Source organism: Saccostrea echinata, unplaced genomic scaffold, assembly GCF_033153115.1.
Source record: "Saccostrea echinata isolate AGI-Se365-2 ecotype Australia unplaced genomic scaffold, CSIRO_AGI_Sech_v1 ptg000022l, whole genome shotgun sequence".
Lineage (NCBI taxonomy): Eukaryota > Metazoa > Mollusca > Bivalvia > Ostreida > Ostreidae > Saccostrea > Saccostrea echinata.
This window is the reverse complement of record NW_026889771.1, coordinates 15435856-15507944: the sequence shown is the minus strand read 5'-3', so window position 1 is coordinate 15507944 and position 72089 is coordinate 15435856. Positions and strand designations below refer to the sequence as shown.

General features: G+C 33.1%; 4 protein-coding genes across 5 annotated transcripts; 3 read left to right on the top strand and 1 right to left on the bottom strand.

Moving 5' to 3' along the window:
• Positions 1–23041: 23041 nt before the first annotated feature.
• On the bottom strand, positions 23042–54843 carry LOC133190531 (nardilysin-like). Its single transcript, XM_061326208.1, has 30 exons — positions 54620–54843; positions 53048–53252; positions 52732–52813; positions 51854–51954; positions 51260–51386; positions 48910–49005; positions 48685–48807; positions 48138–48195; positions 45138–45171; positions 44699–44738; positions 43743–43812; positions 43543–43620; positions 37668–37902; positions 36879–36983; positions 36635–36794; positions 36291–36341; positions 34751–34797; positions 33079–33154; positions 32610–32661; positions 30076–30159; positions 29787–29853; positions 29471–29598; positions 26213–26372; positions 25852–25923; positions 25452–25595; positions 25148–25284; positions 24778–24868; positions 24510–24626; positions 24226–24315; positions 23042–23293 (listed from the first exon to the last, which is right to left on the bottom strand). The coding sequence occupies exons 1-30, from the start codon at positions 54793–54795 to the stop codon at positions 23078–23080; spliced, it is 3222 nt and encodes a 1073-aa protein (XP_061182192.1). The 5' UTR covers positions 54796–54843; the 3' UTR covers positions 23042–23077.
• Positions 38400–40682, top strand: LOC133190532 (uncharacterized). Of its 2 annotated transcripts, none has more exons than XM_061326209.1 (2): positions 38400–38453; positions 38854–40682. In XM_061326209.1, the coding sequence occupies exon 2, from the start codon at positions 38854–38856 to the stop codon at positions 40582–40584; it is 1731 nt and encodes a 576-aa protein (XP_061182193.1). In that variant the 5' UTR covers positions 38400–38453; the 3' UTR covers positions 40585–40682. The 2 variants fall into 2 exon arrangements, with proteins under 2 accessions (XP_061182193.1, XP_061182194.1); XM_061326210.1 differs by having other exon boundaries at positions 38401–38434; positions 38854–40681.
• A 280-nt stretch (positions 54844–55123) lies between the features above and the next one.
• LOC133190961 (E3 SUMO-protein ligase ZNF451-like) lies at positions 55124–62892 on the top strand. The gene is made up of 7 exons (XM_061326640.1): positions 55124–55168; positions 55318–55404; positions 58140–58266; positions 59207–59646; positions 61955–62129; positions 62256–62464; positions 62670–62892. Exons 1-7 carry the CDS (start codon positions 55166–55168, stop codon positions 62814–62816), a joined length of 1188 nt encoding a protein of 395 aa, XP_061182624.1. The 5' UTR covers positions 55124–55165; the 3' UTR covers positions 62817–62892.
• Positions 62893–69802: 6910 nt separating this feature from the next.
• Positions 69803–71666, top strand: LOC133190529 (alpha-crystallin B chain-like). Its single transcript, XM_061326206.1, has 3 exons — positions 69803–70184; positions 70798–70977; positions 71386–71666. The coding sequence occupies exons 1-3, from the start codon at positions 69900–69902 to the stop codon at positions 71494–71496; spliced, it is 576 nt and encodes a 191-aa protein (XP_061182190.1). The 5' UTR covers positions 69803–69899; the 3' UTR covers positions 71497–71666.
• Positions 71667–72089: the final 423 nt, after the last annotated feature.

Sequence of the window (72089 nt, the reverse complement as noted above, 5' to 3'; positions counted from 1 at the left end):
CAGCGCCGGTGATCTTGATTGACATGTCAACACACGTGCACTTCGTGTGATACTTTTTAAGCAGAAAAATATACAGAATGTGACCATGACTGACTATGAAATCAGAAAACATTTAATAAAGAATGGGTGTGACTGATATAGAACTAATTTTTGGTCTATGTAAATAGATAGGAGGATCGGGATTAAGAGGGAATCTCTCTCCCCCCTCTCTCTCTCTCTCAGACGTAAATTGAACATTTCATGACAAATCCACAGGCACTTGGGGTATGGACCCCCCCCCCTTTTCCATTTTTTTTCCTTTTAAATCTGGGGTTGAGTCACCTTTTTCCAATTTTTGTATTCTAATATTCACTATATGTTATCAATAATGTAACTCTTTTGTCTCTATAAGCTGTTTTTAAATATATCATTTTCGACTGATACATAAAAAGAGAGTTATGTATCAGTCGAAAACGATATATTCAAAAACAGCTTATAGAGACAAAAGAGTTACATTATTGATAACATACAGTGAATATTAGAATACAAAAATAGGAAAATGGTGACTCGACCCCAGATTTAAAAAGAAAAAAAAATGGAAAAGGGGGGGAGGGGGTCCATACCCCAAGTGCTCTCTTTTTATGTATCAGTCGAAAATGATATATTTAAAAACAGCTTATAGAGACAAAAGAGTAACATTATTGATAACATACAGTGAATATTAGAATACAAAAATAGGAAAAAGGTGACTCGACCCCAGATTTAAAAAGAAAAAAGAATGGAAAAGGGGGGGGGGTCCATACCCCAAGTGCCTGTGGACAAATCTACCATTATAGAATATGAAATTCTGTATACATGTAAATGGTAATTATATTCACATGTTCCAGATTTAAATCTAAAACGAATATATAATTCAAATGCCTAGCTGCACGAACGTCTCCAAATATTAATCAAGACGGGGGGGGGGGGGGGGGGGAGCTTCAAAGGAATTAGATAGTTGCATTATAAATTTATGAATTATAAGGAAAAGTACGGACGTCAGTTGCATGTACATAATTATATATCATTACATAAAATTGTGTTCATTCAGGTACATGTATATACTTATCCCACATATCAACAGGACCTGTGCAATTTTTTTATCATGTTTTTTTTTCTCAAAAGAAACCTACAGAGTAGCATTATTTCACACAGAATCGCATTTTCACAATTTTTTTTTTATCTCTGGAGTATTTGACAAGAATCCAAGAATCGCCTTTTCACATCTTTTATAACTCCTTGGGTATATAGAATATAGATCATGTGACATAAATAATTTAACTTTTTATCAAAAATATATGTAATAACCAAATCTAATCTACATGTATATACTGATTTTCTTTCTTTTAAGTGACAAATATCAATTTATTTCCAAAGGCTTTAATACAGTCTGTATTACAAATTTCTATCGCTCAGTTCCTTTTTAAGTGTACGTAATATTTTTTAATATCGAAAATAAAACTCGGAAATCGGAATAATTTCGCATTCAAATCATAGAGAATAATAAATCGTCTGCATTATAGAAGGCTTAGTAACTATCTTATTCCGAACTTACTATACGAGATAGATAAATTGCATGCCTGTCCATCACTATAAATGTATATTCAGTGCTTATAATATATTTACTTGAATTACATACCTAGCAGATATAGTAATTTTTTTTTTTACATATATTCATGTGTAAATCAATTAACTGTCAATTCAGACTTACACTACACTGGCAACTTCAAACTTTACATGCACTGGAAGCGGTAACTAACGTACTCTTAAATTTTGAAGAGTGAATATAGAACGTCTAAATATTTTGATATGGAGAGTGTATATGTCTCTGACGTCATCGATACTATTTCCGCCTTTATCTCGAAAGTTCTATTCTCACTTACAAGTCAGAGTTATCTTTCTTTGCCCATTGTCTACACACTAGGTAAATAGGGAAAATGACGGTACCGAAAATCTGCAAAATGTGGAATCTGATTTCAAAACAAATTATATATTTAGTATCTGTAGAATAACCTCTGTTATACATAATAATATCTTGAAAAAATATTAAAAAACAAAAAAGTTGAAAATTGACCAAACACAAGTTCACTTCCGGTTCGGACAGGAAGTACCGGAAACACACGAAAATAACTTCGAAACAAAGAGAATGTCATGATCTAATACCCCTGTTAATTTCACATCTTTACCTCAAACCGTTTCCGAGAAAAATTCCGGACAAAAGTCCATTTAAAAATTGGAAACTCGGCCGTAACTTCGGACCGGAAGTGAATTTTTCAAAAAACGGAATTTTATATAAACTTCATATATCAGCCTACTATTATGTGAAAAATTGTGAAAATCTATCCAACCATCTCTGAGTAATCGCGCTCACAAAATTTGGGAGGAATAATAATAATAATAATAATAATAAAAAGAAACAATACAATCACTATAAGTCTTCCGTTGTGAACGGAAGACTTAATAAAAAGAAACAATACAATCACTATAAGTCTTCCGTTGTGAACGGAAGACTTAATAATAATAATAACTAGACTCTTGTTGCCATGGCAACAAAAAAGTCTTCCGTTCTTCTAAATCTGTAAGAATTTGCTTTTTTTCTGTGTAAAAAACATACATGTCATATTTACTGTGAAAGAAAAAAAATAACTGGAAAAAGTCCTTTCAGTACTTAAGGTACTTTGATTTTCATTATCAATCTTGTATATTACATTTGGCACCTATAAGAGATAAACGTATATCATTAGCAATTTTTAAAAAAATTGTTTGCAATCATTTCTAAGACAAACAAACAGACGAACGAACACCGTACTATCATAAACTTCATTTTGTGTATATTTTGGCATAATTGTGAAGGTGTTATAAAAAAATATAATGAATTAAGTTAGTATCATACTAAACGTAAAGTCACTGAGTTTTGTAAAGTTATAATATCAAGATTTGACAGCATACTTCTAAGACAGATTATTCAATTACAGTAATTCTTCAGCAATCGATTGATTGATTGATTGATTATACGTATGTTGTTTAACGTCCCTCTCGAGAATTTTTCACTTACATGGAGACGCCACCACTCGCCGGTGGAGACTGCAAATTTTTGTCCTATACTTTGGCACTTATCGCAATTGAGCAGTGGGGAATCTTTTTTATGCCAGCACCTTCTGCGACACGGGACCTCGATTTAAAGGATCCAAAGGATCTCCACGTCCCACAATCGAAGTTCATAATACCGAGATATTTTATTTTTTATTTTATTTTTTCACAAGATTGTTGCATCAGATTTACTTCAAGATCATACTTCAAGATCATTTCGAACTCAGGCTACTTAATTGCAGTGAATACAGCGTCAAGTGATTTTGATTGACAGGTCAACACACGTGCACTTCGTGTGATACTTTTTAAGCTGAAAAATATACAGGATGTGACCATGACTGACTATGAAATCAGAAAACATTTAATAAAGAATGGGTGTGACTGATATAGAACTAATTTTTGGTCTATGTAAATAGATAGGATTAAGAGGGAATCTCTCTCTCCCCCCCCCCCCCCTCTCTCAGACGTAAATTGAACATTTCATAATGACAAATCTACCATTATAGAATATGAAATTCTGTATACATGTAAATGGTAATTATATTCACATGTTCCAGATTTAAATCTAAAACGAATATATAATTCAAATGCCTAGCTGCACGAACATCTCCAAATATTAATCAAGATGGGGGGGGGGGGGAGGAGGCTTCAAAGGAATTAGATAGTTTTATGTTTTATGAATTATAAGGAAAAGTACGGACGTCAGTTGCATGTACATAATTATATATCACTGCATAAAATTGTGTTCATTCAGGTATACTTATCCCACATATCAAGAGACCTGTGCAATTTTTTTATCATGGTTTTTTTTTTCAAAAGAAACATATAGCGTACCATTATTTCACACAGGATCGCGTTTTCACATATTTTTTTTTAAACTCTTTGAGTATTTCACAAGAATTCAAGAATCGTCTTTTTTAATTCCTTGGGTATATAGAGTATAGATCATGTGTCATTAATAATTTAACCTTTTTATCAAATATACATGTAATAACCATATCTAATCTATAGATTGATTTTCTTTCTTTTAAGTGGCAGATATCAATTTATTTATAAAGGCTTTAAAACAGTACTGTATTACAATTTTCTATCGCTCAATTCCTTTTTTGAGTGTATGTAATATTTTTTAATATCGAAAATAAAACTCGGAAATCGGGATAATTTCGCATTCAAATCATAGAGAATAATAAATCGTCTACATTATAGAAGGCTTATAACTATCGTATTCTGAACTTACTATACGAGATAGATAAAATTGCATGCCTGTCCATCACTATAAATGTATATTCAGTGCTTATAATATAGTTACTTGAATTAGGTACCTAGCATATATATTAATTTTTCTTTTTAGATATATTCATGTGTAAATCAATTAACTGTCAATACAAACTTACACTACACTGGCAACTTTAAACTATACATGCTTTGGAAGCGGTAACCAACGTACTCTTACATTTAGAAGAGTGCATATGGAACGTCTAAATATTTTTGATATGGAGAGTGTATATGTCTCTGACGTCATCGATACTATTTCCGCCTTTATCTCGAAAGTTCTATTCTCACTTACAAGTCAGAGTTATCTTTCTTTGCCCATTGTATACACACTAAGTAAATGGGGAAAATGACGGTACCTAAAATCTAGAAAATGCGCAATCCAATTTTAAAACAAATTATATATTTAGTATTTGTAGAATAACCTCTGTTATACATAATAATATCTTGAAAAAATATTAAAAAACAAAAAAGTTGAAAATTGACCAAACACAAGTTCACTTCCGGTTCGGACAGGAAGTACCGGAAACACACGAAAACAGCTTCGAAACAAAGAGAGTGTCATGATCTAATACTCCTGTGAATTTCACATCTTTACCTCAAACCGTTTCCGAGAAAAATTCCGGACAAAAGTCCATTTAAAAATTCGAAATTCGGCCGTAACTTCGGACCGGAAGTGAATTTTTCAAAAAACGGAATTTTATATAAACTTCATATATCAGCCTACTATCATGTGAAAAATTGTGAAAATCTATCCAACCATCTCTGAGTAATCGCGCTCACAAAATTTGGGAGGAATAATAATAATAACTAGACTCTTGTTGCAATGGCAACAAAAAAGTCTTCCGTTCTTCTAAATCTGTAAATTTGCTTTTTTTCTGTGTAAAAAACATACATATCATATTAACTGTGAAAGAAAAAAATAACTGGAAAAAAGTCCTTTCAGTACTTAAGGTACTTTGATTTTCATTATCAATCTTGTATAATACATTTGGCACCTATAAGAGATAAACGTATATCATTAGCAATTTAAAAAAAATTGTTTGCAATCATTTCTAAGACAAACAAACAGACGAACGAACACCGTACTATCATAAACTTCACTGTGTGTATGTTTTGGCATAATTGTGTTGGTGTTATAAAAAAATATAATGAATTAAGTTAGTATCACATTAAACGTAAAGTCACTGAGTTTTGTAAAGTTATAATATCAAGATTTGACAGCATACCTATAATACAGATTATTCATGATCTATTACAGTAATTCTTCAGCAATCGATTGATTGATTATACGTATGTTGTTTAACGTCCCTCTCCAGAATTTTTCACTCACATGGAGACGCCACCACTCGCCGGTGGAGACTGCAAATTTTTGTCCTATGCTTTGGCACTTATCGCAATTGAGCAGTGGGGAATCTTTTTTATGCCAGCACCTTCTGCGACAAGGGACCTTGATTTATACGATCTCATCCAAAGGACCGGTCTCCACGTCCCACAATCGAAGTTCATAATACCGAGATATTTTATTTTTTATTTTATTCTATTTTTTCACAAGTTTGTTGCATCAGATTTACTTAAAGATCATACTTCAAGATCATTTCGAACTCAGGCTACTTAATTGCAGTGCATACAGCGTCAAGGATTTTGATTGACAGGTCAACACACCTGCACTTCGTGTGATACTTTTTAAGCTGAAAAATATACAGGATGTGACCATGACTGACTATGAGATCAGAAAACATTTAATAAAGAATGGGTGTGACCGATATAGAACTAATTTTTGGTCTATGTAAATGGATAGGAGGATCGGGATTAAGAGGGAATCTCTCTCTCCCCCCCTCTCTCTCTCTCTCTCGGACGTAAATTGAACATTACATAATTATAGAATATGAAATTCTGTATACATGTAAATGGTAATTACATTCACATGTTCCAGATTTAAATCTAAAACGAATATATAATTCAAATGCCTAGCTGCACGAACGTCTCCAAATATTAATCAAGACGGGGGGGGGGGGGGGGGCTTCAAAGGAATTAGATAGTTTTATGTTTTATGAATTATAAGGAAAAGTACGGACGTCAGTCGCATGAACATAATTATATATCATTGCTTAAAATTGTGTTCATTCAGGTATACTTATCCCACATATCAACAGACCTGTACAATTTTTTTATCATGTTTTTTTTTTTCAAAAGAAACATATAGCGTACCATTATTTCACACACTCTTTAACTCTTTGAGTATTTCACAAGAATCCAAGAATCGCCTTTTCACATCTTTTATAATTCCTTGGGTATATAGAGTATAGATCATGTGTCATAAATAATTTAACCTTTTATCAAATATACATGTAATAACCAAATCTAATCTATAGATTGATTTTCTTTCTTTTCAGTGGCAGATATCAATTTATTTATTTATTTATAAAGGCTTTCAAACAGTACTGTATTACAATTTTCTATCGCTTAATTCCTTTTTTGATTGATTGTATATTGTTTTACGTCCCATTCGAGAATTTTTCACTCATATAGAGACGTCACCATATACCGGTGAAGGGCTTCAAATTTTGACCTTTACTCGGCACTCAGGGCCATTGAGCAGTGAGGGATCTTTATCGTGCCAACGCCTGCCGTGACACGGGGCCTCGGTTTTTAAGGTCTCATCCGAAAGACCCGCAACTTTCACTCCAAAGTGCCGAGCGCATGGCGAAGGAACAGTTGCTACCTATTTTTTATCGACTTAGGTCTGTCGCGGCCGAGATTCGAACTCACGACCTCCCGATCACGGAGCGAGCGCTCTACCGACTGAGCTACCGTGAACGGTAATTCCTTTTTTGAGTTTATGTAATATTTTTTAATATCGAAAGTAAATCTCGGAAATCGGGATAATTTCGCATTCAAATCATAGAGAATAATAAATCGTCTGCATTATAGAAGGCTTATAACTATCGTATTCTGAACTTAATATACGAAATAGATAAAACTGCATGCCTGTTCATCACTATAAATGTATATTCAATGCTTATAATATATTTACTTGAATTAGCTACCTAGCATATATATTAATTTTTTTTTAGATATATTCATGTGTAAATCAATTAACTGTCAATACAGACTTACATTACACTGGCAACTTCAAACTTTACATGCACTGGAAGCGGTCTTAAATTTTGAAGAGTGAATATAGAATGTCTAAATATTTTGATACGGAGAGTGTAAATGTCTCTGACGTCATCGATACTATTTCCGCCTTTATATCGAAAGTTCTATTCTCACTTACAAGTCAGAGTTATCTTTCTTTGCCCATTGTCTACAAACTAGGTAAATAGGGAAAATGAGGGTACCGAAAATCTGCAAAATGTGGAATCTGATTTCAAAACAAATTATATATTTAGTATTTGTAGAATAACCTCTGTTATACATAATAATATCTTGAAAAAATATTAAAAAACAAAAAAGTTGAAAATTGACCAAACACAAGTTCACTTCCGCTTCGGACAGGAAGTACCGGAAACACACGAAAACAACTTCGAAACAAAGAGAATGTCATGATCTAATACCCCTGTAAATTTCACATCTTTACCTCAAACCGTTTCCGAGAAAAATTCTGGACAAAAGTCCATTTAAAAATTTGAAATTCGGCCATAACTACGGACCGGAAAAGAATTTTTCAAAAAACGGAATTTTATATAAACTTCATATGTCAGCCTACTATCGTGTGAAAAATTGTGAAAATCTATCCAACCATCTCTGAGTAATCGCGCTCACAAAATTTGGGAGGAATAATAATAATAATAACTAGACTCTTGTTGCCATGGCAACAAAAAAGTCTTCCGTTCTTCTAAATCTGTAAGAATTTGCTTTTTTTCTGTGTAAAAAACATACATATCATATTTACTGTGAAAGAAAAAAATAACTGGAAAAAAGTCCTTTCAGTACTTAAGGTACTTTGATTTTCATTATCAATCTTGTATAATACATTTGGCACCTATAAGAGATAAACGTATATCATCAGCAATTTAAAAAAAAAATTGTTTGCAATCATTTCTAAGACAAACAAACAGACGAACGAACACCGTACTATCATAAACTTCATTGTGTGTATATTTTGGCATAATTGTGATGGTGTTATAAAAAAGTTAGTATCACACTAAACGTAAAGTCACTGAGTTTTGTAAAGTTATAATATCAAGATTTGACAGCATACCTATAAGACAGATTATTCAATTACAGTAATTCTTCAGCAATCGATTGATTGATTGATTGATTATACGTATGTTGTTTAACGTCCCTCTCCAGAATTTTTCACTCACATGGAGACGCCACCACTCGCCGGTGGAGACTGCAAATTTTTGTCCTATACTTATCGCAATTGAGCAGTGGGGAATCTTTTTTATGCCAGCACCTTCTGCGAAAAGGGACCTCGATTTATACGATCTCATCCAAAGGACCGGTTTCCACGTCCCACAATCGAAGTTCATAATACCGAGATATTTTATTTTTTATTTTATTCTATTTTTTCACAAGTTTGTTGCATCAGATTTACTAAAAGTTCATACTTCAAGATCATTTCGAACTCAGGCTACTTAATTGCAGTGCATACAGCGTCAAGGGATTTTGATTGACAGGTCAACACACCTGCACTTCGTGTGATACTTTTTAAGCTGAAAAATATACAGGATGTGACCATGACTGACTATGAAATCAGAAAACATTTAATAAAGAATGGGTGTGACCGATATAGAACTAATTTTTGGTCTATGTAAATGGATAGGAGGATCGGGATTAAGAGGGAATCTCTCTCTCCCCCTCTCTCTCTTTCTCTCTCTCAGACGAAAATTGAACATTTCATAATGACAAATCTACCATTATAGAATATGAAATTCTGTATACATGTAAATGGTAATTATATTCACATGTTCCAGATTTAAATCTAAAACGAATATATAATTCAAATGCTTAGCTGCACGAACGTCTCCAAATATTAATCAAGACGGGGGGGGGGGGGGGGGGGAGGCTTCAAAGGAATTAGATAGTTTTATGTTTTATGATTTATAAGGAAAAGTACGGACGTCAGTTGTATGTACATAATTATATACTATGTTCATTCAGGTATACTTATCCCACATATCAAGAGACCTGTGCAATTTTTTTTATCATGGTTTTTTTTTCAAAAGAAACATATACCGTACTATTATTTCACACAGAATCGCGTTTTCACATATTTTTTTTTTTTAACTCTTTGAGTATTTCACAAGAATCCAAGAATCCTCTTTTCACATCTTTTATAATTCCTTGGGTATATATAGAGTATAAATCATGTGTCATAAATAATTTAACTTTTTATCAAATATACATGTAATAACCAAATCTAATCTATAGATTGATTTTCTTTCTTTTAAGTGGCAGATATCAATTTATTTATAAAGGCTTTAAAAAGTACTGTATTACAATTTTCTATTGCTCAATTCCTTTTTGAGTGTATGTAATATTTTTTAATATTGAAAATAAAACTCGGAAATCGGGATAATTTCGCATTCAAATCATAGAGAATAATAAATCGTCTACATTATAGAAGGCTTATAACTATCGTATTCTGAACTTACTATACGAGATAGATAAAATTGCATGCCTGTCCATCACTATAAATGTATATTCAGTGCTTATAATATATTTACTTGAATTAGGTACCTAGCATATATATTAATTTTTTTTTAGATATATTCATGTGTAAATCAATTAACTGTCAATACAGACTTATACACTGGCAACTTTAAACTATACATGCACTGGAAGCGGTAACCAACGTACTCTTACATTTAGAAGAGTGCATATGGAACGTCTAAATATTTTTGATATGGAGAGTGTATATGTCTCTGACGTCATCGATACTATTTCCGCCTTTATCTCGAAAGTTCCATTCTCACTTACAAGTCAGAGTTATCTTTCTTTGCCCATTGTATACACACTAGGTAAATGGGGGAAAATGACGGTACCGAAAATCTACAAAATGTGGAATCTGATTTCAAAACAAATTATATATTTAGTATTTGTAGAATAACCTCTGTTATACATAATAATATCTTGAAAAAATATTAAAAAACAAAAAAGTTGAAAATTGACCAAACACAAGTTCACTTCCGGTTCGGACAGGAAGTACCGGAAACAAACGAAAACAACTTCGAAACAAAGAGAATGTCATGATCTAATACTCCTGTAAATTTCACATCTTTACCTCAAACCGTTTCCGAGAAAAATTCCGGACAAAAGTCCATTTAAAAATTGGAAATTCGGCTGTAACTTCGGACCGGAAGTGAATTTTTCAAAAAACGGAATTTTATATAAACTTCATATATCAGCCTACTACCATGTGAAAACTTGTGAAAATCTATCCAACCATCTCTGAGTAATCACGCTCACAAAATTTGGGAGGAATAATAATAATAATAATAATAATAATAACTAGATACTTATTGCCTAGGCAATAACAGGTCTTCCGTTTTCTTGACTTCTTTGAAAAACAAACAGAATCTTCTCAATAAGATTACTCTAAATAATTAACAAAAGTTATCTCAAGGCTTCCAAAGATATGTAAATACAAGTAAAAACAAACGGAATTACTTTCCTGTTTTCTTTATGTACTTCGTCGTGAACGAAAGTGCTCCAAACGAATAAAATGTTCATTCTACACCTAAATTATTCACAACTGATCATCCTTAAAAGTTTCCATGAAAAACTACTCATGTTTGAGACAACTTCCGGGTTTTCGGTTGGCACTTCCGGTGAAAATAATTTGCATGGTTATGGTCTACCTAACATTTGCATTAGCCAAACATTTCTGTAAAAAGAAGAAAAAACTTTAAAAATTCACTTTTTCATCGCTTCCTGTCACTACCGGAAGTGACGGCAACGTACGATTTTTACATGATGTAGATAAACTGAGGACTGACTATTAGTTCTGAAAGTTTTAGACTTCAGCAATGTACTGTTTCTGTGCAATTTGGTGAACAAAATCTCAATTTGAGGACAGAAAAACACGCGACCGGAAGTGCATTTTCATAAGATGGTTATCGTCACACTAGGTAATTGCAGTCTCAATAAAATATATGAAAACCATTTCAAAGACTTTATATATAAGCAGTATTTTTGGGAAAGTTAAAAATCCCAATTACATAGTTTTCTCTTATAACCGGAAGTTGTCGTTTTTTGTTTCCAGTGAGACCAACACATATAGAAACTGTGAAAGAGATTCAATTATATGATGCAAGTTTTATTTCAAAAGATAAAAGATAAAATTTTTGATTTCTTTGATCACTTCCTGTGACGACCGGAAGTGACGGCTGACGCTCTTAACCCAAAGGGTTTTGCCTACTCATTAAGTTCTATTACTCATATAAGTTTGATGTCTTAATCTCTTACCGTTTTTGAGATCTCACTTTGACAAGTTCTTATTTTGCGGACAGTAAAACACGCGACCGGAAGTGAATTTTACCAAGATATTTGACGTTACTCTAGACATTAGCAGTCTAAATAACATATCTAAAAATCATTTCAAATACTTCATCTATAAGCGATATTTATGGGAAAGTAAAATACTCAAATTATGTAGTTTTTCGCTTATAACCGGAAGTTGACGTTTCTGTTTCCGGTGGGACCAACATATTTCGAAACTGCGAAACAGATGCAATAATGTGATGCAAGATTTAATTAAAATAAGAAAAGTTGAAATTTTCGATTTTTTTGATCACTTCCTGTGACGACCGGAAGTGACGGCTGACGGATTTAAAGATATTCCACAAACCTACTTGTCATGGTCTATAATCCCTCAAAGTTTGGTGTCTTAATCTTTTACCGTTACTGAGAAAACGTCCGGACATGAACTCTTTTGAAAAAACGGAAATCGGACATATCTGACGACCGGAAGTGAATTTTGCAAAATCCTCAAAAATGTTTTTAGTTTATTTAATTCTACATAATCCCTGAAAGTTTCAAGAAAATCCATCGAGCCATCTCTGAGAAATCGCTTGGACAAAAAATGGGAAAAAAATAATAATAATAATAATAATAAACAGTACAATCACTATAAGGTCTTCCGACTGAAACGGAAGACCTTAATAAAAAGAAACAATACAATCACTATAAGTCTTCCGTTGTGAACGGAAGACTTAATAAAAAGAAACAATACAATCACTATAAGTCTTCCGTTGTGAACGGAAGACTTAATAATAATAATAAAAAGAAACAATACAATCACTATAAGTCTTCCGTTGTGAACGGAAGACTTAAAAAGAAACAATACAATCACTATAGGTCTTCCGTTGTGAACGGAAGACCTAACTAGAAACTCATTGCGAGCAATGAGAGGTCTTCCGTCCGATTCTGAAAAAAAGAAAACTCAAGCTGAAAAAGTGATAAAAGAAATTCAGACACTCTGGAGATTTAACCATGATCGTCAGCCTGAAAATCCAACGTGCTAACCATTAATCATTCCCTTTTTTGCATCACTTCCTGTCACGACCGGACGTAACGGCGATACAAGATTTTCTCACGATTCAAATAAACTGATGACTGACTATCAGTCCTGAAAGTTTTAGACTTCAGTCGTTTACTGTTGCCGAGCAATAGACCGGAAGTTGACGTTTTATTTCTGGTGGAATCTAACATATCTCAAAACAGCGAAAGAGATGCAATAAAGTGATGCAAGTTTTAGTTTAAAAAAGAAAGAAGAGAAATAATATGAGCGCATCCTCTGATCTAAAAAATAAAACAGGTTTTGTAATCCTCAGAAATAGTTCTATCATTTAATAGTTGTATATTTAAGATCAGAGGTTACGTCCTATATTAAATATCGAAAAATAGCTTTAAAAATTGGCTGTTTTGTAGACATTTTCAGAATACGAGGAAAATGACGCATTATGACGTCTTAATGCATAAGCTAGCCAGAAAATGACGTCATTTTTGATAAATACGCAGTCATCAAAAGTCTAAATGATATTTAACGCATTGTCAACTAAAACCAAGCAGTTTTAGTTTTTCTGAAATTCACAGGGTCAAAAAAGGCCCTAAGTGAACCTTGTTCTTTAATATTGAAACCACTACACTAGCGCAATGTACCAGCCATCATCGATGTTTACCTTGCACTCATTCCCTAAAGTAACTTTATTCTTTATGCATTCAACTTTCTATTCTATGCAATTCCAAATTCAGACATTTCCGTGTAATCTTTTTCTGTACTTCTACACTACTGCATCAGACCATTTGTGAAAGGCGGGTGGCCAAGATAATTATTTCGCGCCAAACGTCACGAGTAAATCTTCGCGCCTTTTCTTTGGAATGTGTCTTCAATTGAATAAATGTACGTGATAGCTTCAATGAAATTTTTAAAAAAATATGTTGCTATAGCCTGATTTTCTAGCCTAAGAATGTTTATTTATTACACTGTACATATAACATATCGTATACGGGCAAGTAACATAAAGGCAGTGCTAAGTTTTCTTACACATTTTATATTCCTTTTTACCCCCAAAGTGGATTATTCCAATTAGTTGCGCATTAATGAAAAGACTGGAATGTTTCGCAACAAAACACGTCTCGCCATATGACGCCCAAGGAATCTGACACCTATTATGTTCAGTAACTTGCATCTATAAAGGAATATTGCCCTACTAAAATCAAAGAAAAATATCATTGAAGTTTATTTTTCTCTCATTTGAAATTGCTATATGTTATTCAATCAACATGAGAAAGTAACAAATTCAACTTTCAAAATACAATTCGGCAACTCTTCAATTTATGATACAATTGCATAGGTATCTAGCTACATATACATTTCTATCAACATGTTTTCCTCGTTTTCTCATATCACAATTGCATCTATGCACATTAATTAGTGCAAAATTCAACTGCACACTATTTATGAGGGAGTAAAAAGGCACGCTGATATTGTGCCGTCAAACACCGCTGCTCTGACGTCGAACGACATACCCCCCCCTTTAAAGATAAAATCTTATATTTGAGCCCCAAAAAGTGAGAAAAAATTCGGACATTCTTTGGATTAAATCCGGATCGCCCACGTGAAAATTCAACATGCTAACCATTACTCTATCAAACATCATCGCTTAAAATTGAAAAATGATAAATATTTAGAGTATGGGTTAATCAATTTTTAAACAAACTACATATTCAGCATTCTTGTAAGACTCTTTATTTAGCCTATCAATATCATATAAAAACAATGAAAAACAAAAAAGTTCAAAAAATTACCCTTTTTAAATCACTTCCTGTGACAACCGGAAGTGACGACGACACACGAAATGTTTCTATCACACATCTACAAACCAAATTCTATCATACCTGAAAGTTTCAGACTCCTACCTTTAACAGTTTCTGAGAACATTCATGGACTAGATTTTTAGTGGAAAAAGTGAAAAATCGTAATAATTCCCGACCGGAAGTAAATTTTTCCGAACTTTTTCAGTATTTCAAAATGACATGAGATAACACATCATTCCTGAAAATTTGGCTGAAAATGAATGAGTAGTTTTTGAGATATCGCGATTTGAAAAGGTCAAAAAAATAAAAATGAAAAATAATAATAAGAAGAAGAAGAAGAAGAGACAGTAGAATCACTATAGGTCTTCCGTTGAAAACGGAAGACCTAACTAGAAACTCATTGCGAGCAATGAGAGGTCTTCCGTCCGATTCTGAAAAAAAAAAATTGAAGCTAAAAAAGTGATAAAAGAAATTCAGACACTCTGGAGATTTAACCCTGGTCGTCACCGTGAAAATCCAACGCGCTAACCATTAACCATTCACGTTTTTGTATCACTTCCTGTCACGATCGGAAGTAACGACGATACAAGATTTTTTCAAGATTCAAATAAACTGATGACTGACTGTCAGTCCTGAAAGTTTTAGACTTCAGTCCTATATAGTTACCGAGCAATATTGTGAGAACAAATTCTAATTTTGAGGACAGGTAAACACGCGACCGGAAGTGAATTTTATAAAAATCTCTGACTTTTCTCTAGACATTTGCAGTGTCTACAACATACGTAAAATGATTTCCAGTACTTTATCGATAAGCAATATTTATGAGAAAGTTAAATATAAAAACAACGTTTATCTCCTAAAACCGGAAGTTGACTTTTTTGTTTCCGGTGGAATCAAACATATTTCAAAACAGCGAAAGAGATGCAAGAAAGTGATGCAAGTTTTAATTTAAAAAAGAAAAGTTAAAATTTTTGATTTCTTTGATCACTTCCTGTAGCAAGCGGAAGTGACGACTGACGCGTTTAACCCAAATGGTTTCGCAATCTCCTCCAGGTCTATTACTCATAAAAGTTTGGTGTTTTAATCTTTTACCTGTTTTTGAGATCTCGTGCAGAAATCTTCTCATTTTAAGGACAGGAAAACAGGCGACCGGAAGTGAATTTTTGAAATATATTTAAGGTTACTCTAGACATTTGCACTCTGAATGACATATTGAAAATTCATTTCAAAAACTTTACATGTATCTATAAAGAATATTTATAGGAAAGAAAAATACTCAAATTATGTAGTTTTTGTGATATTTAGTGTGATATTCTTGGCATGTAAAATTACATTTATATATGCTCTTATTAAAAACACCTAAAATATAACATACATATAGGTCTTTCAAAATACGAGGATTTTAAAGACTATATTGAATGAAAATAGGGCAGAATTTACAAAGAAAAGAAACATAATATAAAAAGGGGGGTGAAAAACGGATTAGGACGGATTAAACACAGATCATCTGATGAAAATTTAACGTGGAAACCACTACACCAATGCACAAGTTTTCATCGATGTTAACTTCGCATTCATTGCCTGACGTAACGTGCGTCAAGAATGTTAATTTTTTTTTCATAGTGCGGAATTATAGGATGAAAGCTAGCCAACTAAATTTTAGGAAAGCAGATTCACATCGGAATTTGTTACATGAGTTTTAACAATAACTTTTAGTAAAAGACATAATCTGTTACTAATGAAAACTACTGATGTCTTTACGTTCTTTATGCATTCAACTTTTTATTCTATGCAATTCCAAATGGAGACGTATCCGTGTAATCTTTCTCTGTACTTCAGTCAATTTGTCTACTATTTAAGGCGGGAACGATTAATTATTTCACGCCAAACGTCACGAGTAAATCATTGCACCTTTCCTTTTGAAAGTGTTTTCTTTTGAATGGGTGTTATATAATATATATATATATATACAATATAAAAATATGCTGTTATAGCCTGATGTTTTCCCTTTAGAATGTACATTTATTGAATTATACGTATCGTATATGAGCAAGTAACACTAAAGCATTTCATTTGCAATGTTTTCCTACATAATTTATTTTCCTGTTTACCTAAAAAGTGGAATATTCCGTTTGGTTTACACATTTAATAAAAAGACTGGAACGTTTTGCAACAAGACCTACAGTACTGTAAAGTTTTCTAAATACTACGTGCTCCAAATTTGACTAAAAATAAGAGTAATTATTAGAGTTTGGATTTATCAATTTTAAAACAAATCATACATTTCAAATTTAAAAAGGGTCTCTATTAACCCTACTTATATCAAAGAAAAACAAGTCTCCAGTTCATATCTTTAGCCTTTCTTTAATAAATAAAAAAAAATTCCGCAAAGACAAAGTTTCATTTTAAAATCAGAAAAATGTCCATAACTTGGAACCGGAAGCGAATAATTTTTCCACTTTTTTCAAGTGTAACAATGGCATTTTACAGCGCATTATCACTGAAAGTTCGACAAAAAAACCACTGAATGGTTCTCAAGATATTGTGTGCACAAAATTTATCGAAAAAAAATCTATTTTTGAAACTACTTCCGGTGGACATTTTTTAAAACAAATTTAATATAACATATTTCGATAAGCATCTCTATTAACCCTTCTAAAATCTTAGAAAAATATTGAGAAAAAAAAGTGAAAAAAAAAATGATTTTTTTTAACTCGCTTCCGGTAGAGACCGGAAGTAATGACGACGCACGAAAAGGAGATTCCGCATATCTAAAAGACATGCCCTATACTCTCTAACGAGTCTCCAGTTCATATCTTTTACCATTTTTGAAAAAAAGGGCGACAAAATTTCATTTTAAAATCAGAAAAAATGTCCCTAACTTGGAACCGAAAACGAATTTTTCAAAACTTTTTTCAAGTGTAACAATGGCATTTTACCGCGCATTACTCCTGAAAGTTTGAAGAAAAACCACTAAATATTTCACAAGATATGGTCTGCACAAACTTTATCGAAAAAAATCTATTTTTGAAACAACTTCCGATGGACATTTTTTAAAACAAATATATATTAAATATTTCGATAAACATCTCTATTAACCCTTCTAAAATCATAGAAAATATTGAGAAACAAAAAAGTTGAAAAAAAATGATTTTTTAATTCGCTTCCGGTAGCGACCGGAAGTAATGACGACGCACGAATATCTAAAAGACATGCCCTACACTCTCTAACAAGTCTCCAGTTCATATCTTTTACCATTTTTGCAAAAAAGGGGCGACAAAATTTCATTTTAAAATCAGAAAACTGTCCATAACTTGGAACCGGAAGCGAATTATTCAGAAAATCTTCCAAATGTAACAATGGCATTTAATAGCGCATTATCCCTGAAAGTTTGATGAAAAACCATTGAATAGTTCTCGAGATATTGCGTGCACAAAATTTGTCTAAAAAATAAGAATAATAATAAGAAACAGTAGAATCACTATAAGGTCTTCCGTGAAGACGGAAGACCTTAATAATAAGAAACAGTAGAATCACTATAAGGTCTTCCGTGAAGACGGAAGACCTTAATAAGAAACAGAGTAAAAACAATATGTTCCCAACCTTCGTTTGGGGAACATAAAAATATAACTGTCTTGTGTTTCCAGAGAAAATTCTTTCAAAGCCTACCTGAAGGTGATCGAATGTCTGTCTTGGTTGTTTGCTTAAAGAAAAATTGAATGATTATAAAACTTGGATAAAACTCAGGAATTGACGCACGTTTAGTTCTAGACCTGTATTATAGCAATATATATATTATTATTGTCTGTCCATCATACCCCCCCCCCCCCCAAAAAAAAAATTAAATTTTTGAATGAATTAAAGTTACAGTGAAGATAAAAGTTTCTTTAAACTGCATCAAACTTCAAGATCAAGGTCACGAGGTCAAATATCATAATATAATCTGAAAGGTCTTGTCAGGTCTTGTACATTAAGTAATGTACATGTGAAAAAAAAATGAAATCCCAGTTTCTTCTGGAGCAAATGTTCGGTCAAAGTTAAATTTTTTTTTATAAGTAGGTAAAACTTCTAGGTCAAGGTAATGAAGTCAAAAATGATAGCTCTTTCTGAAAGGTATTGTCACAAGAATGTACCTGTAAAATATGAAAGCCCTATCTTCTTTCATTCAAACATTATCACCAATGTTAAAAATTTTGAAAAGTACTAAAGGTTAACTTGAAGGTGAAGATCACAAGGTCAAAAACAAAAGCACATTTGGAAAGGTCTTGTCACAGGCAATCACATGTCAAATATGAATGCCTTATCTTCTCTCATTCAAAAGTTATCATCTATCATAAAAAGAATTTAAAAAGTAGGTCAAACTTCCAGGTCAAAGTCATGGGATCAAAAATCATTTGTATATTAGAAAAGTTCTTCTCAAAGGTAATTCATACATCAAATATGAATATCCTATCTTTTCTTAATCAAACGTTATCACCGATGTTAAATGTTTGAAAAAGAAGGTCAGAATTCAAGGTCAAGGTCAAACACTCAAAAATCATATTTCATTTGGAAAGGACTTATCACAGATAATGTACATGTGAAATATGAAAGACCTATCTTTTGTCATATTAAAGTTATGATCAAAATTAGAGTTTTTGTGACAGACTTACAGACAAAGGAGATTAAATATACCCTTGCTTTAGCAAAAACGGGGGACAACAAACAAAACAAAAACAACAGACATTAGACATTGTGAAAAATGTTTTTGTTTGAGGTTGCATATATGTAAATTCAATTCAAAACTACTTCTGCAGAAATCTTTTGTACTTCAAAATCAAATTCAGTTTAACATAATACTCTCAACCCTGCATCCATGGTCGATACTCAAATTTCATATTTTAAGGTACACTATACATGTATTTTGATGATGTATTAACAGAAATAGAATTACTGTAATGAAAGGAAAGTTCTGCCAAAACAAACACTTTTTCATTAAAGAAAGAAAAGCACTAAGGTATTTATAAAAGATTGTCAGCGCATGTGGGTCTTTTCTTTAATAATATTCTCAACGTCCTTCAAAAAACTGCTTGATATTTGTAAAGACTTTGAAAAGTATCTGTGAACCAATCTGTTTTACCAATCTCCATTTCATACCAATCATGGTATTACATGCATTCCAGAATACTGATTTTTGTCCCTGTTTTATTAAAAAGCTGTATTAAATCTTTAATGTACTCCTTCTTGTTTGGAACTTCAGAAAGAAATCTCTTTGACCCATTACCTTGAAATGATATGAGGGCATCAAGTAGATCTGATAGGTAGGTTTATATTACTGTAAACCAAATGTTTTCATGCATGCAAAGTACTTTCCCAAGTTTGAACACGACCAGGAAATCATGATATTCTGTCCTTATAATTGAGTACAATATTCTTTCTAATTATCAAAAGCAAAGACAGCTTAGAACATAATAGTCAAGAAGAAAATATCTTTGTATCTGAGCTCAAATTAAAGAGAAATGATTTACAATATATTTTATCATGTGTGTTTCCCATGGTAGACTGGAGACAACAATAATTTTAGTTGGAGAAGGAGTTTAAAACCTTAGCAAATATATAGATAGACTGATTCAGAATTTTCTAAGTATAGAAAATAATGCATGTGCTGGTTGTTATTAAAAGAGTATGCTTGCTATTCAGTTGAACTGTCTAGTCTGTTCTATTGAATACTTATTTGCTGGCAGTTTATCTGAAATAACAAAAATACACATTAAAAAAGTGTTTCTGATTACTCAAACCAAGAGAGTGCAATCCATACATTAGTATTTGAAAAGAGGGTGCCACATCTAAGTCAGTAACTGAACTAATAAGAGAGTTCTGTTCAGTCCAACATTTTACTTGTAGATCCAGTAAAAGTATTTCATATGAACCAGTCAGAATTCAGAATTGTAATCAACCTTTATCAGAAATAAGTGAATTTGCATGCATGCATGTTTTTTTTTTTTTTTTGTTTGTTTGTTTTTTTTTTTTTTTTCGAGAGGGTGTGCATTCTGGATACACATAAAGTAATTCCTACAAGTTTTAATTTTGATTTGAAGTGTGTTGATTATTTATAGGAGAAGCTGTCAAGTGTGTACCAGGAGTTGGGCAGTGTTAATTTAGAACCTCTTCCCTACAAAGTCCTTGTGGAACATCCCCTCGTACAAGATGTAATGGCTGCCTGCCAAACATTTAAATCTCTGGTCAGTAACTCAATACTAAAAAGTTCTATACATGAATAATAACTACATTCTTGCCAAGGTTTCAAATGAGTCCAGAAAATGTAGATGAATAATGCACAGTCTGGACTATACATTTTTTTAAAATGACATAATATACATGTGTATTCAACCTCCTCTACAGAAATATACATGTACGATTATATGACCTAATTGAAGACCTATTATTATGCATCCCAAGTACTGGCAAGTAGCATGTGTGAAAAAAAGTGCTATGGTTTTAATTATTATTTTGCAGGATATTCGTGGAATTCTTAATAATCCAACCCAGGATATGGATATACACAGCACAAAAACAATGGAATAGAAAAAAACAAATACTTCAAGAAGTGATAATTTTAAAGATTCACTTTTTTGCATGTACTTGGACAGAAGAAAAGTAGACTAAGCCTATATAGATGGCATGATTTTTAAAATGTACATATGTAAATGATTTATTTCTATTATAGTATATAATAATAGCATAATTTGGGTGTGAACTGATTATACTCTTTGCAATCTGTGATGGATGTCACATGACCCGTGATGCCCTCACATACCAGAGGCCCTGCATTTGTCTGTGATCAGCACCTGGTGATGGGATTTAAAGTGATGGGAGGGGCAAATTCAATACCAAGACAAACTGCACATATATATTTTTTACTGCATTTTGTTTTGGATTTGTCGCTGGCATTGTGGACTTCCTGTTATCTGCTGTCAACAGTAACTTAGTCCTAGAAGACTGGTTTATTAATGATATATCAATGTTAAATGTGTATTTATTTAATTTGTTTTATTTTTAATATTTTACAAGACTGAGAGCATTTATTATTCATGATTGATAACATGTAATCTGTGATAAAAATCTGAAGAATGTAATTCTGGTTGTTTAATAAACTGATTATAACTGATACAGGTGTTAATAGTTTGTTTATAGGCAGTGCATTTACACATATTACAGGAGGTCCATGAGCCACAAGCGTTACCTTGGTCCAAGGATAACTATTTTATTTTTAAGATGACTTTGACTACACCTCTCCAAAATTGCATTTACACATTTATATCCATTGGAAAGTTTTTAAAAAATTGATAAGACTTCAAATGCAGATTCAGATTAATGAAAGCAATTCATCTGTCATAATTTTGTGGTCCATGTTCCATCTGACCTTGACCTTGATATAATTGTTCTTCATTTTCCTCTTAGTTCGTATTACATTGTATTGAATTCAGAAAAGGATCACTTCATATTCTATACACATATAAATCTCATCGAAATCAAATAATTCGAGAATTTTGACTTGAGAAACATGGAACATTTCCTTTCATATTGCATATTCTTAATGCCTAAGGAACCGTCCTATTGACTTAGTAATTTGCTATATAAACAATCATCATATGTTGATTATTAATATAGAGTTCTAATTTTCGTGGGCATAAAAATAGCTGATTTGCAAAGTCGCTGTCTTACCCATCACTCAGGAACAATAAATATATAAAAGTCATTCCGAAACCAAAACTTGCTGATTATGATCTAAATGACATTTTTCTGTCTCCCCATTGACTTCTATCTTTCTGTGATCCAATATCATAATGAATAAGAAAAAAGAAATTTAGAAATTTTATTAGACTTCCCAATGTCAATACAAACAATGATTATATAGCTACAGAAGCTGTACCTTTCCACATGCTATGTCATCCATGAATAATCTTTATCAGTGATATGTTGCCCTCACCATATTCCAATCTCCTTTATGTTTTGGTATATTATGAAGATTTAATACAGTCAAACCTCGTTATCTCAAACTTAATGGCATCAAGAAAAAAACTTTTGAGATATCCGAGTATTCGAGGGTTAAATACTTAAAGAATAAGTGGTTGGATCGACTTCCAATTCACTTTGACATATATAATTATGGTATTCTTGATATCAGTGTTCGAGATACCGAAGTTCAACTGTATTCATTTTTTGAAAGCTTTTGTTTCTTTGTGGTACATGTATATCTTACACCATGTTTCATTACCTCATGAAATAACCTCATGCTTAATTACCACAATGACTGAATGTCCCACTTCCTGAATGATAGTTTCTTTTCTTTAAAAGGTCAAAATATTGAAACAATTAAAACAGAACTAAGCCCCCATCCCCCCTTTCTTTTAACATTGATCATTGTGCCTATCTCCAGCTTTCATCATTTTGTGATACAGTGGTAGTCAAACATTGTGAGTTTAGATCTGAGGTGTTGTATGTCACTGATACATTGATGATCTGGGTAGTTACAGTCTTTGACAGGTCTCACAATGTAGCCCTGTTCTCTATCACATTTGTCTGTGTTAGCTTTCTTCTGGGGAGGTTCCACTTCATCACCCTTTCCATCTACTTGCTCCACTTCTGGGTTTCCAAGAACCTGGAGCACAAATATTAGATTAAATCTTGGTCATAACCTTTGAATGGTTAGTGCTAGAGCTTTCATACTTAACATATGTATTCCTTGTGATAAAACCTTCTCCTGGATACGAATATTTATTACCTTGAGCTTGGAATTTGACCTACTTTTGAAAAACTTTAACCGTGACCATAACTTGTGAATGGTTAGTGCTAGCTCTCATATTTTGCATGTGTATTCCTTGTGACAAGACCTATCTTTGAGTACAAATATTTTTGACCCTTCGACCTTGACCTTGGAGATTGACCTACTTTTGAAAAACTTCAACCTTGGCCTTAACTTGTAAAAGGTTGGTGCCTGGGCTTTCATATTTCACATGTGTTTTCCATGTGTCAAGAACTTTTTTGGAACCAACAATTTGACCTTTTGACCTTGATCTCTGAGTTTGACCTACTTTTGAAAAACCTTAACCTTGGTCATAACTTTTGAAAGCTTGGGGCTAGAGCTTTCATATTTCACAGATGCATTCCTTGTGATAAGACTTTTTCTTAAGTACTAATATTTTTGACCACATGACCTTGAGCTTTTGAAAAACTTTAACCTTGACCATAATTTCTGAATGGTTGCTGCAGGGGCTTTCATATTTCACAGGTGTATTCCTTGTGACAATACCTTTCTTCGGGTACCAACATTTTTGATCTCTTCACCTTGACCTTGGAGTTTGACTTGCATTTGAGAAACTTTAACCTTCACCATGAGCTGCCATATGGGAGTTAGTGTTTCACAAACAAATCTTGTTTTAATACATGTAAATAAATTCACAGCAACAAGTTGAATCTGATAATGACACCACTAACTTTTACAAAGATTAATGTATTGCTTGTATTTTTAAATTCATGGTCAAAACAAGTTTTCTAGAATGTGACAGTAAATACTGATGCGAGTTTTTATACCTGAAAGCTTATCCGTTTCTGATTTTCTCCCAGATACTGTTTGTACCAGTTCTGCAGGTCTTCTACTGTTAACATCCTCAGTACAGCTACCTACAGTAAAAGAAAAAGTTGATCACTCCAAGGAATGAACATCCATACACATTAGAATACCTACAATGTATGTTATAATAGCACTCCAGACTTCATATACAAAATTGTATCAGAAAACATATATATGCACTTAATTCACTGGCTGTCCTTTATTTTTTAACAATCATTATAAATACACATAATATAATAAAGACCTCTTTCTCTAGTCGGTCAAACACATAGTTTTGTTCCTTGCACTCCCCCCAGTATCTGTTGACTTCCTCCTCTAACTGTGTGTCCTCTGTCAGCTTGGCTGCTATCAAAGACTCCACCTTAAATATACCACAGGGACTTCAGATACACCACAATGACTTAAGACCAAGACAACAATGATCACATTTCTACATGAAGTATACAGTAAAGTTTTTCAGGGAGGCAATGAAATTGTTTAAACAACAGAATTATAATGAGTTCAGTAATTACCAAAGTATCAAACTCTTCTTTGGACATTTCATCCAAGATTTCTTTGAACTTGTTCAGAAAATCCTCAATATGGTTGTCGACTTCATGCATTCTAAACAAAATATAATAATTTTGTTAATCAGTTAATCAAGTTTTTTTTACATAAATACTGTCAAGAAAATTCATTTTACAGAAGTAACACTAAATCAAATAAATGAAAAATACTCTTTATAACCTCATCAATCTTGAAAGTTGTAATGAAACAGTAAATTAACTTAACAGTGAAAATGTAAAATAAAAGCTGTAATTCATTTGCATGAAATCTCCCAGGTTTCAGAATAACCTAATGTATAATGTCATAATGTATACGTACAGATAATGTAACTCTTACGTGAACTTCTGGGCTTGAAATTGGACTGTTACAGCGAGTCCCATGATGCCATTGGTGACCAGATTCTGACAGTATACAGTGTATCCTAGCTGTAGTTGTGTCCTCAACACATCAAAACAGGGCTCCTGCATTCTTAACTGTATAAAAAGAAATAGAAGTAATAACATGTGGAGTGCTATATGAGGAATGTAGCTCTCATAAATAAATGTCCTAAAACATGGCAAAAAATGCATAAATGAATAAATGAAAATCAGACTTCATGGAGTACTCTGATGGAATCTTTAGAGAAGCTTATAACACTTACATCTAAGAGTTCGTTAATGACAGTTGACCTGATATCCCCGGGGTCAGACTGGAGGTACACAGTAATGCTGGAGTTGGCATCCTCCATGTTAAAGCTATTTGTCTGGCAGTAACTCCACTGTTTAGGAATCTGGTACAATCTTCTCTACAACACACACAAAAAGTAAAACTTTTCAGTTATATGTATCTAAACAAATATAGTTGTAATTGAACACAAATGTAATTATAATGCATAGAATATTTCCAGTATTGAGCACATGTTCTCACAAGTTTCAGCAATTACAGGAATAAAAGAAATGCACTAAAAACCTGGATATCTTAGACATAAATAGATCCCTCTCTCTTTTATCTTGTTTTTACAACATATTCATTTATTTATTTCCTACCATGTATCTATTTACCTGGTACATTTTAGAAGGTTCCACTTTTCCACATAATTTTGATTCCACTCTCTCCTTATAACAAGTAGCGTCCTGCGAAACAGGAAATTCATAGGTAAATTTCAGATTTGTTGCAGTTGATTTAAAATGACATTGTAAAACAAAGGAACTAAAGAAAAGTTTGGTCACACCCCAGAAGCTAACCCGTGACAGGGATGGAGAACCCTTGATACATGTACTACCCTATACATGCCAAAGGTGTAATGGGCAGTAAGTAAGTAAGTAAGTAACCTAATTTTATAATTTCATATTTCTGTTTAATCAGGCAAAACTAGAGATGTTTGTAACTGTTTGTCATTAACTTCATCTTCCTAAGATTTACCTTGGGTGTAACATTGCCAACCACTAAGATGTCTGCTTTTATACTCTGTCTGAACTCTGTTAGGAAGTGTCGAAGATCCTTATTAGTCAGACTGTCAATTATACTGTATACTTCAGGTGCGGATCTATAGTGGGGGTCTATCACAGAAAATCGTAACATTCTGTAAGGAAAATCAACAAACATGAATGCATGTTACAGAAAACATTTTATTTGTCCATTCATAGTAAAAATGTAAATACGTGTGATGTAGAATAGGGAGGGAAAAAATCAGCAATACTGATAGCAAATAAGAAATACATTATTAACTGATTAAAATAAATTTGTACCATCATTCAGTCAATCTTCCTTAATTATGGGTTGTTAGAATCTAAAATTCAAGTATTCAACTGGCAAATTCAAGTATAAAACTAGAAATCTGACCAGTCAGCAAGGGCCCCGCCGAGAGGTAGAAATATGAGGGTGCAGATTAGGGGATGAGAATTTTACTTGATTACAAAAATTTAAAAATATATAAAGAAGAACAAGCAACAGCAACTGTATTTATAAAATTTCCAAGATAATTCCTGAATATCCAACCTGTAAATAGTATCCTTGTATTTACATAAGGCAGTAAAAAACATCATATCTATAATAACTCAATTTAATGTATATTTAAAGAAGAATGAAGCAGCCACGTGTTTTCTAAAATGCCAGCCTTCAGTGAATGCAAATGTCACCCAGGCTTGACCTTAACTTTAGAACAAACATCAGTTGCAGACAAAGGTGTTAATTAATCTTAAAGTGACAGAAAGATAACCATCTAAAATTTTCTGCAACCAGCAAGAGAATCAATCCCAGGAGATTAATTATACTGCTCTCTCAACCTTTTCTTCTAAGTTTATAATAAGAACTTTTTCAGCAATGATAGAATGAGGTTTTTATATGAATACTTGTTAAAATAAATAGTATTCTTTAATTTACATAAGGCAGAAAAAAAATGAAAAAAATAAAATAATAATAAAAAAGATATCTTTATCTATATCTTGTTTTTAGAATTCAATAAAATCATAACTCATTGTGTATTTTACCAAAATAAAGTATGAACATTATTTAAACCACATTTCAGAGAATGTAAACATCATTCAGAATTGACCTTAACTTCAAAACAAACTTCATTTGCAGACAGAGGTGTTACATGTAAGAGCATTCTCTGTAATGACCTGAGCTTTTATATAGGAGCTGTGGCATGCATAGTCACAGAATTTCTCCAAACTCTCTATGGTAAGTCTTTGATACTGTAAACTAAAATCAGTCAAAAAATGGTTGCTACGTGTCATGGTTACCATAGCAACATGTCCTAAAGTTTAAAAAATGGCGTTTTTTAACAAGTTCAGAGTCCTACAGTTAACGTTTGCAGCAAAGCAAACAAGTGGCAATGGCTGTTTCTGAAAGTTGAAGGCATGACGTCTTAAATGCATGATAAACATATTTGGTAAATCAACTACTATACATGTTACTATGGAAACTAAGTATTCAAAAGTAATAATTTTGTTCATTTAATTTTAAAAAGTCATACACTTAAGAATAAAAACAATTACAGGTTGAAATGCAAGCAAATAATAGACAAAAGATCCTTGTAACATATACCAAGGAAGAAATATGATATTTCTTATAGATCGGCAATGGTTGCCATGGTTTTAATACCACGAAGGGATTTTAAATTGACTCTTTTAGTGTTTTAATCTTATCCTATCTTTTAAAAAAGCATACTTCTATATAACTGATGATCAATTTTTAAAGGCGTTGGTGTGACCCTAATTTTCACATTTCAAAAAATTAAAATTTAATTCTTTAAATAGAGCATTGCTATGGAAATTAGCCAAAAAAATACGCCTAAAAATCTGAAAAATATTCTGTTTCCTTGGATATGTACCATTGTATGTAGATTCCCAAAACTTTTATGATTGATATTTATGAACAACTAACCTGACTTTCAATTTTGACTACCACCCAATCTCTAACTGGATGCAAAAAGCTGGCACATAAGGTTTAATATTAATAGAAAATTAACAAAATTAAACATTTTCACTTCTTGGGAACCATAGCAACAGTGTTGTATTTTTCAACAAACTTTATCAATGTATGATATTCAACCTTAGTTCTACCAGATAAGAACTATTCAAGGTGAGTCAAATAATATGTTTTTTGATTAAAAGGTAAGTAAATTCCTAAAGCAGTAAAAAAATATCACTTTAAACAACTGGTACTTTATTTCCATGGTTACACTGCAAAGTAACAACTAATCCCAATTTTTCTTGGGTGTTGCAAGGTCCTAAGGATGTTTATGTGCCAGTCATGAATTTTATTGTTTTTCCTCAAGATAGTAGCATTAACATAATCTTAGCAACAAATTTTGCATGGTTACACTGTGTTACCATGGCAACTATGAAAGTTATTTTTAGAATAATATTGCAAATACCTAATTACTTAAGGTCAAATATTTTTATTGTTTTTCTTAGGTTGTTGATTGAGTTTCATCGTGTAACACCTATCATTAGTGAATATAGAGCATTTTTCAGCATCTAAAATGCATTCCAAATGTACCCATGGTTACCAATTACTTAGAGACAAATTCTAAATAGTTGCTTTATAGCATAAGTGGCAACAAGGTGTCATGTTTTTGTGAGAATGGTATATTTGTTTTTCTTAGTCTTTATTAAGGCTTAATAAAGATTCAAAGTTGCTGAAAATCTCAGTTTTTCCAACTTTTCTGGCTGTTACCATGGCAACAAAACACATAGCAACGAAATTTTATTTGATATATGTTTCTGGTGTCAAGTTGTAATAATGGGCAAAGTTTCATCAAAATCGGTGACCATGCGTGGCAAAGAAGTTTAAGTGGTTACACAGAATCGTTATAAATTAATTTCAGAGTGACAGATAAAGAGAAATTCTTTGGATTTTTTTCAAGAGGAAAGTTAATTAATCCCAAGAGATACACAATACAATATGAACATTCTCAGCAGTTATCTCTCTTTGCCCATTCACTCTTATATAAAGTTCAGGAATCTACCCCACCACCCCAGCTCCAAACGGGATTAAATAGAGAACCAAACTTAGATCAAAATATGTCTTACTGCCTATTCAACCAACTTAACCAAATTTGAACTTAATTGCTAGACCCTAAAAAAAGTTATTAGAAAAAAAACAGAAAATTTGTGGACGGAAGAATAACAGACGGATAGACAGACAGACAGACAGACGGACAGACATTCTTGCCTGACAAGTTCAGATGGTCTGATGATGGCATTAAAAATCTCCCTCTTCACTTTATTTCTCATGATGGGAAACAACTCATCATTGCAGGCATAGTCAAAAACAGCTGTCAGAAGTAGATCAAACAGCTCCTACAACAAATCAAAACAAACAATACAGACCTCTCAGATTAAGCAGTATCAAACATGTACATGGAATTTTGGAACATATTTACTTCCAAATATTGGAAGTATTTATCTGTAATTACTTGTATGTTCTTATATGGACCTCCATTAAACAATATGAAGATAAAAGAAAAAAATTTGATAAGAATTCTTACAGGCAATTTCTGATTAAATCCATTCACTTTGAATTTAAGTCCTGTATCATCCACATTGACTGAGTAGCTGAAATTTAAACAATTTTAATCAAGAAAAGAAAGTTTACCATGATATTCAGATAATATGAATTTTAAGGATAAAACCCAGATAAATTAAGCATAAAAATTGCTTTGCATTTTTGCAGGAGTTTCACAGTAGAATGCATAGGTCATTGGCCAAAACTTATACCATACTTTGTTTTAATGGGTCTAGTACTGGAAAATATTCTCAAGCTCAAAATCAACTTACTCAAAGCCAGCCATGATAGCAGGATATGTGGGGGCATCCAATTTATGGTTCATCACAGCCTCAAATATTTTCAGCAGGCCTTGGCTGCAAAATACCATTAATCATTATACTTGAGAGTATGTATGTAGAGTATTCAGCAAATACAATGCTTTTATTTTTTTTCTATATCTAGTGAAAACTAGAGATCATTGAGATGGTGGCCATCTCAAAGGGCCCCGCTTTCAGCAACGAACATGAAAATGTAAGGTAGCTGAAAAGGGTTTATTTTGAAAAGGAACATTTGTGTACTATTAAGGGATGTGTTGTTTGAGTCTAAAGGGCTTCTATGTCATCCTTGTTATAATAAAAAATGGCACGTAAATCACGAGTACTCCATACCCTCTATCAAAAAAACAGCACAAAATTCACGAATGTTGCATATCCTCTATGAAAATTGTTGCATATCCTCTATCAAAATATGGAAGGAAAATCACAAATGTTCCGTACCGTAAGTCAATTGTTAAAGTTTGAGGCTGACTGGACTTAAGAGAAGGAAATTATGCACCGAACAAAGATTCTAAACAGAGAGGCTATTTTAGACCTTGACCCTTGACCTAGAAACTTCGTTCAAGGTCACTGCACATCCATTGACCAGTGGTACCCTGTGAGTGAAGTATGAGCCACATTGGACCAAGGGGAGAGAAGATATGCTCCGGACAAGGATTTTTCATATAATTCTGCTATGACCTTAACCTTAGACCTAGAAACATGGTTCAAGGTCACTACACACCTTCTACCCAAAGGGACTCTGTGGTTTAAGTATGAGCCAGATTGGGCCAAGGAGAGAGAAGATATGCTCCAGACAAGAGATCTCGGATGGACAGATGGACGGACTGACAGACTGATCACTATAGGGCCCCCATAGAGCGGGGCCCTAATTATAGAGAAAGCATTTGATAACAAGAACCATTTAAAGCATTATGTCTACAGGAATTATCTAATCTCATTTGATCATACTCTGCTTCTCATACATAAGTTCGGTTAATTGATCTGAATGAAAATACATGCACTCAAGCATTGAATTCTTATTTTTGGATGTCGTCAGTCCTATAACACACCTGGCTGTACCGACAAATTGAATACTGCATGCTAGCACCTTATGATAATTTGTTGGCATGGCTAGGTATGTTATAGGACCGATGACATTCAAAAATAAGAATTCAATGCTTATATTTATATATTCTCTAATTTTCCCTCTTCATGATTGTTTAAATTCTTTAATATTCATTATGAATTTAACGCCTTTCAGAACTGGTTTGCTTTATAGATGTAAGAGCCGTTTGTGATGTTGTAAAGTTAAATAATGCAAATGAACATTGCGAGAAAAAAAAAGACAAATTAATTTTAAACGCACAGTTGTTGTATTTTTAGGTTAATTTAACCTAGTTTATTTTCCATTAAATTGAGTCAAAACAATATACATTTTGGTGTTCCTAAAGTATTGAAAGAGCATATAGTTCCTACCATATACAGGTAACTCTCGATACCTCGAAGTCTGCGGGACCGAGGAAAAACTTCGAGAGATCAAGAGTTCGAGTTTTCAAGAGTCCGGAATTTTCCGGGTTTGTTGACAGGTTTTAAAATTAGTCTAACCGGATGTAATGATTTTCATGCAGTGCTAACCTTTTACACATGGTTTATATAAAACAACGATATTTTTTCGTAATTTAGATGAATATTTCATTAAACTGAGTAAAGCAAAATATGTAAATCATTTCATGTATATTTATTTATTCTTTGTAATATGGACATCATACTACGCATTCGTTACATGAAAACGACATTTTACCGCGTCGCATACATACATGTAGCATTGACTATAAATCCATATTAACATGATCATTGAACGGAGTTCTGTAAGTATTTGTCCAACAATAGTCATCATATTGACATTGAGGCTGTTAATGCTTTTTCATATTTCGTTTAACTTTGACACTGACTCGAAATAAAAATTAAATTAGTGTTTCGTCTTGTAATCAATTACTACTTTTCACTGACATTCCATCTCTGAATCATCGTAAGACAGTCGATGATAATTATTTTAATAGCATATAGGCAAAAATGATTAATTATAAATCAATTATCACCTTGGTGACCTTGCAGCATAAGTGTAACCTGAATAAACATCCCGTTCCTCGAGACCCGCGTCTTCTGCCTGGGGCCATTTAATGTCCAGGTAAAGGTGCCAATTATATAACCTTGTATACACATAGCCACTTCGAGCTATCGAGGGTAAAATCTAATTGAATATGCATAGCGGGACTGAATTTTTGACTTCGAGGGATCAAGGGTTTCGAGAGATCAAGAGTTCGAGAAATCAAGAGTAAATTTGCTTAGTTATATAGGGGAATAATTCGGGACCGGAGACTCACTTCGAGCGATCAAGAACTTCGAGAGATCGAAGTTCGAGCCATCAAGAGTTACCTGTAATTCTACTGCGCTGTGACAAGGTTTTGCGTGTGTTATTGTACGCCATGTCTTCAATGAAATCTTACCTCTTCACTGATTGGCTGGCCACTGGTGACATCAACTGAACACACACATAAGCTACAAAAGAATTTTTTTCATTGTAAGCCATAAAACTTTTAACTATCTGATCTGGCAAATGTCTAAAAATGCTGGAATATCACCATCCATATTTCCTTTACAAAGGGATAACTTTTCACATGATATCAAGAAACAATGCACCAATTTATGATGACAAAAATGTTGCTATCAATGTCAGTGTTTTGAACATTTACATTTCTCTTTAAATGACAGTTTTAAAATAATAGGAAATTGTAACACACAAACTAATTTCCCCAAACACAAAGATGTTTTTCAGCCAGAAAAATGTTTTTTCTGTTTGTATTTTTTTTTAGTAATAGTTTTTCTTGCGAGATCAAGCTCCATGTATGGTACACTGACCTATAAATGTGGTTCACTTTATGAATTATCTCTCCTTTTTAGTGGAGAAACACTAACCTTTTGGCACTTTGAATTTCATATCTTTCTTGTAGTACAATGTACACAACTCATTTTCTGACAGAGTTATAGGATGCTGAAAAGAAAAGCTTCCAAGTATATACCGATACATATACAAGAAAAACTACCCACATTAATTCTGCTAAAAGTACTAGTTGTACATGAATCAGTTTATTTCAAAATCTTTAACATTACAAGAAAAACAAGAGGCCCATGGGCCACATTGCTCACCTGAGCATATTGGCTAGGAAAAAGCACAAATCAGTTCAGTATTGAAAAGTTTACATCAGGAGGGGGGGGGGGGGGGGGGGGGGGGGGCTTGAAATTTTTAAAACTGCCTGAGGATGCTTCCATATCAATATAACAAATGGCTTTGCTATTCTTGAGAAGAAGATTTTTAAGATTCTTTGCTATGTATTCCTTTGTAAAAATTTGATACCCCATTGTGGCCCCTCCCTACCCCCGAGGATCATCATTTGAACAAATTTGAATCTACACTACCTGAAGATGCTTCCATGTCAATATTACTACACATGGCTTTGCTGTTCTTGAGAAAAAGATTTTTTCCTATATATTTCTATGTAAAAATTTGATCCCTCATTGTGGCCCCACCCTACCTCCAGTGGTCATGATTTGAACAAACTTGAATCTACAATACCGGAGAATGCTTCCATATTAATATGACTAAACACGGCTTTGCTGTTCTTGAGAAGAAGATTTTTAAAAGTTTTTTTCCTATATATTCCTATGTAAAACTTTGATCCCCATTGTAAACCCACCCTACCCCCAGGGGTAATGATTTGAACAAACTTAAATCTACACTATCTAAGGATGCTTACATATCAATATGACTAAACAAGGCTTTGCTGATCTTGAGAAGAAGATTTTTACAGTTTTTTCCCCCTATATATCCCTATGTAAAAATTTGATTCCCCATTGTGGCCCCACCCCAACCCCAGGGTTCATGATTTGAGCAAACTTGAATCTTCACTACCTGAGGATGCTTACATATCAGTTTGACTAAACAAGGTTTTGCTGTTCTCGAGAAGAAGATTTTCAAAGTTTTTTTCCTATATATTTCTATGTAAAACTTTGATCCCCCATTGTAACCCCATCCTACCCCCAGGGGTAGGGGTTTGAACAAACTTGAATGTACAGTACCTGAGGATGATTCCATATCAATATGACTGATCATGGCCTTGTTGTTCTTGAGAAGAAGATTTTTAAAGTTTTTTTTTCTATATATTCCTATGTAAAACTTTGATCCCCTATTGTGGCCCCACCCTACCCCAAGGGGTCATGATTTGAATAAACTTGAATCTACACTATGTAATGAAAATTTCTTATAAGTTTTAAATTTTTTTAGCCAGTGGTTCTTGAGAAGAAGATTGTTAAAATATGCCATCAAATTTTCACTTTTTCTGAATTATCTCCCCTTGAATGAAGGCGTGGCCCTTCATTTGAACAAACTTGAACCCCCTTCACCCAAGGATGCTTTGTGGCAAGTTTGGTTGAAATTGGCTCAGTGGTTCTTGAGAAGAAGTCGAAAATGTTAAAAGTTTACAGACAGACGGACGGACAGACAGACGGACTACAGACAAAATGTGATCAGAAAAGCTCACTTGAGCTTTCAGCTCAGGTGAGCTAAAAAACTAAAGGAGGCAAGCCCCACCTTTGTACAATACTCTGTTTCCACCTCTGCTATTGTAAAATCTGTAGCTGTAAAACAGAATGAACATATTTAAACAAACACTGCAATATACACTGTAGATACATGTACTAAGTTTTTAATCCATAGTATGCTAATTTATTCCCCTCTGATGATGTTTTGATAAAATCCTGGCTTAGGATTGGTTGACATCTGTCACATGAAAGGGGTGTAATACTTATACACACATGGTCAAATGACAATCAATATACAGTCAATACAGATTTATCGTTCTTTTGTAACTTTCCTGTATCTTTTTGATAATTACAGCACTGACTATAATGTCAGTAACAAGGGCATGTTAAGGAACCTTTTTCTCCCTTATTAAAATTCTTCAAAACTGTCTGTTCATTATTATTGCATGAAACACTCACAACAAAACAATATTACAAAGCACAATGTGACATCATAATAGGCACTGTTCAGAAGTGATTGAAAAAATAGCTGGGAGAAACAATTTTACAAACCATAAACCCCTGAATATATGTGCCATCCATGGGGTAAATTCGCTACATAGTTTAATAGTGACCAGGTAAGGGATAGGGATGGCAATTGAATACAGAATTGCCAATCGGTTAACCGCAAGACGTTCAGACCGATTAGTCGATTAATTGTATAAAAAAAATTCTTGACAGAGCTACACTCAAATAAGTATGACAATAAAGATGTCCATGTAATTATATTATGCTTATATTTGTATATGATCAGAATACTACATACATGTAGCATATCTTGTATTTCAATTTTAATGGGCTAAAGAAAAAAAGGGAAAAAAAAGGAAAGAAAAAATTAAGAAACTCATGGAACATCCTGAGGTTGCAGATGCATTAAAAAAATTTCAGAAAAGATGACTCGGAAGTTCAGTCTGCATTGTCACCATAATCAGAATTAAGTCTGAATTATCGCTTATCTTATGATGTTTGTTTTAGAATATAATTTGAGAGGTAACTGCAAAGGATAGAGGGGATAAGGTACACATTATAATCAGTTCACAGAAGTCAATGATCATTTAATTAAAATCATTAAAGAAACACAGGACAGGGTGGGTAACGAAGTGTTTAGACAGCAATTAACGACTCGAAAAGTGACCAATTATACCCACGCGATGTCAATCTGGAGAGCCTTAATTATCTCTGAATCAGCTTAAATAGATAGGTGAACATGCTAACATTTCAGAAAATTTTATTTGTATTTTTTAAATTGAATTTTCAGGAAATTGTATTCAAATTTACATATATATTATTTTTTTCCGACTAACCTATTACCATCGTTCCGATTAACTGATTACAAATTGCCATCCCTAGTAAGGGATGATACCTGGTTAGTAAATTTCATACTTAGCTCATTTTCGCTTCATCAGATATAAAATTTACTAGCCAGGTATCATTTTGTACCCTTTCACTACAAAACTATGTGACTAATAATACACGTCTAGGGTACATTATGGATTGTACATGCCAAGAATAACATAATTTACAGTATAATCTGAACACTACACACATACCTATTGATTTGTTTGGTTGTGGTAAGCAAATGTCAGGATTTGTAGGTGGATCTGAAAGAAAATACATACAACCATTGACTAGGTTGGTTTGTCAGCCTTGATTAAGGTAAACTAAAGTTCATGACTACAAATTACAAATTTTTTACTTAATATGATGAACTGAATAGGATGAGGTAGCAGTCCACAAATAAACAAATAGAGAAAATAATTATCACATTTTTTACCAAAAACAGGAAATTTGATCCTTATGAAAATTAATAAAACCTTGGTTATTAATTCACTGCCTTATGACATCTGGTTTGTATAATAGTAGTATATAGTGCATTGTTGTATTGAGTTTCTACCTTGCCATTTTTGAATCCACTCAGGTTTGATTTCTGCCACTCCATACTTCACAGGACTCCATTTGATATCCTGTCTATCACATTTATCTGACAGTTGTTTGGAAGACAGGAAAATACAACAGTTGTCTGCCCTTAGATCTGCCAGGCACTTAACAATCAGCTGAAAAAATAATAATAAAAAACTCAAAAACTCTAAATATTCTAAATTTCATTAAGAAATTACTTATATATTTACTAGACCTACCTCTGGGTCATATTCATACATTAAATCTCTGCCAGTTAAAACATCCTCTGGGGAAAATATCTGCATGTTTTCTGAGACTTTCTCCACATAATCCATTGCATCTCCCTAAACCATAAACAATGCTCTCATCCAACAAATTAAATTACAGGTACAATCTTATCTCAACTTTTTTCTTATGAAAAAGAGGTACTATTTACTTATCCACTTGCAATTTATTATCATTGTGCATCCTGTCCTAGCTGATACAGTAAAACATGCTTATAATGAATTGCCAGGGATGGATGATTTTGCTTTGTATGTTATATCCATTGAGTTTACAACATATTTTAAAGCCACAGGGAATGAAAATCACTTTGCTAAAAGCATCAATTTATTAATTCATTATAAGCATTTTGGCAATAAGAATGTTTTACCGTATTTTTAATCACTTGAATTTTTAATTAAATACATATAAATAATAATAAAATGACTGATTTTTAAAAACACCCATAGTCCAGCCAATTTATCAAGAATTCAAAATATCAATTTCAGATTAATATATATTATCTGCATGAAATAATGATCTAGTAAAGTTATCAAAAAGATTACACATTCATGAAAAACAGAAATTTTCTTTTATTTCAGCAAAACATTGGATGGATATTCAGAGTTTTTCTATTAGTAATTCCCATAGCTAATTAATACATGGCAAAATTATGCTTTTTGCTCATAAGATTATCTTAGATTCTTTCCTGTTGGAATAAGTTTGATGCTGGGCCCATATTTTCACTAAATTGTCTGTACTTCTACCTTTTCTTTAAATCTAAATTTGGTTTCCTCCACTATCTTCATCTCATCAAAGTACTGCTCCTGTGGTCCTTTGCTCTTTAGTAAGTGTATGTACTGGAAAACTGCCAGCAGAACTTCCTCAAACTGTTCAAGTCCCCTGTCAGTAAGGGTCAAGTTCACCACAAACTGAGTGGCAGTGGTGTTCAGTTCAAATCCATTGTAGCTGTGGCCACTCTCCACTGCTGTGGCAAAATATCTACAAAATGACTAATATGAATCACTCATCCTGAAGGAAATGAATTATTTAAAAAAAAAAAAGCTTTATAGTAAGATGAAACAAAAATCTCTCTTTCTCTAAAAGTTTGCCAAATTTTACTTACTGGGATATATGAACTATCTTGTCAATTTAGTTTGCAGAAAGGCAAAAGGGGGTGGGGGAGGAGAGAGGAGGAAACATCCCTGAAATCCTTGGGTTAAATGTCCAAGTATAAAATGCCTCAGAAGACTGAATTTATCACCAACAGAAGTTCACACTATCTTATGAGTAGATAAAATCAAATGATTAGAAAAAGAATTAATACAGATACTCCTTATTTATTCATTGTAACTAGCCTCTTGTTCCAGAATCATAATTATGAACTTTAAGGTATCAGGTAAATTTTACTGTGTCCGAGATAAAATATATGTGTGCAACACAGACATTTAAATCTATATTTACTAACAATGAGGAAGTAAATTACAGCCTCCATTAAAGTGTAAAGTCATTCAAAATGGCTGATCAATAAAAAGTCACCTTGGAGTTGAACAGTACCGGTACATGTAAGTTATAAGATTGTATGCTAGATCAACTTATATCACAGAGATACAAAAACTTGTACATAAACAATAAATTGGGAGTCCTTATTTGTTATATATAGGGTTTGACTAAGTTTATTTATTTTAATATTGATATATACATGTATGTTTCTGAAACAAGAAAAAAATATTTTTAAAGACTCTGTAAGCTTTGTAGGATAAAAAAAAAATCTTTGAAAATCTTCCTATCCTTGTGAATATTGAGCATTTTTTTCTGCATGGTCACAACTTACTTGAAGATACATTTTTGATTAAAAATCAGTAAGGGACATACATTTTAATACATCTTTCCTTTACAGCAGCATTTACATAAATTTGCCAAATAGATAATACTTAAAGGCACTCTTTGCAGATGGCTCTGTCAAAAGCAGAATTACCAGGTACACCTCAACACTTTTTAGAGTGTGGTATTGAAGACTGCGAGGGAAACTGTGAATTTTACTGCAACCTCTGCCACACAAGATTATGTAAACAATGCAGGGATGAACATCTGAGAAGTCCAGAAACAAAAAGCCATGAGGTAGTCCTATACCAACAACGGAAACAACAACTGCCCACAGAAAAATGCAAGATCCACCCCACTAAGGATATAGATCTTCTTTGTGAAGAATGTCAAATCCCACTTTGTTCCAAATGCACTGCCACATCAGAACATAGGGGTCATACATTCACTGATCTGGAATCAATTTATACAGAGAAATTTTCCCATTGTCAAGGAGAAATTGCAAAAATTCATGAGTATTTCTTGCCAACATCTAAAGATTTACAGAGAGAAATTAATGGAGATACCAAAGAAATCAAGAAGATCATGGACAACATTAGAACCTCCATGAAGGCTGAAGCTGAATCCCTAAAATGTATGGTGGACTCAGTGACTTCTGAAAATATGGAAGAAGTGAACAAAATAGAGGAGTCATTATTGGAAAAATTAAATAACCAAGATACAACAATTGAAAAATACATTACCTACCTTAATGACCTGGACAAAAAGTTCCATGTTTATTTGTCTTCTTTAAAACCTACAAAACTTTTAACTGCAGAGGAGATGCAAATCCAGCCCATACCAGAAACAACAAAACCACTGATGCCTGTATTTACTGCTGGGAGGTACAGCAAAGATTATGTAGCCAAATTCATGGGGAAAATAACTTTTCCAAACACAAAAGAAGAGATGAGAAAAGTACAGCCCCTAAAATCAAAAATTCCTGCATCATATCTGAAACCAACAAGATATCAAATAATGAAAGAGAGCCAACCAACATCTAGTGTGAAACAAATACTCTCACTATCTTCCTCTGTCACTAAGGTCAGAGAGTTAAAAGTACCAGGTGTTGAAACTGTGTGGCATATGTCACTAGATAAGTCAGGCAGACTCTGGGTCAGTCATATTGAAGGTAACCTTGTCCAAACTGATCTACAGGGGAATCAGCTACAGAAGATAAAAACTAGTGATGGATTTGGTTACCACACAATGACACAGGATGGGGATCTGATCTTTATAGACTATAAGAAGAAAGTCATCAACAGGATAACACAGGATAACAACATCACTGAATTCATTAAAACAGGAGACTGGGCGCCAATCAGCATACACTCCTCCCACATCAATGGGGACTTACTGGTGGGGATGGTAAATAGTGAAGAGGGTAAAGTCACCAGGTACAACAAGACAGGGAAAGAACTACAGAACATACAGAGGGATAACAAAGGACAGGGGCTGTATAGTAAACCAATCTACATAACAGAAAACATCAATGGAGATATCTGTACATCAGAGTATGATAAGGCAGTAGTGGTGGTGAATAAATCAGGACAACACAGATTCTCCTACAAAGGTCAGGGGTCAGTGTTCCGTCCCTATGGAATCTGTACTGATGTCCTTGGTCACATACTGGTGTGTGATAGTGACAATGTTCACCTCCTTGATCAGGATGGTCAGTTCTTATCTTTACTACTTACATCACCACAAGTATCTAATCCAATTAGTGTATGTGTTGATGATGAGAACAATCTCTATGTGGGACAAAGTCGTAACAATACTGTTATAGTAATTAAATATCTCCAATCAATGAACACAGAATAGTGTGCTATTTTTCACTTGAAGTTAGTGTATCTTTCCTTTATTCTCTGTATAATTGAGGATATTTAATGTTTTATTTCACAAGTGGGATAGGAATTTTAATATTTTAATGACTGCAAACAAAACTATGAGAAAAGCCTATTAGTATCAAGTAAAAAAAAAATATGCCCTACTATCTCATAATTTCCAGATCTTTTCTCATAAATATGAGGTGATTAACTGGTAAATACAAGAAAAGAATCAAAAGATCTCATTATTCCAAAAATATTATCTGAAATTCCAAGAAAATTATCTTGTAATTATGAGAAATATTGTATATATAGAACTGAAATGCACGAATTATGAATTATGCTGAGTGAATAATTTTATCAAAACATGTTATTGCTTAGGATTTCAAAACAAAGAAATTCTGCAGAATTAAGCATATTTAGAGAATATAAAATAATGTATATAAAGGGAATAACTGTCTGTGGGTTTTTTTTGTTTTTTTTTTTTGATGTTGTACACAACCAGTATGTTTTCAGGTAATTTATGCATAAATGCCAGGAACCATTATGCAAATAGAAAAAAAAGTGCACCACCAGGGCACATGATACGTCAGTCAAATATTGTTCAATCATCATAAACAGATTAGAGTGCAAGAAAGAAAATCATGTCAACCTTGATACATAGATTCCAATGATTCTTTCATCCTAATGTTTGAAAGTGCCTCTCCTATGTTGTAGTAATTAATGAGAACAAATAATACATCATATATTTCTCAAGTGGTTGTATTAGAGTTTTACAAATGCCCATTTGCAGGTTTGTTAATTGTATTTTTTATGAAAAATGAACAATGCTACACCCTATTAAAACATCAAAACACTAATCATTATTTTTTTATTTTTAGACTGTAAAACTGTCATCTTAGTGAGACATGACATTCTGCAATTCATTGTTGAGATATGGAAATTAGAGTATTTTATTACACAATATCATATTAATCTAATAACTTATATACCAAATTAATATAGAAAGTAATGGCTGGCTAATGAACAAGAACTACACTAATTTGACAGATACTATTATTTAAGAGGCCATCTTCCTCTGCCCAGTCCCCAAAATATAGAGATACCACCTGCTTGATCAGATATGCTCTACCAGAAATCTTCTTACACTAAACTCATCAATTAATTTCTAATTGGACATATGCTTTTATCAATGCTTCTTGAAACACCATTGCTTGATTATTATACCTATGGGACAAGTGGAATTTCTCTTTATATTTGTTTTATATTGCTGTATACTTTACCATGAAAAAAGGTGTATTTTCTAGATTTAACAATTTTAATAAGGTAACTGCAATACTTTTACACCTGTTAGGATTGTGTAACTTAAAAACATATTTTAAAAAAATTCACCTTAATTAAAGGTCACAGTGACCTTTAAATATGATGTGACACACCCTCTATCTAAGATGCATTAATTGACCAAGTTTGATGATTCTAGGTCCAATAGTTTTCCAGTTCAGAGCTGGACAGGATTTCGCCATACTTGGTCACAGCAACCTACTTTTAATGTGCAACACACCTTATACCCAAGATGTACATGTATCAGCTGACAAAATTTGATTACTGGTATTCTAGATCTCGTAGAATTATAGTTATGTGCCAGACATGAAAAAGCTCAAAGACTGACAGCATTCGGACATGATTGCCATACCATAATAAGTCCCATCTTAAGATGGGCCTATAATTACGATTACATCTTAAAAACCAAACACCTTAGATAACAAAACATGCAAAAAGATAATGAAGAAGATCAGGGGCAGATAAAGATTTCAGTCAGGGGGTAGGGTGAGGATAAAATTCTGCCTTTAGGCTCAGCGGGTCCAGCTCTTGCAGCCCCCAGAAGTCCAACTGTTCTTTAAAAAGTTTTTAATTGCAAAATTTAGCATAGTAGAGCAGTATTTTTGGTGCACACAAGTGTGAATTAGGGCTGTTGGTATTTAAACAATGACTTGGTAAGTGTTTACTTGGTTTGTTTTTACAAATAGAACATGGTTTCCTTTGGATGTTAGAAAAAAATGTTATACAGATGGTGATTGATTGGAGGAAAACAGAAACCATTAGGAGAGTGTTATGAAATACTGATTCATGCATGACTGAGGTGTTTTGGAAGGAAAAGGGTTTCCTACCCCTGGGGGAACATTAAAAATTTAATTTTAAAGGTCTGTGGTACCTAGACCTAAAGCATTAAATCTTTGCTTGTGCCTTTCTTAGTACACAATATTATTTAAGGAGTACATTCGTTCCCAAGCCCAGTTTTATTCACTAGTGGAAGTGATATTAGAAAAGACTGCTTCAATATATCTTGAATGGTAGTGTGCATTCCTAGATGTATCATCCAGCAATTTTTGAGAAGATTTTTTAAGAAATCTACTTTTTTCTTTTCTTTATTATTTCCCCTTTTAAGATGATTTGAACCACTTGTATTTCCTTCAACTTTGAATACTTTGTGGCAAGTTTGATAGAATTTATGTAGTCTAAAGTCAAAAATGTGAACAGAAGGACAGACAGACATATGGACAGACATTAGGTGTTCAGTAAAGCCTGCTTGAACTTTTTGTCCAGTTGAGCTAAATATGAGTTAACACTAATGCCATATTGTTGAAAGATAATACAAAGGCAACATAAAAATGAGGCTCAGTCATAGCTAACTAATCTGACGGATGGATAAAGAATTTAATTTCACAGATTCCAAGATGGATGAAGGAGGTATCAATGAGAGAAAGAAAGCCTCTCCAAATAACAAATAATTCTTAATAATTCTAACATGGAAATGCACGATGCATTTTTAGGCTACTGAGTTTTACTTGCATATTACATGTGGCAATTTAAGTATTTCAGATGGAATTCATCTTTGTGAATGCAACACATCAAAAGAAAAGTTTTTTTTAGTACCTGTAGCAACAATACCTACCTGCTCTTCAAGTGAGCTAGTAAACTACCTTCCCCCTCATGACCCAAGAAAAAGTCCAGGTACAACAATGGCTTTTTCCTGCATAAAAGAAAAAAATATCATATAGTAATGTTTGCAAGGTATAATTTTTTAACATACATGCAAGTTATGTGTGTTTATGATAAAATTACAAAACAGGTTGCTGAGTAACTATTTCTTACTTGTACTGTGACAGCATTGGAGGAAATGACCAGATAATCTCCAGCATGTGTTTGTCCTTAACAGGATCAACTGAAACAGGATTTATGTGAAACTACAGATACTCATAGGATGAAATATGAAGACAACAGGACCCCTGAAAACATTAGATATTGGATCTTGTGCCATGGAGGAGTAAGCATTTCCCTGTCAAATGGTCACACCCCTTGTAAACTCCTTGTCATGATCAGGTAAACAGAAAAATCTGTAGACAATTTGGAATGAAAATGATGACAGGCTAACAATTTGTATGAGAAATGTCAGTCAACATTCAACCTAACCAAAGATTGTAATTGCAAACAAGGTTATTGTATCAACCACAGCATTTGCAAAATGTTAACTTTAAATTAGGTTGCTGATACCTTTGTATCATCAACTTATTTGTTAGAAGCCTGTCTCATTTCAAAATTTCTCCTTTGTAGAGCATGCTTTTGGATTTTAAATCTACACGTAAAGATGCAACTGATAATGGTACATTCTACATAAAGAAGGAATATTAATGAAATAAAAGTTGAAGGCAACAAGTATATCATAAAGTTTTATTGTTAGTTTGCCATCAATATATCTTACTAGTAAAACATCCAAATATGAAACAAATGTGTCAGATTCTGTGGTGCCTTTTATTTTGAGTTCAGTGGGATACATTGAATCAATGTATGAATGAAAGTGAATATTGTTATTTGATAAAAACATAGTTGATATATCTAAATCTTGAATTGGAGGCCACAGCAAGGATTTAATACAATCAGTAAAAAAAGTTAACATTTATAAAAAGTCATGGAAAACTTAAAATAATCAAAGTTTAATATTGCAATAATATATGTATGAAATACAAAATTTTGCTGACTTCTGGAGATTTATTTTTCTAAATCACCGAATTTTGTTAATATAATATACTTTAAAAAGTAAAATAACTTACTGTAATATAGTTTTCTAAATTTTTCCATCTCAAATGGGTTCTGAAATTTCAAGAAAAAAAGATTTAGATTAATGCATTCTAATCTGTTTCTTTAATAGAGATAAGTAGTTAATTAATCATAAGTGGTGGGGAAAAAGTTGGGAACTTACAAGAAAATTATAATAAGAAAAAACAAATAAAACAGAAAATACACATCATTTCATGCTTCATTCAAAATTTTCACTTGAATACCTTTATTTGCAAGTTGGGGATGTTCACTATTGCAATCAATACAGAGAACATCACAAGCCCTCGTCTATGAATATCAAAGAAAGCAAGGGCATATTTTCACAAGAAAAATGATCGAATTACCGTACTCTACACAAATCCATAAGTTATCTGATATTACATTTTATAAAATATAACCTGTGTTTCAAAAGGAAATTTGTTCAAAACCTACCTGAAGGCGGTCAAATATCTCTCTTGGTTGTTTGCTTAAAGAAAAATTAAATGATTATAAAAATTGGATAAAATTCAAGCATTAAGACCTATTTAGTTCTAGTCCTGCATTACAGCAAACATACATGTAGATCAGAATAAATATCCCTCCCAAAAGAGCATTAAGCCTGTTAAGTGTTTGAATTTATTGTCTTAAACCTATAAAAAAAAACTAAAATATCAAAACAAATAAAAACAATCAAAAACCCTGAAAAGATGACCAAAAATTTATCACCCCTCCACAAAATCACAAAAACAACCCCCCTCCCCCCCTAAAAAAAACCCAGGCAAATTCAGAGAAGCTGGTGGGGGGAGCAACAAACAAAAACTACAGACATAAGACATTGTGATAAATGTTTTTGTTTGAGGTTACATATGTAAATTCCATTCAAAACTTCTTCTGCATGAATCTTTTTGTACTTCAAGGACAAATTCCAGTCTAACATATAACATAATATTGTCAACCCTGTAGCCATGGTCGGTACTCAAATTCCACATTTTAAGGTACACTATACATGTATATGTATTTTCATGATGGATTAACAGAAATAGAATAACTGTAATGAAAGGAAAAAATCTGCCAAAACAATCATTTTTTCATTAATAAAAGAACTTAAAATGCTAAGGTATTCATAAAAGATTGTCAGCATGTTTCTTTTCTTTAATAATGTTCTCAATGTCCTTCAAAAACTGCTTGATGTAATGATTTTACTATGTAAAGACTTCGAAAAGGAACTGTGAACCCTAACTAGGTAATTTTGACTTGCATCTTTTTCATGTATCAATCTCCATTTCCTATGCTGAGTATATCCATCATGGTATTACATGTAGTACATGAACATGTATCAAGTTCAGTCCAAAGACTATTTCTAACTACGTAGCTATTAATAGCTACTTAGGTATTTAAAACTACTTGGAGTAGTATTTCTACCTACTTTTACCTGTCTCTGAAAATAGAATTATATAAACATAGGTAATCAGAGATTACAGAGCTCACCTCAACGAATGTTGCCTTTAAGTAAGGCAAAGTCCCACACTAAACTAATAATCTAGGAGTGTGCATCCCTAGATGCAACATTTATGCAATTTTGGTCTGATAGGGCTTGCAGTTACTTGGTAATAGACTTATCTGAAAACTAAAAAACTAGTCACTCATCCAGAAAATGTAAGTCAAATCCAGCATCCGAAGCAAGTTTTGAGATTGTTCGTCCCTTGATGCATCATCCATGCAAGTTTTGATCAGATAGGCCTTATAGTTACTTGGAAATGAGATCTGCTCCAAAAATTTTAATCTGGTTATTCATCCGGAAAATGTAGGTCAGATCCAGCATCCGAAGCAAGTCCAGTAGTGTGAATCCTTAGATGTATCATCCATGCAAGTTTGGTCAATATAGGGTTTATATTATAGTTACTTGGAAATGAGATCTGCTCCAAAAACTTTAACCTGGTCACTCATCCGGAAAATATAGGTCAGATCCAGCATCCGAAGCAAGTTCAGTAGTGTGCATCCTTAGATGTATTATCCATGCAAGTTTGGTCAATATAGGGCTTATAGTTACTTGGAAATGAGATCTGCTCCAAAAACTTTAACCTGGTCACTCTTCCAGAAAATATAGTTCAGATCCAGCATCCGAAGCAAGTCCAGTAGTGTGCATCCTTAGATGTATCATCCATGCAAGTTTGGTCAATATAGGGCTTTTAGTTACTTTGAAATGAGATCTGCTCCAAAAACCTTACCCTGGTCACTCATCCGAAAAATATAGGTCAGATCCAGCATCCGAAGCAAGTTCAGTAGTGTGCATCCTTAGATGTATCATCCATGCAAGTTTGGTCAATATAGGGCTTATAGTTACTTTGAAATGAGATCTGCTCCAAAAACCTTAACCTGGTCACTCATCCGGAAAATGTAGGTCAGATCCAGCATCCAAAGCAAGTCCAGTAGTGTGCATCCTTAGATGTATCATCCATGCAAGTTTGGTCAATATAGGGCTTATAGTTACTTGGAAATGAGATCTGCTCCAAAAACTTTAACCTGGTCACTCATCCGGAAAATGTAGGTCAGATCCAGCATCCGAAGCATGTTCAGTAGTGTGCATCCTTAGATGTATCATCCATGCAAGTTTGGTCAATATAGGGCTTATAGTTACTTGGAAATGAGACCTGCTCCAAAAACTTTAACCTGCTCCAAAAACTTTAACCTGCTCCAAAAACATTAACCTGGTCATTCTTTAGCTGAAATTGCAGCATCTGAAACCTTGACTGGTACAATGAAACACACTAGAAGCATCCTCCATGCATCTCTGACTAATATAGGCCATAGAAGTACTTGAAAAGAAAACTGCTCCAAAAACCTTAACCTGGGACGCCGACGCCGAGGGTATTACATAAGCTCCCCCAACTTCGTTGAGTTGAGCTAAAAATTACATCTTTAAAACATGACATTGTTTTTTTATCATCCGGTGCACTTACACCGCAAAACATTTGAGGTGTTAATTTGAAAACTTTACGAGGGTGGAGAATGGAGAGGAAATGCATGAAAAATCATCCAAAAAAACTTTTATCTAAAAATGCATGAAAGAAATTTTTAAAATTGATACAGATTTTTAAGACATATTAGACTTAGATTTGATCCTTAGCTTCTAAAAAATGAAATGGGATGTATTTTTTATACAAAATTAATAAGTTAGAAAGTTATCAATTTTGGTCAAAATTTGTGTCATATTCATCGTCAGTGTGACTGTATCAAGAAATTTGATATTCACCATATTGCGCCATCCCTGCATATGACCATGAAATGAAAGGAGCAAAAAGTAGTTAAAAATAGCTACCTGGAGTAGGTTTAAATATCTATGTAGCCATTTCTAGCTACATAGGTAGAAATAGTCTTAGGATTGGACCTGTGTATTCCAGAATACTGATTTTGACCTAATTTATCTGTATTAAATCTCTAATGTACTCTTACTTGTTTGGAACTTCAGAAAATATCTCTCTGACCCATTTCTCCAGCTTGTCAAGGCTAACTGTTCAATGGAAGAACAATCAAGATAGAGAAAATGACTTTTTCAGCCATGAACTTAACAAATCATAAATTATATTGTATAATGCCACAATAAAATTTATGCATTGTTCACTTTATTGCATGACATTAACAAAATATAAACCATATTGTACACGTACATGCTGTGTAAAGGAATTATTACTTGCTAGCTATCATAAATTTACGACGTTTGTGGTTTGCAAAATAGTACGTTGCAAATTCAAAACAAGGGTATATTTTACTTGAAGTAAAATAATCATATGCAACACCAAATGCTTTTACAATATGAATTGCAATCATAACATTTACAAATCTACACCCTATACAGTTTCTATAATTGTTTACTTGTAGGACTTTCCCAACGTGAACAAGAATAAATTATTTAGTAAACATATAGCTATGAATATCTTTATACAATGTCCACAGAAATTGATTATCTCTATTTAAGCAGTTTTGAAAGTAAGCACCAAACCTTTTGACTGAACAGCTAGGGTCATAAACTGAGCTGAATACATCTGTTGGCAGAATTTCTTTAAGTTTCCATACACATCTATACCATTTTGCTGGGGAATTGTCTTCAAAGAATCTATGCTTCCTGTAAATGCACAAACATTCAATGGATTGTGATTGTATCTGCAATCTTAATAATATTTGTCACTTTTAATTTTTGTTTAAAAAAAAAGTAGGGGAGAATTACCAGTGAAAAATTTCCCCATGGGGTGCCCCTCCTTTGCCAGAGATCCATACAGCATACACATTCTTTCATCATCACTAGGAAGGCTCATCTGATATTCTATTGAAAAGAAAATATTGTAGGCCTATTGTACAGGGCATAACATTGTTAAATTCCCTACTTATTGTATTAAGCATGGGAATTAAATGCTCCTTGTCACTAATAAATTGCTTTTTTGGTACAGATTGTGAAATGAAAGAAAATAAATTGAGAGAAATAACTAAGCATATTTACAACAACCACAAAATTGATATGGACATAGTCACTAGAGACAAATCCTCAATCTGTCTAATCATCCCCTACATCCACCTACATTTCTCCAGTCCTCTATAATCATTCCACACATCCACAAACATTTCCCCATCCTAAATGATCATTCCACACATCCGAGAACATTTCCCCATCCTCTATAATCATTCCCTACATCCACCTACATTTTCCAGATCCACTATGATCATTCCCTACATACAACTATATTGCCTGAATAGATAACTCACCACTGTCCACTGTCTGAATAGATAACTCACCAGTGTCCACTGCCTAAATAGATAACTCACCACTGTCCACTGTCTGAATAAATAACTCACCAGTGTCCACTGTCTGAATAGATAACTCACTACTGTCCACTGCCTAAATAGATAACTCACCACTGTCCACTGTCTGAATAAATAACACACCACTGTCCACTGTCTGAATAGATAACTCACCACTGTCAATTGCCTGAATAGATAACTCACCACTGTCAACTGCCTAAATAGATAACTCACCACTGTCAACTGCCTGAATAGACAACTCACCACTGTCCACTGCCTAAATTGATAACACACCACTGTCCACTGCCTAAATAGACAACTAACCAAAGTCCACTGCCTGAATAGATAACTCACCACTGCCTTAATAGATAATTCACCACTGTCCACTGCCTAAATAGACAACTCAACACAATCTCCACTGCCTGAATAGACAACTCACCACTGCCTAAATAGATAATGCACCACTGCCTAAATACCGTATAACGGGTATTTTCTGCCATTGTCCAATTTTTGCGGAATTTTGCGGATAGGACAAATCCGCAAAAATTACAATCGCAAAATATTTTTTCAATATTCATTCAGATATTTTGTATATGCAATTATGATAAGTGGTGCGTATGTCTGACAGGGTTCTCATTAACGCAAGAAACTTTGTACTGGACACAGCAAAATTATTTGGAACGCAAGGTTTTTAAAAATCGATGCGTCCGCAGACTCATGTGTGGCCACATCCTCGTTTGCGAGAAAATTCGGGTGTCATCGGAATTCGAAGATTTTAGATGTCAGGATTTGTCCAAAACATATTGAATCAAAACCTTCCTGTAAATAATATCAATTAAATAAGTTGATACAAAAACATCTTTACTTGTACCTATTTCGCAATTATCGGTCCAAACTCCAATAGCTGCAAACAACACATGGTAGTTTTTCTTTTTTAAACACTTTTTCCAATCTTTCAATATTGAGACAATAATTACTGCTTGTATACACAATGTGGCTCTATTGTTTCGTGAATTTCACCTAATGCATAAGACTGACAGGATTAGTTACGCCTCAATGCACATGACACGTGTGATTGTTAACCGTCAACTTTGGAGTACTTAATTATGCAAACTGTTTGTTTTAGCTTAAAATATAAACACCAAATTAATTTTGATGGCAGTTAACTAGAAATGTATTTTAGAATATGGCTTTGATGCCTTTATCACTGTTTATTATCATTATCTACATATATTTAAATGCTAGTATTTTAATAGATATTAGTATATAGGTCCCTGATAGATCGCATAAAATGTCTGTTAGAATAAAGATTTGTATTGTTGTTTGGGTGGGCTGACACTGCATTAATTCATTTCAATTGGTACTCGAAATATTTTTACAAAAACTAACTAAAAGATAGTAGTTTAATTAAGCATTATAGCTTAATACCAGTTTTAATGCACCTTTGACCAATATGTCTTAATGAATTTATAAAACAAAAACATGACAGCGTTCTGATAATTCATAAATTTTAGTGCATGATCATACCCCTTAAATTAATTTTTGTGGTATAGTGCAACCGCAGAAATTGAAAACGCAGAAATTAATTTGGTACCTTTAAGGGGTTAAATCGCAAAAAATTCGAACCGCAGAAAATACCCGTCATACGGGAGATAACTCAACACTGTTCAGTGCCTAAATAGACAACTCACCACTGTCCACTGCCTAAATAGACAACTCACCACTGCCCACTGCCTGAAAAGACAACTCACCACTTCCCACTACCTGAATAGACAACTCACCACTGTCCACTGCCTGAATCTCTCTGTCTACAGAATCCTGTCTCAGTAATGGAGTAGTGAAGAACTGGGCAAAGATGTCTAAAGCCTGATGGAAGTACTTTTGTTCAACATCAAAATGAAAGGAAGTCTGAAAAAATTATAATATTGTGTTCATTTAAGAAATTAATTAAATTTTTGAGAATTCATGAGGACATGAACTATGACGCTTCACACCTGCATATTTATCATGAAGCGTGTTAGCGCTTCATGATAAATATGCAGGTGTGAAGCTTTGTAGTTCATGTACCTCATGAATACTAAAAAATTAAATTCATATCTTTATATTAACATTATTTTTCTGACGACTTACCACAAATTTATGTCATCCAACGATCATTTTTTAAACAAAGCGGTATGCACTATAGTTTTGACATCAAGTATGTTTTTAAGATGTCACAATAGAGATATTCTTGCTCAATTATGGTAGTTCATGAGGACATGAACTTTTTCTAATTTGCAAAGAATCTTAAGGAAAAATATTTGGAAATGTATATATAATGTTCTATAATATCATATAGTTATTGACTGGCAAACCTATAATGAATTCTTTGTTACCCTTTCACAATCAGTCCATGCATTGGTGAAGCCTCCATGTTTTCCTAGGAAATCATCCAATTTATTTTCTTGTGGATATTTTTTGCTTCCCATGAAAACCACTGAAAAAAAAATACCATGTAATATATTATAATAAAAATCTCTGTGCATGTACATGTATACCTGTATCTTATTTATACAAGTGGCCTAATCATGAACCCAGGGGTCATGAGTTTCACAATTTTGGTAAGGGTTTTAGTACTCATTATTATCTTGCAAACAATGTGCCTGCTAGAGATCCATGAGTAAATAAGAAAATTTTTAAGACATAATGAATTTTCAATTTGAGACCAACTTAGCCTCTCCTGAAGCCTGAATTCAGGGATCATGAATTTCACAATTTTGATTGAAGAGCTCATTTTGTTCATTTATTTGTTTATTCATTTAGCTCATTGTTTATTATAATGAAGCCAACAATTTGCCTGCAAGATAGCCAGGAGTAAAGAAGATCTTGAAGATTACATTAATTTTGTTGGTTTTTGCCCCAACCCCAAGGCCTAATTGAGACAAAGATCATGAAATTTACAATTTTAGTTCCCAATTACCCATAGAGTCTGATGATACATGCATACCCTAGTATGCTAAAATTGATTGTATCATTGGTTCAATCATTCCAGAGAAGAAGCTGAAAATAATCTTAAGTTTATGGCCAACAGATCCAAAGACTCACCAGAAGGTCAAAAATAATATGAATAGGTCACCTAAGTGACTCAAAAATCTGTAAAATAGTCATTACGTTAGAAATTCAATATTTACAAAGATATTTCAATTCATACTGGTCATGAAACTGCACATGCAATTCCATTCTGTATAAATTAAGAGACACACATTTGACTTACTATGTTCCAAAAAATGAGCTAATCCTGGGATATTGGATGGATCTGAAAAGCTTCCATTGGAAATACACAGTGCTGCTGCTGACTAAAAGAAACATAATAAACTGATCTAGACAGTAAAATTTTATTGATTTTCAAAACTTTTTCATTCATCCTAAAATACCAAAATTCAAAGAAACCAAAAGAAGGTGATTTTTTTTTAAGGTTAACAACATCAAGCTATCTAAAATAAGCAAAACAGTTTTACAAATAAGCTCTGTATTGCATTTAAAACATCTAAATATTTTTTTTTATGTTGAAGACAATCTGAGACATAAACCTTCTTTTCTCCTCCTTCCTCTTTTCCACATTCATCTTCATCCTCCATCTCCATTTCTTCCTCATGATGACCTTCCTCCTCCTCCTCCTCATTTCCATCTTGCTCCTCATCCTCATCATCCCAAGGTGCCTCTTCTGCCTCCTCCTCTCCCTCCAATAAGTCTGATATCAAGATAGCTTGTAAACCATTTTCAAGATTAATCCACCTGAAAAATACACACTCTGTGTTAGTAGTTATAAAATTTTATACTACAAGTAGCCTGGTTAGACTTTAGGTAGTGACTTGATTGTCATCACAACTTGGGAGATCTCTGTGTTTGTTGGAGATTTGTTGGAGATTGGGAAGATAAATATTATTATAGCGAGTGCAGCGCAGCGGCACAAAACACTGCTTGTCACTTCAAGCTCTTAAAGCAATGCCTGGGCAAAGAGAAAATTCAGACTTTGCACATTGATCCAAATGAACTTTTTTGCATCTCGTCGCAAACTACGTTCTCATGTTAGCAAAAAAATTCAACAAAATATGAAATCACCTTGATTTAATGGATATACAGCAGGCAAATAGTAGAATAAATGTTCTTGATTAAAATTAACACTGTTCACACTTCATTTTGGTAGGCTAATACAAAATACATACGACGTCATATGATGTCAAGTCTAGACGTAGCAAATGTCATGTGCGGTTTGATGAGCCTGATCCAAGTAATGATCGAAAACTGAAAGTATCTGCACTTGCCCTAACGGTCGCACCGTCAACATATTACTTTCTATGACACATCTTAAGATGCCTTATTGCAAAATATGGTAATTTGCATAACAAATAATATAAGATGTCTTCATTGCATGAGGTATATGTTCAGTAAAATTCCCTGAAACCTGTACAAATGTGTCTTTGCATTGTTTTCATATAGAGTGGATGTGAATAGAAACAACCAACTTATAGTCAGTAAATACCAACCAACTTATAGTCAGTTAATACCAACATAGATATGGGTGTTTGACTAACAAACGGGTGTTAAACCACAGTTTGGTAGGCTTTTGTCCAACCTGTTAAAGAAGAACATGCGTTAGGTATTTGCCTGGATTCATCCACAGGGGCTTGCTCCCGGCGTGTAATAATTATTTATTAAAAAAAATCATATACGGTAATACTAAAACAACATCCCTAGGCCTATCAACTGTCCTAAAGAGCGAGTTTGGATTATTATTAGTCTGAAATGTGTATTGTAGAGGCTCCAAGGGGAAAATTTAAGCATTATGTCCTAGAAGAACCATTACTTGACAGATCCGAGGTGGTGAGTCAGTAAAATACGGGAAAATATAACGAAAACAGAGGTTGAAGGGAGGAAGGGGTCCAAAATGGCGTCCTCCCTTGTGTTGGTTTAGTATTACCGTATATGATTTTTTTAATAAATAATTATTACACGCCGGGAGCAAGCCCCTGTGATTCATCAGGACAAAATGGAGTCAACATGAAGTCATGTTCACATTGAGCAATTCCACATAAAAAAAAAAAAATCATATTCCTCTAAATGAATGACTGACTTTTTCAATTTTTTTAAATTCTCTTTACCTGTAATTCCTCTTGTCATTTTCTGATTTCACAATATTTATCGGATGTTTCATTCTTACACTATAATTTCTGGAAGATCGTATTAACTCGGAAGAACTTTTAAGGGCGTTGAATTTCGGATATTTGTTCTGCACCTTATTGACGAAATTTAAACACCTAATTAAGCACTTTTTCATGTGTCGTCTTTATTGACACATGTTTCGATTAAAATGTGTTCAATGTTGTTTACGACTTTCTTTTTTTTGGTTTGAATCTCATACAGAGAAACACTATGATGATTCAGACACTAGGTGGTATGTAAGAGTTTGGTTTGATACATTTTAAGCATTCCGGAATGTATGTAAAAAAAATTTAAAAAAAATCATACATTTTAAAGTACATATAATTATTCTCACTTTAAGTTTGGACGTAAATTGTATCTATTCAAACTTTTATATTTCAAACATCGCTTTTATAACATCCTTTTCATTAAATTATTTTTATTCTTTAACATTAGAACTCTTCTTACAGGGAGGCTGATATGTGGAAAGGGTGCCAAATGTCGAGATGGTACGAAACATTTTATTTTTCAGTTCATGTATTGAAGTAATTGTACAAAAGTTAAAATCATATTTGTATCCTCTTCAACGGACTGTTTTTTTTTCTTATATGCGTAGGTGTTTTTATTATTTTCTGACTGCGAAATTATTTATTTTCAGTGTGAATCAACAGAAACTCCACCAAGAACTTATCTGAATTCTGTCACTGCAAGATTCGAACAGCAATATTTAGAGAGACAAAAAAAAGTGAGAATAGCAAAATTTATTTTTAGCTCACCTGAACCAAAGTTTCAACTGAGATTTTCTAATCATCTGTTTTCAATTGTCTGTCTCTTCACTCTGTTATGTTTTGGGCTGTGGATATCGACCTGGATAGCTCAGTTGGTAGAGCGTCTGATCAGTGATACAGATGTCCTGGGTTCAATTCCTGGTCTGGTCCGTCACAATTTTCTTCTCTCCTGTTGCATTTGGTGCCATGCCATGCCCCAGAAGGGACAGGTGAAAGACTTGCCAGGGAAGAGCCTGTGTTGGTGTCTTTGGGGGACGGAATCCTTTAAGGAGTGAGGAATGTGGCAGTCAGATGGGTTTGATTGCCATTGACCATCTAGCTCAGTAGATAGAGCAACTAACAATAATGCAGGGGTCTCAGGTTTGATTCCTGGTGAAGCCATACATTTCCTCCTTTCCTGTTACATAATTTGATGCTGTTTTTCACCCCAAGACTTGCAGGTGAAAGTTCTGCAAGGGGGCAGTAATAACTCTGATTGTGACTTGGAGGGCAAAGTCAATTTAAGGAAGGAGAAATGTAATGTTTTGGACCATGGATAACAGCCTGGATAGCTCAGTCAGTAAAGCACCTAACGATAGAGAGGCCCTTGGTTTGATTTCTGATCCAGCCATACATTTTCTCATGTTACAGCTTTATACATTTTCAACTTCTTTTTTTTTACTTACCTTATTATTATTATTATTCTATTGTATGTGTTTTAATAGGCTAAAAAAATGTGTTTCCAATAACATGCCAGAACAAGATGTGTTTGTGAAACACTGATGCCCCCGTATGGCAGCTTATGGCAAAGGTTAAAGTTTCTCAAATGCAAGTCAAAATCCAGGCCAAAAGATAAAAATGTTAAATTTGAAAGCCCTAGCTGCAACTGTTCAAAAGTTATGGCGAAGGTTGAATTTTTTTTAAAAGTAAGTAAAACATCAAGGTCAAGGTCAAAGTTGTTGGTATCCAAAGGAAGGTCTTGTCACAAGGATTACATATGTAAAGTATGAAAGCCCTAGCATCAACCATTCAAAAATTATGGCCAAGGTTAAAGTTTTTCGAAAGTAGGTCAAACTCCTATGTCAAGGTCAAAGGGTCAAAGTGATTGGTATCCAAAGGAAGGTGATGTCACAAGGATTACATATGTGAAGTATGAAAGCCCTAGCACCAACCATTCAAAAATAATGGCCAAGGTTAAAGTTTTTCAAAAGTAGGTCAAACTCCTATGTCAAGGTCAAAGGGTCAAAGAGGTTGGTATCTGAAGGAAGGTGATGTCACAAGGATCACATATGTGAAGTATGAAAGCCCTAGCACCAACCATTCAAAAATTATGGCCAAGGTTAAAGTTTTTCAAAAGTAGGTCAAACTCCTATGTCAAGGTCAAAGGGTCCAAGAGGTTGGTATCTGAAGGAAGGTGATGTCACAAGGATTACATATGTGAAGTATGAAAGCCCTAGCATCAACCATTCAAAAGTTATGGCCAAGGTTAAAGTTTTTCAAAAGTAGGTCAAACTCCTATGTCAAGGTCAAAGGGTCAAAGAGGTTGGTATCCGAAGGAAGGTGATGTCACAAGGATTACATATGTGAAGTATGAAAGCCCTAGCATCAACCATTCAAAAGTTATGGCCAAGGTTAAAGTTTTTCAAAAGTAGGTCAAACTCCAAGGTCAAAAGGTCAAAGTTGTTGATATCCAAAGGAAGGCCTTGTCACAAAGAATACACATGTGAAGTTTGAAACCCAGCACCAACTGTTCAGAAGTTATGGCCAAGGTTAAAGTCTCATAAAATTTTACAAAAGTGGGTCAAACTCCAAGGTCAAAAGGTCAAATATGATGGTACCCAAAGAAAGGTCATGTCGCAAGGAATACACATGTGAAATATGAAAGTCATAGCTCCAACCAATCAAAAGTTATGGGCAAGGTTAAAGTTGACAACAGACAGACAGATAAACAGACAGACAGGACAAAAACAATATACCCCCGGGATCTTTCGATCCGGGGGCATAAAAATTAGGGGGATGTAGGTAGATGATAACTTTTTTAGCTTTACTTTTTTGATTTTGAAAGCATTACTTAATTATTCAATAGATTTTTTTTTATCATATATACATATGTGAATAAACATACACAACAAAACAAGTGAACTCTTTAAAAGGCTTGGATATATGTGTTTTTACATTGTCTGAGATATGCATTTATTGACTTCACTATGAGAAAACTGTACTAGTTAACAAAATATGGTTAAAAAATGTGGATGTGGAGTAAAAGATAATAGGGTCTGTTGGTAAAATTAGGTCAGTTGGGTTACCAGAAATGCACATATTTTGTATTTTTTAGGCTTAAAAATATTCATTACCTCAGTGAATCTAGGAGACAAGCTTCAAGCATATTAAGGGATAATTAACATGACTCCTCTCCAGTTATAAAATTTATGTCACATAAGGTCAGAGTTACAGTCCAGAGTAGGACCAAGTTGGTCATAGACTGAGAGAAATTATGATACTCAGGTGACTATCAAGGCTCATGGGCCTCTTGTTCATTCTTGAAAGTATATGATGTATTCTAATTTGATTAATTTATTGCAAGTTTTTTTTCCTATTTAGTGAATTGAGAAAAAGAATTTTAGAATTAGTTGTGAGCCATTTGTGCATGATGTAATTTTATTTTTTAATTCTTCCATTGCAATGTGAATAAAACAAAAATATATATACATAGATAGAGAAAAAGAAATGCCAAAGAGAAGTGGAGTTGGCTCACAGTCAGTATTTGAAACAAAATGTGGTGGACTCCCAGGAGATGATGCATGCTAGTTTTGTGGTGGGAACCTGGTCTAAAAAACATGGTAAGCAAGAAATTTTAAGTACCCCGGTATCGTAAATCACTTTTTATTTGGTTAGAACTTAAATTAACACATATTTACATAAGACCATTAGAGTGCTCACGAAATGTTTATTCTCATATTTATTTAATTAAAGATTACCTCTACTTAATTAAAGATTATATATACATGTATAACAATTACCAAATTTATTTTTTACATAAATACAAAATAAATATCTTGCACAAATAAGTTATTGCAAGAGATTTGGTGATTTTCAGTACTCTAGACTCCTTACAAGTGATGTGAAGTGTACTTTAAAAATTGAATTATTCATGTACAAAAAGAAAATGTACATTGTAGTAAATTAATTTTGCATTGTTTGTTACCATGATTACAGATCATGTCACGAGGAAAAAAATACATGATTCAATATATTCTTACATACATAAAATTCTGAGAAATGATTTTGTGGATTTTTGATGTTCTATATTAATGAGTCTAGATTTATAATTCCAGTCACCTGAACTACAATATGCCTATGTATCAAACATGGTTGTTTAGTATTTCTTGTCTTGGGCAAATGCATGTATACATTTAGTAGGTAGTGTAAATACAAGTATTCATTTTTGTGTATTGTTATCATTTAATTTTAAGCTATATTTGAATTTAAAATTAGTATCATTCAATAATTGGAGGATTTTTTATATCATTGAGCAGAATAAAAGTTACTAAATTTTAGGTATTAAATGTAACAAATTAATATTAGTGCTTTGTCCTACTCCAAAAGTAAATTGAATGTGGAAAAAATATTTTGAATAAAAAAATTCAAATATTTCACCTTGACTGTAAATTTACATAATTGTATACTAGTATTTGAAGCTACACAAATTTAGAGGTTTTGTTGTCAATATACAGTATGTGATGTCTTCTTATTTTCTTAATTTTCCCTTAATTAATAAAGGAGATTTAGAAAAGAAATGGGCAGTAAAGGACAAGAGAGAAAAACAAAGAATTGATGCCAGATTTTCTCCCTATAGAAATTCACCTTCCAGTTCCAGAAGACAGCAGTCAAGTGCCATACAGAAAAAAAGGACTAGTACCCCATCAGGAAACTCAATGCAAAATCCCAGGCAACAAGCACGAACACCAGTATCAACCTCCTCTCCTGCAGTTATTTCATTGGATGATAGCTTAGAGGAGATGAAGATGACTGGATGTGAAGAACATATCATCATCTGTCCTGTTCTGTATTGTGAAGTAAAGTTCACTTCCAAAAATAAACAGGAGCAACATATGAGAGATTTTGATCATTCTCCCATTAATCCTTGCTCAGAGAATTCGAATGGAGTATTGGCAGGAATAAAGCAGTACATATGTACTCACTGTGGTGCTAACTTTGAGGTAAGTATGATATAATTATATGTATCAATGTGTAGTGTAAAAGTTCCCATTAAGGTTTATCTATTTTTTCTCCATTTGCTTTATACACTATGAATTATAATTTCTCATTTAAAAAAAAAATCTCTAAAATAATGTACCTGTAAAAAATGCTAGAAATTTATTTCTATTTAAGAACTTTTCTAATTGAGAACTTAATTTTCTTCTTATTCAGGAATAGAAATTAAGACACTTTTCCAATATTGCCCGTGAATGATATTGGCATGTAAAAATTAAACATCAGGTGAAAAAAAAAGAATAAAGTATGAAGAGTAGTTTCATTACAGGAAGTAATACACATTTGTGTCAAGATTGTCATGTACTATACGTTTTGATCTCAACAGTAAATGGAAAGAAAATTATATTTCACTAGCTGTCTATATTTATATTGGGCCAAACAAAAAAAATATGTTTGTTACTGTTACATACTGATATAAAATTGGGTCGGTAGGTAGGATTTATTTTTTTTTATTTTATTGAATTTTTTTAATACACAAATTCACATGAATTGGTTGAAATACAAAACAGTTTTACCATTGTGTGCTGCTTTACTTTTGTTTGGGCTTCCCATATGGGCAATAGACAATAAATGTCATGCTGTTTGGCACTGCCAATACAAGTTTGAGTTCTTTCATATCTGATCAGGGCATTCTTCAAACTGCAACAAACACGTTGATTTAGATATTGAACATGCCATTTTGTTTCTAGTACTTTCGATTTTGGTTTCTAATGCTTGACCATGACTTCTGGATTTTTATGACAAAAAAAAAAAAAAACATTTAGGTTGGTGATTAAATATAGGGTGGTCAGGTAACCATAGACAAACATGATTTTTTTTATTACGCCTTGACAAATTAACTGGTGGAAATTAAATATGTAATTATTTTCTCTCTAAAATAATGGAACTTTCATTGGATTGGGGAAAATCAAAATAATATTTGGGAAAGTGAATTTTGGAGTCTTCTTGCCAAATGAACAAATGAGAATATAAGATGATGTCCATCCCTGTAAAGTTGTGTAGACGGATTAATTCAATCTTTAATTATCATATATGTGTGATATCGATATATTCAAAACTTAAGCATCTGTAACACATTTATTATTTTATAAATTTCTGGACACAAGAAAAAGTCATAACAAAAGTAGGGTTGTCAAAATTACTTAAAAGAATAATTCCTCAAGGTTGATGACATATCCACCCAATATTAAACTTGGTACAGCTATTAATATATAAGAAAAATAAGAAGTTGGCACAGTTCAAGGTGCATACTTGGCAGAAGCTGATAATGCTTTAATGAGCAGTCTAGCAACAAGTCACATTTTAAGTACAATTTACTAGACAGAGAAACTTTGTCTGCCTTTGGAAATAATAATCTTGAAGTTGATGTATGCAACTAAATATAGTTAATCCCTATTGAAGTTCTTTCTGTAATTAGACATCATTTAGGAGGGATTAGACGAGAGATTTGACAGGTTGTTTAATTTCCCATTCACAATTCAAATATTGGGATTTAAGTTTTAAAATAGGAATAAGATTAATTCATAATCTTAATCCGTTTTAGTTTGACATTGAATTCTCTTGCAACATCCCTCATGAAAAATGAGCACGTGTGGGATTTCTTTATTTAATGTAACACTTGTTTTATTATGCAAATTGATTTATATCAATTGCATAAAATATCATAAAAAGGGGTCAAGGTAGAGAAATGTACGGAAAGGATTAAAAGAGTTGTTTAATTACGGTAATGCAAAGTTTAAAAATGAGATTGGAAAGTTCAACATTATATGTTAATTTGAATTGGTTTGTTGTTCTTCAGAACTTTAATGCATCCCATGTATAGGAAAATACAATGTTGGTATTTTTCCTTCTTATGCTTGAGTGAGAGATTAAGCTAACAGAGATGATGCTATCAATTTTTTTTAAATTTAAAGTAGGGTTGTCAAAATTAAATTGATCAATTTTTAGTTACTGTTTACTTGCTTGTCTTTTCGATCCAGTATTCAAGTACTCGGGCCATTATTATAAAAAAAAAAATGAAAAATCATTGCATAGTTTTTCCCCAAATAATCAAGTACATGTACTGATTTTTCTATTTGATACTCTGACCTTTTGAGCATTTGAGTATAAACCAAATACTTGTGGAAATCCCTTATTCAAAGCAATAAGGTAATAACCAGTAATCATGATTCAACAACTTCATGAAATCACATCCTTCCATTAAATGTTGAATGTTGTAATCTTGAAATATATTTAGTCCAAATAACATTTCAGAGCAGGGAGAGATGGGATTATCACCATGATATGGAGGGACCCTGCTCCTCCCCCAAACTCCTGGCAGTCAACGGATATCTTTGTCCCAGGACTCTCAGTATCTTCTCCTCCAAAGAAAAGTGTGAAGCCAGCATTCAAAGGGGAACTTCAGATATCATCAAATTTCCATTTAAAGGTCTGGGTCTCAAGTACAATCATTTCAAAATCTTTATTTAAAAAATAAATCAAATTGGATTGTGAAGTATCTTTCAAATAGGTACTGTTATCATTTACAACAATACATGTTCTTTATTTTTTGTAGATGATGATGCACTGACTTGTCGTTCTGTTAAACCGTGTCCAGTTTCTCAGACTTTTATCGATGACTTTACGACACGGTGTAAGTCTTGTCCATTCAGTATCTCCTGTATGGATTGCGGAGTGGAGATTAATGATAATGAAAGTTTTCAGAGCTATTTTTCACTGACAGACCAAACCCATATACTCACTGCCACAACCATTTTTTCAAAGGTAACGTCAGTTACTAAATTTGATGTATTGATTTGTTAGTTGAATTGCAATAAAAAAAATTTCTATCACAAGGTTTTAAAATACCAGTACAATTTTTTGTATTACTTAGCAAACATTTGATTAGTCCTTGTTGAAAAGTTTATTACGATCTTTATCTACTTCAAACAGAATGATGTATTATATGCATTTATTTTTTCATTTGTAGGAGGAGGTGTTTTCAGAGTATATTACAGAATACTTCTCAAATTTTTCGGACCTTTCAAAACCTGAAAATGCAGAATCCAAAATGAGAAAAGAGACTTTTTCTAACTTTGTAAAATTTCTGTGCCATCTTTTAGAGGAGAACTTGTAAATCAAGTGATTATATATAAAGATGTCTTGTTGAGCATGACATTCTACCTGTATATAAATTGAAAAGCATTTGATTTCTAACTTGTTTGAAGTTTTTTATTTCATTCCTTTTCTTTCCATTACAAGATTAAAGACATTAATCTTGCTCAGACTTTGTACACTCTATACATGCCCAAAATACATTCATTTTCTTTGGGAAATCTTGGAATCAAGGGTGATTTCTTAAGTCATAAATAAGAGAAAATGAACCAAGATAATTATGGAAGAAAATTTACTTTAATAGAAGACTATATTCATTTATTTAAGCTTGCAGCTTGCTGTTATTTGAATTGAAAGAAAAATATGCTGCTGACCAAGGAAAAGGGAAATACCATTTTGAAGATTCCTCTGTTGTTAAAATACTGCAGATTCTCCAAGTCGTCTTCAGTTACTAAGATTTAGTAACCCCTCCCCCCCCCCCAAGTCATCTTCAATTAGTAAAAGTAAACATCCCCTCCTTTAAACTTCCCACATTCTACGCAGGCTCTGTGATAAACGGTTTCTACTCCCCACATTCTTTTATCAGTGTAGTCAGACAGAGTGCTGAACATTGCTAATACCTTTTTGGAGTGATACGTAGTACGTGATAAAAAAAAACCCCAAACACTCAGGCATTATGCATTCAATTTAACAACTACTTTTATATATGTATATTCAATATTGCATGGTTAACATTTGAAATAATATCGAAACAAACAAAAGATCAAGAAGATATGTTAATCTCTGGCGAAGATTCTGGTATTGTTGGCATTCCTTCAGAAGAAGATGCAGGGGTAGAGGGGCGAGTTGAGGAGGGTCGATTTTCCTGCAGTCTTTGGTTATAAAGGGGATCATTATCTGCCGGAACAGATGCAGGTCTATAGTTTTTACAAATAATCTGTGGAAGACATTTGCTGAGAACATACACATATTTGAATGGTGTCATATTCTTCATATTCAAAGTCTGAAGTTCTTTCTTTGGTACATCGAAGTTTTGTATGATATTTACAGTGTTAATGAATTTAGACTCTTGTCCGATAACATATGACGTCATTGGACGCCCTTCTTCGTTATTGAACGTAGAACGAGAGGAGTCGGAAGTAGCCGAGTTCCGACGAGATCTTACAAGATCCCCAAAAACAATCTGTTTCCCTGAACTAATGTCTATGTATTTAACATTTGTCGTTTGCGATTTCTTTTGAACATATTTCTGTTTGAGAATACCTTTCAATGACTTGTCCACAATCATTTCGGACTTGTTCTGTTTCCAATATTTATCCTTGCCGTTTGTATATTTCGTACGATTCAGTTTATCATGGTAATTTTTAGACTGTCTTGAAGAGACGGGAGGACTGTCTAAGAGTTTGTTGTCCAGTAGGCCGCTTTCGTTTTTCAGTTGAGAAACTCCACACCTAACAGATTCCGTCTTGTCTGGAGGAGGATGGGATATAATCTTAGCAGTGCTGAAAAATCCAGCTTTGGTCATTTTTCGAACTTTAGACCAGTTTGTAGATTCTTTGGCTTTGGTAGAACACCGAGATGACGTTTGATTACGTCTGTTTTCATCGGAGAACGATTGTCCTTTGTCTTTTTTGCTGTTTTCTACATCCTTGGCATTCTTTGACACATTAACTATCGTCTGCTTTGTGAAGAAGCGGTCCTTTGTCATGTCGCGGATTTTGGACCAGTGTCTGTTGTCCTGTTTAGTGAGATTAGCTTCTTCGTTGGATCTGGGCCTACAGGAGAAGCTCCTTTGGATGGCTTTGGCCTCTATATTACCGCCTTGTCTAGGTGTCTTCAGCTTCGCAGACGACAGCGAAAAATTAGGAATCGGTGTTGTTCCTGGACGACTCATTTCACCTTTTTTTCGCAAGAGATAGGTTCACTTAAATATTATAGATCCATTTTTTCTACAGTATTCATAGATTGTGTTCAAGACTCATGTAAGTGAATCGAAGTGGACCATGCAGACCTTTTTATTGAAATTTGTGGATTAACATGATCCTCTTGATGGATTAACAATTACATGCAAAATTGCTTAATTCCCTTGGGATTAGAGTAACAGTTCTAAAGCGCTGTTTGTAGTCTAGGCTTTTTATTCAGAACAATGTCAAACACGAGCCAATGTCCATGCATTTGATTCGGAAAGAATTAAGGAAAAACATTTTGTTTTAACACCCTTTTAGCTTGGTGGAATAAGTGCCTCCTTAATAGGATGGGTTGAATTAGGAGGTTTTAATTAATGAAAAGAGACGGGTCATTTAAAATGTGATTTTATCCTTTAAAATACTTTTCATTTTAATAATATTTTTGTTTGTTCTTTGGAATTTTCCATGCGTGATTTGTTCATAAAGAATGTATAAAGCGACTTAAATGCATACATAGCTAGGATACGCAAACAGGTGCGTACAGATCAATATGTCTAAAAGTCGAAACCCTTCCTTATAAGGGTGTACGTTTTGCGTTGTCACATCAGAAAAAAAAGTATACGTACAAGTATTATGTGTTAAGAGAATTTCTTGCACTGGAATGATCTTGAGAGATGAAAGAATAATTATATTGTTTAATTTTATGACAAAAAAGTGAGTAAAAGAGAAATAATCTCGATAAAGTAAGGAAGAAAACTATTTCTAAGATTTTTACACGATCAAAATGTGAAGGTTCTGTATGATTTCTCCTGGAATAACATACCGTTGACTTATTGTGAAACTGTATTCCATATACATGTAATTGTAAATTTTGAGTTTTCTGAGTCTATTTTAATTTCTGAGTGATTGTAAATTTTGAGTTTTTTCTGTGATTGTAAACTTTGAGTTTTCTCTGTGATTTGTGAACTTTGAGTGATTATGAAATGCTTTGTTTTCACCTTTGTCATCACTATCAGTATAGACAGCTTTTTAGCAATCGCCATAAATTTTCCTATTGAGACTCGCAATATTACATTATGAACCTAGCATGTAAAGATGGCCATAGCATACAATTATTCATGAGCATTACAGAAAGATGGTGCACATACAGCATTTTATTGCAAAAGACATACAAAAGCGTCACTTGAACAAAAATTCAAAGTACAGTAGCTACGTGTCGTCCAAAACCATCTTTGTAGCCAGAGTTCGCCACAGCATTCGGCAAACTTCGGATGATTCCGTTGCCTTCATCAAACGTTAGATGAGGTACGAATCGGCCGAGGTGTGCCGACTGGGAACTTTTGTATTCTGGTACTGTAAATGTAAGGTTGGATCCTTTCATGTACACAGTTTTTGCCTATATGGTATCTCTCAAGAACAAAGATGGTTGAATTTCCAGTTTGTTTAGATTTTGTGAACTTATTAATTGGTGTAGAATGACAATTTTCACTGAATCACCTTTTTCTTTTATATTTTCAGTGTTTCTGAAAACTATATTCTCAAAATACTTTTTCAAATTATTTTTAAAATCATTTATAGATACTGTATTAGTGTTTGAACCAGTAACATCATCAAGTATTCTGCGATTACTACATTTTGCCAATAAGCTTTCCATTTCCTGCAAGTTTTTCGTCTTAATTCTATGGTATGCATAGTGTAAAAGCAAGTTTGAGTTTTCCTGATTTGAAATTTTTTTTTCTGTAATCTGTTTTAGTAATAATTTCTATACAATAATTCATGTATTCTGAAAATAATGGGAAGAGCACCAAACTCTGCTATAACTGTTATGAACCCCTAAAATGTTTTTTAAGATGAAATTTGGATTTTTTTTCAAATGGAGTTTTGTCATTTGTTTAAAATCACTCAACCAAAGAAGATGGGCGAACGAAATGATTATAGCGCGCCAAACATGAAGGTAAAAAAATATTTCATTTATAGCAAAATTTTCTTTGATATTTCATCTAAAATTAAAGTATATTTTATGTAAAATCTCCAAACTTTGCAAAAATCTCACAAAGGTTGAAATTATTTGTCTATGAAAGGAACAAAAAGGATCATTTTCTAATACTAAAACGCAATGTTTCGATATGAGTGGGTCTTTGCTCCATATTTTTGAAAGTTTATCCTCAAAGTTTGCGTAAAAAATATACATTTTCTGGTTAACAAAAGCATGGAGTAAAGACCCACTATATATCAAAAATACACTTTTAAAACACAACATTCAAACATTTCCGAGAAATACTTGAAGTTCATTATCACAAACACGATTTTATGCTACCACTCATCTAGAGCTGTGTAGCACAGTGGTTAGTGTATTAGTCTCAAAGGATATAATGATACTCAGAATTTTTATTGCTAGGGTTCGAACTACGAATACCACATTATTATTTTTATATATATAAAAGCTTCAAATTTAGCCATTAAATATGGGCTAGGAACACAGTCACTCCCTATTTGTTGCAACGCTTTTATCTCTATGATTAAATATTACAGGACACTAAAAACCATAATAATAAAAATAATGGTTTGAAGGAAAAATGACACGGCCAGATTGATAAATTAAAAAAGAAACGTAAACTTCCTTCATTAGTTATTGTTGATAATACATTTAGCAGCTGTTTGAAAGATTTCTATATAAAAAATGTTGCAATTGCAACTTCAGAACATTGAATTCTCCAAATGTGTTAAATTATTTTTTTACAGTCAAATTAGAAAGAACTATGAATTACAAGATTTCTTGAAATTTCCATGGCCAATTAATAAAACTGTACGTTCTAAAATAATGAAACCGAGAATTTCTGAATTTCTGCACACCTTTTAGAAATTGAAACAGGCAGATATTCAAAACCTTGTATCCCAAAAGAATCTCGTTTATGTCACTTTTGTAAAACTTGTAGAAAATGAAATACATTTCATCTATGACTTTACGAAAAAAGTATTATTCTTTGAACATCTGTAATTTAAATGATAACATTTTGAAGGAAAATCATTGTAACGTATTTTGTAATCCTGACAATGCAGTTCATTCTAGAAGGCTATGTGAATTTTTACAAGAATGCTTTGAAATGCGTTCTAAACTTTTTTAATACATTATACGTATAATCAATTCATCTCTGTTCATATTATACTGGTTGCAAAATGATTATATATATGTATGAACTTAAAGTTGTAAACATAGTTGACTTCACTGATTTGTATACTTATGTATGTACACTGTACTTTAGTATGTGTTTTAGTAATCTGATAACACATTGTACTTGTAATTCTGTATGTAACATGGTTGTATGTCAACATGTTTGGTGAATCAATAAATTAGATTGGAAATTATATAAAAGAATAATTTTTGCCGAGAAAATTTTCCTCAGAAATTTTATAAATTTCAATAATGAGAACTTTACTCTAAATACTGAATTCACACATTGAATATAATTTTTATATATTTGAAGCTATGGGCATTCTACACGCCTTGTTCAATCTCCTTAAAATTTCCAAATACGTACCGGTAAGTCAAAATTAGTAAAATGCATGGTTCATATAACTTGCATGAGATTCTTTGGTAGTTTAGATTTAATTGTAAAATTATTCCCTCCTTTATCTTCCTGCTAAATTCTCACATGCATATTTCAATTTACCACTATTTTTTGGGACAACACCCAAATATTTATATTCATCAACCAAATCAATAACGTGACGTTTTCTTTACACCTCATTTTTTACAATTCAATTTTTAAAGCAATGTGAGCTGCATTTTTGAGAAATTTATTTTGCTGTTAAAATGTAAAATGTGATATTATGATAAATATGTATGTAATTTAAACCTTTATGATCAATTAGACTAATATAAAGTATTAAATTTTTTTCAGAAGAAAGATTTCCGTACAATGGAATGTGTAATATTATACAATTTTTTATTTTTATTATCATTATTATTATTTTTTAATACTCCTTTCCATAAATTATGTATCTGTTTATTCTACATGAGGCAGAAGTGGATTTCTGTATATCTTTTAGCACCGACTCTTGCTGTTTTTTTTTTTTTTTTTTTTTTTTTTTTTTTTTTTTAATGTATCAGACATTTTATGTCTTCAGATATATGTATAATATTAATAATAATGCGCATGATTGCACATTAAGTTGTATCAATTGAAATTGCAGATATATCTTAAATCAAAACAACTTATGCCTAAATATGAAACTCAAAATACCACCAATGTACTAAATGGAAGAATTGCTCTTCATTAAATGTTGTATTCTGTCTGTTATCTTATCTGTAATTATATAAGTTATATGTTTATGCCCATGCATTGGGTCCTGATTTGGTAATAAATTCTATAAGAAATCAATATTGTACAGGACGACAATAATGTAATTTTGCTTCAATTAAAGCATATAAATAATTCTTCCATCGCAAATATAAACAATACAAGTTTATAAACATTCTTTTTTTCTGTCATTTAAATAGTTAATTACAAAATTGCAACAAAAATTTCTGACATTGATCAAAATTTGCATTTCATATTGTTAAGTAGTTCTTGTTAATTATCATAGAAAATACCTAAGCATTAGTTTTATGTGTATTTTCTAACTTCCAGTTACAGAGTATCTTTCCAATGAGTTAGACCATGTAGCTAGCCCATATGCAGATTCTCATATAAGTAATAAATCTTCTGCAAAAAATAAATTATTAAACTGAATGTTGTTCAGTTTAACAAGGCATGCATGTTTGTTTGTTTGTTTTTTTTTTTTTTTTTTTTTTTTTTTTTTTTTTTTTTTGAGAAATCTAAATATTTCGTAAAATCATCAATAAATATGTTAAAAACTGTGTCCCTGTTTTACATGTACTCAACGAGTCACTGTCGGACTAAAATATTTTTATATTATTTTATTATAGATTAACTAATTTTTTTTTTTTTTTTTTTAGAAAGAAGCATCTGTTTTTGCTAACGTTCTTGGTTGGTAAATAATTTTTTAAAATATTATGTAAAAAAAATTAAAAAATAATTTTGACGTAATCGATATTCCATAGAAAAACCCTTCTTTGTTCTAAATTTATCTTGTTCATGCGCTGTGCGAGATAGTTCGAGAAAAACGTAGAAGAGTCACCTTGGTATATAAGATACATCGTGGCGACGCAGTGAGGTTTCCCTTGTTTATCTAGTATGAGTTTAGCAATTATTTCGAGGGTTTGTCCTAGGGTGAGCCGAGGTGTCCAGGCCTTGGCATGTAGGGGATTTGCAGACCGAAATATACCAGTTCACCAACATAGCGCAAAGGACCACCAACGCACATCCCTAGAACCATGGAACGATTTTGTCCTTCCATCCAGAATTTTACCCGAGTCCTTCGCCAATCGTTTCCGAGATGTAGAGAAAATGATGCGAGACATGGAGAATTATCTGGAACATAAATATTTGTCTTTTCCTGCAAGAGGAGAGGAATCGAAGGTATGTCGAAGTCTGTACAAACTACCTGCAATATCCCTAACATGCGTTAAAATGCATTTTTAAAGTATCATTTTGCCACGTTTTAGCTTGTTCTAAGCACCATGCAATTCTAAAAGTGTTCAATGTACATAATTTTGTTGGATTTAAGAATAAGGCCTTTGACCTTAAATGACCCTGTTCGATACACAGAACGTAAACAAGAAATTGAATTGCTTCCCTTTGCTTATTCAACTAAAGGTCGTGTGAGGTAAACTTGTTACGATGAATAATGATTAATGTAAACACTTCTTCCCCACATGGCCACGACCCTTCTAAAAGAAGTACCCTTATCGTTTATTTTTCACACAAAATTGGAAACGGGGGGGCTTAACATTGTCCTGGTTAAAAAAAGTGTTACTACTACCCCCCCCCCCCTTTTCGGTTGTCCATAAAGTACGTTTTACACTATTGCCATTGCCTGAAAATTCACTTTAAAAAATACAAGCCATTTTGATGAAACTTCATATCTAAAGTAAAGGGATGGTTCACTAAGATTCTGTTGGCTAGTCACTGTCCATGTTAAATGTGCCAAGAATCTTTATTGGCTGTTGAAGAAATTTTTTTTTTTATTCAGGTTGAGATCAGTGACAAAAAACTTAAGATCAAGCTGAATGTTCACCAGTTCAAACCCGAAGAAATAAATGTGAAAATCCAGGATAACAAACTGACCATTACTGGAAAGCATGAGAAGAAGTCGGAGGAGGGACACAGTTATTTCGCCCAGGAGTTTACACAACAGTACACCATACCACAGGTGATTAAAATACACTTATGTTGTATATAAATTGCATGTGCTAGAACATTCTATGAGATCAGATAATTTCTTGTCATTGAACATCGTTGGTATTAAACCCAGAAGAGAATCACATCAATATTCTCTATATCCTGGTCATTTGAGGGAAATTGTGGTGGACTCACAACCGTGGTTTGCGACGATGATCATTGGAATGAACTTGACTGGACTTTTTTGCTTTGAAAGCAATTAAGCAATCCTCCCACATTAAGCCAAAATCGCTTTTAAAAATCTAATTTCAGATAGGGTTAAAACTGCTCTTAAAAGCTCCAATTGAAAATATTTTTGTTACCTAAAATTGTGTATTGTGCCCCAACAATTTAAAGTTGGAAAACGGTCATATAATATATCAACTTTTTTTTAAAACAGGGAATTGATTCAGACAGCATCATCTCTACTTTCTCTGACGAGGGTGTGCTGGTGATCCAAGGAAAAGTTAAGGGAGGCGGATCAAAAGAGATTCCTATTGACAGGAAGTAAACGGTAGATTAGGAACAGGGCAAAATCTCTACGCAGTGACGTGGCATTGTGACCAAGGGACTATTTTGTGTAATCCCTCCAGGCCAAGTAGCTGGTTTTAAGAATTTTGAAAAATGTTGCGCTGTATATTTTTTTGTGTAAAACTTTCAATAAAATTGAGAGTGAAATGATGTGATTGTAATTTGATTTAGACTTAAGAATGAAGGTGGGAGATTGAACTGACTGGTATCAATGTAAAAATGGGGAAAAAGTATTGAGACAAGTTGCCTATCACTTCACCACTTTATGCTAGAAATGGTCTAATTTGATGCTCAAGTTTGTAACTTGTATGTTACCATCTCCCTCCTCCCCCCCCCCCCCCCCCCCGGTTAGATTACACACCATCGGACGAAGCTGGGAGCTTGTAATATGATGATAAATGGAGTTGGGATGGGGTAACAAATTAGCAGTGATTCAACCGTTTACCCTATTTTAAGGACATACGCAATGTACCTTACATACTGATAATTTTTCGAGATATTCTTCATTTAAGATTATAGTGCCATCAGATGTTCATAGACAAAAAATCAGCATGCATTACCAGGGGTTTTGAA

Coding starts and splice junctions, on each gene's coding strand:
- LOC133190961 (XM_061326640.1), top strand. Junction 55,405..58,139: donor ATTTAGAGAGACAAAAAAAA/GTGAGAATAGCA, acceptor ATATATACATAG/ATAGAGAAAAAGAAATGCCA. Junction 62,130..62,255: donor CATCAAATTTCCATTTAAAG/GTCTGGGTCTCA, acceptor TATTTTTTGTAG/ATGATGATGCACTGACTTGT.
- LOC133190532 (XM_061326209.1), top strand. CDS start 38,854: ATGGCTCTGTCAAAAGCAGAATTACCAGGTACACCTCAACACTTTTTA.
- LOC133190531 (XM_061326208.1), bottom strand. CDS start 54,795: ATGAAAAAGTGCTTAATTAGGTGTTTAAATTTCGTCAATAAGGTGCAG. Junction 52,814..53,047: donor AGGAAGGAGGAGAAAAGAAG/GTTTATGTCTCA, acceptor TGTTTCTTTTAG/TCAGCAGCAGCACTGTGTAT. Junction 37,903..43,542: donor CTAGCTCACTTGAAGAGCAG/GTAGGTATTGTT, acceptor GTCATTTTGTAG/ATATTTTGCCACAGCAGTGG.
- LOC133190529 (XM_061326206.1), top strand. CDS start 69,900: ATGAGTTTAGCAATTATTTCGAGGGTTTGTCCTAGGGTGAGCCGAGGT. Junction 70,185..70,797: donor CAAGAGGAGAGGAATCGAAG/GTATGTCGAAGT, acceptor TTTTTTATTCAG/GTTGAGATCAGTGACAAAAA. Junction 70,978..71,385: donor AACAGTACACCATACCACAG/GTGATTAAAATA, acceptor TTTTTAAAACAG/GGAATTGATTCAGACAGCAT.